We start from the raw sequence: 72089 nt of genomic DNA, 5'->3' as shown, positions 1-72089 counted from the left end.
GGAGGGGGGGGGGAATGCTACCTGGCTCAGAGACTTCAGTCCTGGGCCTAGTAATAGGATTTAAATGGTAATTTAAATATGGAAATTGGCTCCATGCCCATTTCCAGCACGGAGCTGATGACGCTACAAATTTTCATCTGGGAGATGCATGGAGGCTGTGGCGCCCAGAGAGGTGCCCATGAAATGGCCTCCGCTGATGTTTCTCGGCCCATTGCGCTATTCGAGCAGTGCACCGACTGGGAGAATTGCCCCATTGTATTTCCAAAAGTCTTTCGGTCAGTGCTGGTTTTCCCTGTCTGTCCCCTAGGGCTGCCGTCCCATTAAGCAAACACTTCTGCCTTGACAGGGAGCAGCTGCTGGATTTTCAAGCCCTTTTATTGCCGATTGCCAGCCAAGTGTAGACAGCGTGCCAATAGTACGCAGATGAAGGCCGAACTGGTTTATGTTTAACTGATGTCACTGTTGGCCAGCCGCAGCATATTATTCCCATCCACTTTACAGCAGGGTTAAAATCACTCCCACTGCTTTTCAGATGAAACAAGGCTTCATCTGCCTGTGGGGACCCCAGGAAACGAGGGCCTACAGCTGGTGTACGGGCTAACATTTCAACCAATGTAACCAAATCAGATGAATTGCTATTTGTGGTATCTTGCTGTGTGTGAGTTAGCTGCCAAATTCCTCTACATTTCAGCATTGATTACACCTCAAAAGTCATTAATCAGTTGTGAAACAAAGAACAGTACAGTACAGGAACAGGCCCTTTGGCCCACCAAGCCTGCGCTGATCACGTTGTCCCTACCTAGACCAACCGCCTGTATCTCTCTATACCCTGCCTGTTCATGTGCCTATCCAGATAAACTTTAAATGTCGCTAATGTATCTGCCTCAACCGCCTCACGTGGCAGTGCATTCCAAGCCCCCACCACCCTCTGTGTAAAAAACTTTCCCCACACATCGCTACTGAACCTTTCCCCCCTTACCTTGACTTGTGTCCCCTTGTGATTGTCATTTCTACCCTGGGAAAAAGCTTTGAACTGTTCACCTTATCTATGCCCCTCATAATTTTATGAACTTCTATCAGGTTGCCCTTTAGCCTCCATTTTTCCAGGGAGAACATTCCCAGTTTATTCAATCTCTCTTCATAGCTAATACCCTCCATACCAGGCAACATCCGAGTAAACCTTTCTGTACTTCCTCCAAAGCCATAATATCCTTCTGGTAGTGTGGTGACCAGAATTGGACACAGTATTCAAATGAGGCCTAACCAACGTTTTATATAACTGTAACATAATTTGCCAACTTTTATACTCGATGCCCCGTCCAATGAAGGCAAGCATGCTTTCTTCACCACCTTTTCCACCTGTACGGCCACTTTTAAGGATCTGTGGACTTGTACTCCCAGATCTCTCTGTGTGTCTATGCACTGTGGGACATCTTGCAGGCTCAAAACACAGTATATACATGTCCTTTCTTTTCTGATTGGTTGGTACCGGTTGGATTAATTGAATACATGTACACATCCATTCCTCTTCCATTTGTATTTTTCTATATTAATTTCAAAGACTCTACGCTTGGGCATTCACTTTACAGAGATAGTGGCTGCTTCCTAACATTCACTCTCCCTCCTGTCCAGTTTGTAGCCATCTGATCACATTGCACTGAATCCATATCTACAATCTTTTACCCCTCAACTATTCTTCACTATTCCCGCACATTACCTCAATTCCTCACTAGTGTAAGGTTAAGTATCACTCTGTGCAATAATGCAACAAATGAACTGTTGCCACGACCTATAGGATGGTAGAATATGAGTTTGAGCCTGCAGTTCCCCACACGCTGAGTTCTCAATCACAGCCATTGTGGAGAGACAGCAAGAAGTTGGAAGTGTGGAAGAGAAAGACCACAGGACAGATAACTGTGCTGCTCCTCCATGCTTTTTATATAGCGCCATAGACGTATATGCCTACATGGACTATATGGATGGATTATGATATTGCTGAGAATAGGCCATCTATCTTCCCTTTTGTGTATTTTGAATTCAAATTTCACTCCAGAGGGGCTGAGGAGATGGTGGGAAACGTCAGGAATGGATGTGTACGTGTATTCAATTAATCCTACCAGTACCAACCAATCAGAAAAGAAAGGACATTCATATACTGTGCTTTGTGTCTGCAAGATGTCCCAGAGTGTTTCACGACTAATGAATTACTTTTGAGGTGTAATCAATGCTGTAATGTAGAGGAAGTTGGCAGCTAACTCACACACAGCAAAGTGCCACAAATAGCAATTCATCTGATTTGATAACATTGGCCAAAATGTTAGCCAACATGTCCAAGGGGGTTGCAGAGGGGGGAGCCAGTGTCAGCAGTGGAATCCATTCCAGATGCTGCAGAAATGGTGGAATAAGTGTAGGAGGTCTTCACTGACACACGGTGGTTCTAGCGTGAGTGGAGCTTGCAGAGTGTTTCAGGTGGAAGCATGAGGACATTTGCATGAACAGTACACTTGCAGGGGTCACTGGGGCAAAGCAGAATATGCAGGACACAGTTTCCATGCAGCCCGAGGGCATGTGAGACCATTCCTGTAGTGATACAGAGCGGCTGTACCAGAAACATGTGTATCCCCTTCTTGTAGAGGTGATGCCTAAGAGGCAAGGTGGGCATGAAGGTGCATTACTCACCATAAGGTCCACTGCCAAAGACCCAGCTTCCTGGACATGAGCAAAAGTGCCACCAGAGACTGCAACTGTCAACGTTGCTGCTTGGCCTTTTGGCTAAGATCAAATGTAGTATCGACATGCTGCGCTTGGTTGAAGTCATCAGGTTACATTTCAGCTTCATTTGAAGCAATTTTTAAAAGCGGCATCTCGGCCTTTTGGCTAAGATGCAAATGAGATCAAGCCTTGGAGGAGGAGCTATGCCTACTCCAATCAGCTTGGATCATGTAGATCAAGCCCAAGACAGGAGGTGAGAGCCCTGTCTTGTCAGCTTGGATCGGGAATGTCTCAACTTGATGAGACTCTGAATTGGACTTGATTTGATTGAATTGGAATAAAACATTTTTTTAAACTGTCAACATTGCTGATTTGTGATCTTCTTGAAGGGGAATGTCAAGTCTCACCATGGGTATGGCCAGCCAGCAGACATCTTGAATTTCTTTGCCTCTGGTCATTTTGAGAGCTGATGGTAGATCTGTGTGATATCTCACAAGTGGCCACCCATTACTGCATTAAGCAGCATGCTCTGTCTTGACTTGCAGACTGATGTGGCTATTCATGGCGAGAGGGCCTTGGTATTTGTCAGGTGGAATGTGATCAACTGCACCCATCAGTACCCCACCAAAGCCTGGCGCATTTAACAAGAAGAAGGACTTCACTCCCTCAGTGTGCAGCTGGTGTGTGAGCAGCACAGCATTTTCTGCAGGCTAGTGTAAGGTTTCTTGGCAGTTGCCATGACATCTTCATCTTGACGCAATCACAGGTGTCAGAGCTGCACACCAATAGTGAGACTACATGGCTGGCTAATGGGAGGGCAAGGATTGTGCAGTGCAATATGATCAGATGATATCTCTGTGCAACCTTACATTGTAAGTACAGAATCACCACAAACCTCTGCCATCTCAGCACAAGGCCCACCATTGAGCAGGGTATTGGGCTCCAGTTTCTTGCTTGGATGGTGGAGAGGATGCTCCCTCAAGGGTCTTTTGGTTGGTGGTGGTATGATGCAGACTGCATAACATGATGCTTCAGAGAGGTGTGGACGTCTTCAAAGGAGGAGAAGGAAGGTGAGATGGACTCTGGTGATCTTGGATTGCAAGACCTTCTAGATGTCCAGTTGAGGCATCAAACCAATGACTGTGATGGCAAGGAAGTTCACCCTGCACTAATCCAGGCACATTTCTCCTGAAGAGACCTCACCCTGGATGGCATTTAGAATCATAGAATCATAGAATCCCTGCAGGGCACAGCAAACCATTCTGCCCACTAAGCCTGCACCAACAACAATCCCACCCAGACCCTATTCCCGTAATCCCATTCGACCCATCGAGTCTGCACCGACTCTTAACTAGGCCCTATCCCCGTACCCCACATACTTACCCTGCGAATCACCCTAACCTATATATCTTGGGCCACTAAGGGGCAGTTTAGCATGGCCAATCCACCTAACCTGCACATCATGGGCCTGTGGAAGGAAACCAGGACACCTGGAGGAAAATCATGCAGATACGGGGAGAACATGCAAGCTCCACATAGACAATCACTCAAGGCTGGAATTGAACCCGGGTCCCTAGCACTGTGAGGCAGCAGTGCTAACCACTGTGCCACCATGCCGCTCCTCCCCTTTGACCCAGTACCACACCTCGTCCATTCAAAATACCTATCACGTACACAGGTCTCATAGAATAGAATCCCTGCAGTGTAGAAGGAAGCCATTCTGCCCATCGAGCTTGCACCAACAACATTCCCATCCAGGCCCTATTTCCGTAATCCCACATATTTACCCTGCTAATCCCCTTGAGACTGTCTGCACTTCCCGCTGCCTCAGCAAAGCAGCCAGCATAATTAAGGACCCCACGCATTCTCTCTTCCACCTTCTTCCATTGGGAAAAAGATACAAAAGTCTGAGGTCACGTGCCAACCGACTCAAGAACAGCTTCTTCCCTGCTGCTGTCAGACTTTTGAATGGACTTCCCTTGCACTAAGTTGATCTTTCTCTACACCCTAGCTATGACTGTAACACTACAATCTGCACTCTCTCCTTTCCTTCTCTATGAACGGCATGTAGCGCGCAAGAAACAATACTTTTCACTGTATGTTAATACATGTGACAATAATAAATCAAATTTTAAAAAAAGAGACTAAGGGGCAATTTAGCATGGCCAATCAACCTAGCCTGCACATCTTTGGACTGTGGGAGGAAACCAGAGCACCCGGAGGAAACCCACACAGACACGGAGAACATGCAAACTCCACACTGACAGTCACCCAAGGCTGGAATTGAACTCGGGTCCCTGGCGCTGTGAGACAACAGTGCTAACCACTGTGCCACCATGCTGCCCATGTGTCTCCTTACCCCACAGTGCCTGGAGTTGCCACAGCAGCCACACTGTGTTCCCCACCACCCACCTTTGTGTTACACATATGCTTCATCATGCTGGTGCTTTAATGCTCTCAGAAAAATCAGATCACACAAAACAGCATGCTACCATGAACTATCTCACTGCACTGTGGGTTAGTCAGTGAGCAGAAACATTACAAAAGTTACCCAAGTGAATCCCAGGGTGGAATTACTGACACTGAAGCTTCCACTGACAGCTGCTCTTACAGGATGCTCTCAATGTGAGGTAGGCTGCTCAGCATATATAAATGATTTGGAAGAAGGTGTAACTGGTGTAATCAGCAAGTTTGCGGATGACACGAAGATGGCTGGACTTGCGGATAGCAAAGACCATTGTCGGGCAATACAGCAGGATATAAATAGGCTGGAAAATTGGGCGGAGAGGTGGCAGATGGAGTTTAATCCGGATAAATGCGAAGTGATGCATTTTGGAAGAAATAATGTAGGGAGGAGTTATACAATAAATGGCAGAGTCATCAGGAGTATAGAAACACAGAGGGACCTAGGTGTGCAAGTCCACAAATCCTTGAAGGTGGCAACACAGGTGGAGAAGGTGGTGAAGAAGGCATATGGTATGCTTGCCTTTATAGGACGGGGTATAGAGTATAAAAGCTGGAGTCTGATGATGCAGCTGTATAGAACGCTGGTTAGGCCACATTTGGAGTACTGCGTCCAGTTCTGGTCGCCGCACTACCAGAAGGACGTGGAGGCGTTAGAGAGAGTGCAGAGAAGGTTTACCAGGATGTTGCCTGGTATGGAGGGTCTTAGCTATGAGGAGAGATTGGGTAGACTGGGGTTGTTCTCCTTGGAAAGACGGAGAATGAGGGGAGATCTAATAGAGGTGTACAAGATTATGAAGGGTATAGATAGGGTGAACAGTGGGAAGCTTGTTCCCAGGTCGGAGGTGACGATCACGAGGGGTCACGGGCTCAAGGTGAGAGGGGCGAAGTATAACTCAGATATCAGAGGGATGTTTTTTACACAGAGGGTGGTGGGGGCCTGGAATGCGCTGCCAAGTAGGGTGGTGGAGGCAGGCACGCTGACATCGTTTAAGACTTACCTGGGTAGTCACATGAGCAGCCTGGGAATGGAGGGATACAAACGATTGGTCTGGTTGGACCAAGGAGCGGCGGCACAGGCTTGGAGGGCCGAAGGGCCTGTTTCCTGTGCTGTACTGTTCTTTGTTCTTTGCATGCGGCTGAGATACCTGTGGCGTCCATCCTCGACAGTGTGATGCCAGTGGGGGCACTGCCACAGGCTGTCCTCCCTACATTGATGTTGAAGCAGCCTTGGTCAGGGGGTCTTGCTTTTTAGATGATGCCTTCTCCAGAAAGCCCAAGGAGGCAGCAACTGACAAAGGTGTTTGTAGACTTAATGATGAAGATGTAAAAATATACACTCGGATTCCCTGGTCTCCCTGTTGCAATTTTCTTGGCAGTGGGAGGCAGCCTGCCATTGGCCAGTGACAGGATCTTCTGGTCCCGCTGTTGCCAATGGGACTTCTCATTGTTTCCACCCCATGCCGCCGGGAAACACGTGGCGCGGTGCGCCATCGGCACGAAGGGCAAGAAAACCGCGCCCTCTGTCTAAATTATCAGTGACATAAGATCACGTAACAACAGGCCATGCAGAGAGATAGTTCTATGTGGAGCCTCATACTGAGTCTGTATTGTAAATAGTCAGTAAAATCTTCAATAAAAGGTAGAATTCACTAACAGCGTCGCTTCTCCATTGGTTGCAATTCCAGACCCAAGGCTAGCACATCTAAGACCAAAACACAACAATAACAGAGTGTGGGATGGCCCCTAAGACACCATCCTGGGTTTTCCCAACCCTTCCATAGTATGTATTCCTGTCCAAGGAAACCAGAAGCTGGGTTTATCTGGTTGCCTTTCCATGCATCCTTGTGCCATCAGTACAACTGGCTAAACAATGTTATAGAATGCAGCATGAATTCTGTACAGGACGTGTGATATTGCTGCATCCACTCAGCATGATGCCATGTATGTGTGCCCAGGAGACTGGACACCTTTCAATGGAGGAGCCCATGCATTCATATGCCTGAAACATCTCATGAATGGGGTCCTCCATTCTCTGTCCAAAGCTCCAGACTGCCTCCAGGAGTTCTGATATTTGTGCACACCTCTCCCACTGCTTGTCCAGAATTGCCTGCCTTGTATGTGACATCCAAGGCCTTACACCTCTATCCAGCTGAGCATGGCTGCATCTGTCCTCCATTCTCCGAGGTTTCTGCCTCCCTAACTATCTCCTGCTCACATGTGAAGTCCTGGTCACCTAGTGCCCTTGTTCTAAAGCCACATGAGGCCCTTCTGAGGTGAATGTATCTGAGCTGGTGGGCAGTTCACTCGTCGTGCTCTGATGGTGCTGCCTCAGATGTATCTTCTTTCACTGAAGTCGCTGTCACTGGCACATTGGCATGTGGACGCTACTCCACAGCAGGCCCTGCAGGAGACATAGGCATATCTTTAGGAAAGCTCTCCTCAGTCAGTAGCTGCTGTTGTAGAGCTGAACCAGCCCAGAGTAGCGTATGTATTGGCATGGAGGAAGAACAAAGTTCCACCGGCTTCTCATGGAAATGGTAATAACCTTTCACCTTCCCTCAGACAGACAGACATCTCACCCTCACCAGCTTCTTGCTGAACTGTGTCTCTGGTTATTTCAGAGCCTCCTCTTCCAGTATAGTGAGATGCTCCACTCCACCACTGATCTTTCACTGCATCTTGCACTCACTCACAAGCAATATTCAAAGCTCAAATAACGTCTTCTCCACAGCGTGAGCGTTCCCCATTTCTCGGCACAGATATGGCAAATGTTCTTGAGAACTGTGTGCCCTCAGTCTCCTCTGTTGATTAGTGTGCTGCTAACTCCACAATGGAGCCTGTCATCTGGGTGTAACATTACACTCACTTTGGCAGCCCTCTGAAGGTCACTGTAACGCTTCCTATCCTACACCCACATCCTGTTGTCACCCCCTCAGCCGTCTCCATCCAGGCCTGCTTTATCTGGCTGGCTGGCCTTCTCCTGCTGCTCTTTGGAAACAGGATGCTCATCTAGGCTGCGTCCCCCTCTAACAGCATCTCCAGGGAGACATCGTCAAATTGTGGAGCTGCCTGGCCTTCCAAGTGTGCATGTCATGCTGCTGCTCCACTGCGTTCTGCCATTGCCCAGGATGCTGGCAGCCGCTGTCATGGCTGTCGAGTGTTCTTTAAATTGGACTCTCCACTCTACCTCCTATGGTGCATCCGTGTCAACGCGAAAGCTTTCGTGAACCACTAATTGGTCGCCACCTTCAAAATACCATCAGAAATCTGGCAGCAATGCCAAATGGGGCTGGAAAATAGTCCCAGCTTCGGTGTCCCAACCCTGGAATGGAAATTCAGCTGGTGATCACAAAATCTAGGCTCACACTGCAGTGTGGTACTGAGAGAGTGCTGCACTGTCAGAGGCGCTGTCTTTCATATATGGCATTAAACAGAGGAAGTAAAGGTATGAAAGATCCCAGCACACTATTTCAGGAGTGAGCAAGGAAGTTTTGCCTGGTCTTCCGGCTAATATTTATCCCTCAAACAGGATTTCTAAAACAGATTATTGGGTTATTTTCTCAATTGCTGTTTTTGGGGATTAGTTGTACACAAAGCCTATCAATGTTGACTTCAGGAAGCGTAGTGGAGGATATGCCCCTGTCTACATCAATGGGGACAAAGTAGAAATGGTCGAGAGCTTCGGGTTTTTAGGTGTCCAGATCATCACAAACTGTCCTGGTTTCCCCATGCTGACACTATAATTAAGAAAGCCCACCAACGTCTCTACTTTCTCAGAAGACTGAGGACATTTGGCATGTCCGCTACGACTCTCACTAACTTATACAGATGCACCATAGGAAGAATTATTTCTGGTTGTATCACAGCTTGGTATGGCTCCTGCTCTGTCCAAGGCCGCAAGAAACTACAAAGAGTCGTAAATGAAGCCCAGTCCATCACGCAAACCAGCCTCCCATCCATTGACTCTGTCCACACTTCTCGCTGCCTCAGGAAAGCAGCCAGCATAATTAAGGACCCTGTGCACCGCGGACATTCTCTCTTCCACCTTCTTCTGTCAGGAAAAAAAGTCTGAGGTCATGTACCAACCGACTCAAAAACAGCTTCTTGCCTGCTGCCATTAGACTTTTGAATGGGCTTATCTCGTTAACTAAGTTGATCTTCCTCTACACCCTAGCTATGACTGTAACACTACATTCTGTACTCTCTTCTTTCCTTCCCTATGTACAGTATGCTTTGTCTGTATAGCGCGCAAGAAACAATACTTTTCACTGTATACTAATACATGTGACAATAATAAATCAAATCAAATCAAAATCAAAATTCACTACAACTGTGACCAGGATTCAAAATATTTCATTGGCTGTGAAGCAATTTGGATGTCCTGAGGTTGAGCAGGTGCTATATAAATGCAGGTGTCTCTCTCTTTCCTTCTATTGGCTGGGGATAGGACAGTGTGCAGAGAATTAAGTTGAGGAGGAAAATCCCTCCCCTCTCCCGACACCAAAAATACCTTGAAGCTCAGCAAAGGAGCACAGAATGAAGTCTTTCTACCTCAGCAATATATCATAGAGAATACTATTTATTCTTATACTAATTAACATTTCTATTTGCAGTCACTGCAGTTTTTAGCTACCTGCCTGGCATTTTTAATCCTCTGCTGGAAAAAAAGAAAACAAATCTGTAAAATCAGGAAATAATAAAGTGGGAAAATGAAAGAAAGTATTGAGGGTAATTTGAACTCACATCTGGATTATGTTTACCCTTCAGTAATAATATTTCAAAATAAAGCTGGATCATTAGATGTGTCTCATTGGAAAGAATGTGGTCTGTCTCACATTTTATTTATTGGTTTCTCAACACCTAGATTACATAAAAATAACCGTTCATTCAAACTTTCACAATTAATGCCTTGTGAGAAAGTGCCTATCTTTAACTTCTGTGCCATGTTTAAAGCCCGACGGAACAAAAAATGACATTTATCCCAGGATTGCAATTGTCAATGGGCCGGGTTTTGCAGCAAATGCATTTTGGTCGTAGACTTCTCCATCGCCTGCCTCATGAGTTGTGTCCTGGGAAACTGGGAATCAGCGATGAAGCCCCGAAGGAACCTCTGTTCACCATTGCAGCCTGATGTCCCACCAAGGTCCTCTCCATGGGCAGCTCTGACTGTGACAGAGTATCGTAAGACTATGGAGGGAATTTTCCCGTCCTGCCCACCACGGAAATTATAGTGGGGGGGGGGGGGAGGGGGCGAGGGGCAGACCATGCAAAGGTCCGTTGACCTCAAGTGTGATTTTCCGGTTTTGGGACGAGCACGGCTGGAAAATCCCGCCCTATGTCCCTGCATTTTTGAAAACAAGACTTTTCATCTTACAAGTGACTGGATATTTTGCAATTTGAACTGCGGCAGGGAAAACTGTTTCAAATGCAAGGCTACATTGCGAGGTGAATGTGAGAAACAAACAAGTCACCCTCAGGGGGGTGTGCACAGAGAGACATTTCCTACGTTCCAGACACCCATCCAAATCCATAGCTATCGATAGAAGAGACATTAAAAATGCAAAGTACTGGATATTGAAACAATGGCTGTCATAGACAGACACACCCAAATCCCTTTGGAAATACACAATGGGTGAAGTATTTCAAGGCAAGGCTGTCCAGCCATTAGAGAGATTGCCAGTGACACGGGCAGTGTCCAGAAAGTCTTCAGCAGAAGAAACAGGTTAAAGGCTGCTCTCCCTTCTTTGAAATAAGAGCATTGCCCAGTCCTAGAAGACAACTGTGCCAGAAACCTACCAGTAATCTGAGATCTTGTACTAATTGCATCCAAGAAACCAGCTAACCAGACTAGGCCCATGAAGTGAGTAAGTCCAAGAACTCATACTGCACGGTGGCTGAATGTCAGACTCATTCAGGACACATTCACAAGTGCCTAGCTAGAGATACTTCTTGTAAGTCTCAGTCTATTAAATACTAGTTTCCTTGCACATATGTACGTATAGTCCAAGTAAAATCATTGTTCCTCACAATTAAACTTCACAAGCCTCAACATCAACATGAAATATAGCAGCCTACAGCATAGAAAAGGTACTTCAGCCTATCGCATCTGAGTGAGTTCAAATCAACTACCTAACTATTCTAATCACATTTTTCCAGTACTTGGCCCATAGCCTTATGTGCTTTGGCATCACAATTGCACATCTAAATACTTCTTAAATATTATGAGGGTCTTTGCCTCCACCAACCTTTCAGGCACTCCCACCACCCTTTGGATGAAAAAGGTTTTCCTCATATCCCCTCTGAACCTCCTGCCTCTTACCTTACATATATGCCCCCTTGTCATTGATCTCTCCAGTAAGGGGAAAAGTTTCTTTCTGTCTACTCTATCTATGCCCCTCATAATTCTATACATCTCAATCATGACCCTCTCGATTTGCTCTGCTCCAGGAAAAGAACCCCAGTTTATCCAATCTCTCTTCATAACTAAAACATTCCAGCCCAGGCAATATCCTGTAAATCTCCTCTGCACCCTTTCCAGTGCTATCACATCCCTCCTGTAATATGGCTTCCAAAACTGCACACTGTACTCTACAGCTGTGTTTTATATAATTTCAGATTAACTTCCCTGCTCTTAAACTCTATTCCTCGACTAATAAAGGCAAGTATACCACAGGCCTTCTTACACACTTTATCCACCTGTTCTGCTATAGGTCCCGCCAGTGCACATGCACACCAAAGTCCCCCTGATCCTCAGTGCTTTTCGGCGTCCTGCCATTCGTCATGTATTCCCTTGTCTTGTTTGTCCTGCCCAAGTGCATCACTTCACACTCATCTTGATTGAATTCCATTTGCAATGACCAGCCCATCAGTCCAGCCCATCTATATCCTCCTGTCATCTAAGGCCATCCTCCTTATTATTTACCACTCCACCAATTTTCATATGATCCACGAATTTAACTGATCAACCCTCCTATATTCAAGTTTAAGGGGGCGATTCTCCCATCCTGCTGCGCTAAAAAATCAGCGCGGCGGGCCAAGAGATTTCAGTGGGGCCAGATTAGCGCTATCTGCACTGGGCGTCTGGCCCCAAGTGCGTCTCCCAGCGTTGGATTTCTGGAGCCATCTGATTCGCGCCGGAAATAGGCGCAGAGCTGCATTACGTATTCAAGAGGATATTTTAATGTCATTTAAATATAATTAGCGGACCTGGGACTCTCCCCACCCTGCCAGAGGCATTTCACTCCATTGGGGTTAACAGTAGCTCCCCATTAACGGAGAGCTGGAGGCCCAAACCCACTGGAGTGAAGGGGGGAGAAATCAAGGCCATGTCAGAGGGTCGGGCGCTGGGGGTGCCCCCTGGGCATTGATACCTTGGCAATGCCAACTTGGGCCCCCGGCACTGCCCAAGGGGCAAAGTGTCAATGACAGGGGGCACCTTGGCACTGCCCACCAGACACGGGGCAGTTCCAACGCGATGGGGCCTAATAGAGCATGGCCTGATGGGGGAGATTGGTGTGGGTGGGGGGTCCTGCTGCCACTCTGCACTGGGATTGCAGGCAGAGGGAGGGAGGCCAGTGATCGAGAATGCCCATAAGGTTGGTTGGGGGTTCAGCCTGCTGGGGGGGTGTTGGCACTGCAGGGAGGGGAGGTAGGCACAGCAGGGGCGGGAGGGTTGGGACTCGTGGAGTGGGGGAGGTCTGGGGTGATTGAGGGCAGGCCTGGGCATATTCACGGGTCAATTGATCGGGCCGTGAGGGGGTGGGTGGTGGGGGGGTGGGGGGGGGGGGGGGTGGTGAGAGCTGGCATTGCGAGGCTCTTGGGGCTGGCCAGCCATCAGCAGAGTGACAGTGACCAAGGCTGTAATTGAATCTGGGTCCCTGGCGTGGTGAGGCAGCAGTGCTAACCCACTGTGCCACCAAAATCTTGTTTGTTATGCTTTTCTAAGAAGCTCTGCAACTTTAGCTTCAGATCTAGTTTTGAGCACTGCACAAGAATTATTCAAGCTTTTTCCAGCGGAACAGAATAGATAATGAGGCATTTAATAGCAGTGGTTAAAATTATGAAGGGATAGGCCAGAATTGATTTAAACTGGGTGTTTCCAGAGCTCAGTGGATGTATAAGGAGGGGATGTTTGTACAAGTTCAAATATAAATGAAGTGGGACACAGAGGAGGAGAAACAATTTTACACAAACGGTTTGAGACTGTGGGGTTAACGATTGAAGCGGAGATTTGTCCACATTTCAGAATAGGTTAGATAAGTGTTTGAAGAAAAGACACATGAAGGGATGATAATAGGACAGGTCAAAAGATTAGGGCTACTGCTCATATGGAGAATAAATATCAAACTGGCCTCGTTTGGCCAAACACCTTGCTTCCGTGTTGTAATTACTGTGTAATTCTCATCTTCCTGGAGTGTAGTCAGGGGTGAAAATTATTTTTGCCACTTAAATCCACTGAACCCAGGCATTTTAGCCCAGCAATCCCAAATTTACATTCCAAGTCAAATTGCACAAAGTATTCCTGCAAGTAATTCCCACTAAGCCTAAAGTAGTGTTGGTGTGCTATAAGTAGAATCATCACCCAGGTGTTAATACACGTTCTATCCAGTTTAAGCTTATTCATTAGTGTCACAAGTAGGCTTACATTAACACTGCAATGAAGCTACAGTGAAAATCCCCGAATCGCCACACTCCGGTGCCTGTTCACCGGGTACACTGAGGGTGAATTTAGCATGGCCAATGCGTCTAACCAGCACGTCTTTTGGACTGTGGGAAGAAACCGAAGCACCCAGAGGAAATCCACGCAGACATGGGAGAACATGCAGACTCCGCATAGACAATGACCCAAGTCGGGAATTGAACCCAAGTCCCTGGCGTTGTAAGGTAGCCGTGCTAACTACTGTGCCGCCCGGTGTATCTGAAGCGGCTTCTAGGATATTGAAGTTTATTAAGGAAAAATATTAACCAGTGTATAGCAAATTTAAAAAAAAATCAGAATTAAAATGACATTAAGAATGGCATTATTTAGAATTTAATTAAAAGTCCTGGTCCAACTGCTTTATGACTTTGTGCCAGAGAGCTGTATTTTTACAGGGGAACAGGGAACACTGGAGTCCAAGTCACCCTATGCTTTACTCACACATGTTCCAGTGGCTAGCTGAAGAGTAATATTCACAAAGATTCAATAGTAGCTTATCCAGCAAGCATTTATGTCTGCATGATGGGGAGGAAGGAGAAAATAAATGGTGGGAACATTAAATGGGGCGAGGGGATATTAAAAAATGAGTCAACAAACACAGAAACAAAAATGCTATTATGTTCAGTACATAAGAAGATAGGAAATGTTAGGGACCGTGCTCCTTTTCTCAAATCAGCTTAGTGTTTGCTTATTTATGCATTTACTGGAACGCTCTAGTTTAAAACAACTCAATCAACAAGGTGAGGATTGACAGCTCACAGGACTTTGGGCCTTTTAGAAGTAATTGCATATTGATACTGTCCTTGAAGAGCAATGGCTGACATATTGATTAAAAGAAAGCAGTAATCAAATTAAATACACTTAAAACCTGGAAGAGAAATTATAGATCCTTCCAGGGTGAATTGTTGCCTTTTACATACACAGGGAGCATGGCGGTCTATGCTGGAGAACCTCACACTAATTTTTAAAATATTCACTTCCTTCTTTGTGTTTGTCCAAACTTTAAAATTCTCAAACATTAGCATTTACTAAACCTCTCTTAATCCACTGCAGACATCCATTAAAAGATTGATGACACAGGAAATTGGATTACATGTGCATAAATTATGGTTAATATGTACCTGGTAAATAGTTCTCAGATACAGAAATGATTGCCAAAGCCCTCATCGAAAAAGCATTTTTGTTTAGTAACCATTAAGTTCATTACAATTAAATGTTGTTCAATGTTTATTCCTTTGGCTTAAAGCAGTCTTGCAGTAATGGGTTTGTATAAAATAAAACATAAAAGTGCAAACAAACAATCTGGGGTGCTATCTTACCGGCCCTTCATGCCCTGCTGCTGCTGCAAGCAAGGATGGAGAACTTGGCGCTCAGCTAAATCTCTGTTCACTGCAGCTGGACCAGAAAATCCCACCAGCGTGAATGGCTGGAAGATTCCTCCCCTGATGTCAGAAAGCTAAAATCTTTAACGAGTGATTAACTAACAGTCTGGATGCACATCTGTATGTCAGGTTGGAATTGAGTACAATCGGGGCGGCACGGTGGCACAGTGGTTAGCACTGCTGCCTCACAACACCAGGCACCCAGGTTGAATTCCAACCCTGGATGATTGTCTGTCTGGAGTCTGCACGTTCTCCCCATGTCTGCGTGGGTTTCCTCCAAGTGCTCCGATTTCCTCCCACAGTTCAAAGATGTGCAGAGTACAAAGAACAAAGAACAATACAGCACAGGAACAGGCCCTTCGGCCCTCCAAGCCCGCGCCGCTCCCCGGTCCAGGATTGAATCCTGAATCCAGGATCCCCGCCCAATTTTCCAGCCTATCTACATCCTAATATCCTATCCACCGAGCTGTCCCTCACAGCTACGATGCTTTGTTCATCACAACCTATTAACTCACCCCCACCTCCCCATTCCAGACCATGTGATCTCCAGGGAGGTTGACTGGCCATGGTAAATTGATGTGGAGAAGCCGGCGTTGGACTGGGGTAAATACAGTAAGAAGTTTAACAACACCAGGTTAAAGTCCAACAGGTTTATTTGGTAGCAAAAGCCACACAAGCTTTCGGAGCTGCATTCGGCCTCTGATATTCGGGTAAGCGTTCTCCAAGGCGGCCTTCGCGACACACGACGGCGCAGAGTCGCTGAGCAGAAACTGATAGCCAAGTTCCGCACACACGAGGATGGCCTCAACCGGGATATTGGGTTCATGTCACACTATTTGTAACCCCCACAGAGTTTCACTGGCTGTCTTGTCTGGAGACAATACACATCTTTTTAGCCTGTCTTGATGCTCTCTCCACTCACGTTGTTTTGTTTCTTAAAGACTTGATTAGTTGTAAGTATTCGCATTCCAACCATTATTCATGTAAATTGAGTCTGTGTCTTTATATGCTCTGTTTGTGAACAGAATTCCCACTCACCTGAAGAAGGGGCTTGCAGCTCCGAAAGCTTGTGTGGCTTTTGCTACCAAATAAACCTGTTGGACTTTAACCTGGTGTTGTTAAACTTCTTACCATGGTAAATTGCCCCTTAGTGTCAGGAAAATACATGAGGTTACGGGGATAGGGCCTGGGTAGGATTGTTGTCAGTGCAGGTTTGATGGGCTGAATGGTCTCCTTTTTCACTGTAGGGTTTCTATGATTCTATGATCAATGCATTCAACTCCTTACATCAGGCTGTGTATTTTATATGCCCGACTGTAGTGATTACTTGTTACTGTGATAGTAGCATAAGCCCTGACACTGGAAACCAATAACAGTACATTATTCCAATGTCTGCTATATTTTATCCTCGATTTATCTTCTATAATCCTACGCCTTTGTATCAAAGGAAAAAGTGAATAAAGATTCTTTCTCCCAGAATTAGCCATTCATTATCAGATTTGCCTGGCTCACCTAAAGGGTCTAGAACTAGAGGGCACAGCCTCAAAATAAAAGGGGGGTCAGTTTAGGACAGAGTTGAGGAGGAACTTCTTCTCTCAGAGGGTGGTGAATCTCTGGAATTCTCTGCCCACTGAAGTGGTGGAGGCTACCTCGTTGAATATGTTTAAATCACAGATAGATGGATTCCTGATCGGTAAGGGAATTAGGGGTTATGGGAATCAGGCGGGTAAGTGGAACTGATCCACTTCAGATCAGCCATGATCTTATTGAATGGCGGGGCAGGCTCGAGGGGCTAGATGGCCTACTCCTGCTCCTATTTCTTATGTTCTTATGTTTTTATGTCTTGCTCTAATTTGCTAAAAGTTCTCACCGTCCCAGGATCTTCCTGGAAAGCAAAGATAATCCTTCGCTTCTTTTCTCTACCGCAGATCGTCTTCTTAAACCCCTCTACCTCTATCTCCTCCATCCATACCTCTGTAAGTTTGAAAATCTCATTGATATATTTGTCAGTAGGATTAAGACAACCAGGCCAGCTACTCTGCTGTTTTCCTTCCTTCCACTCGTCCAGTGGTCTGAATTTCCACTGAAGACCCCCACCCATCCACGTCTTTCTCTAAGTTTCTTTCATATATTTCCTCATTCATTATCTTCTCTCCAAGTTGATCCAAGAGATCCACTTCCTGCTCCCTCAACTTTATTCCCACTAAATTCCAGAAATGAGATGAAAGTGACTGTGGCAGAACTTGTGTTTCTTTTTATTGCCTGTGATCAATATATTTTTGTAAGAGGGGTGCGTTATTGTACCCTCAGAGTGAGAATCCCAGTTAAAAACATTCCAGCAAGCTTAATATGAATTCAAAAATAAAGGAGGTTATTTATTATTGCACATTTACCCTGGGTTTTAAAATGCAATGTCTCTTACATGTCTCACCCACTCTCTCACACATACAAAGGTTAGGTACAGATGAAAGGTGCACTTTATAATTATCTCAGTCTCCTTTGTGGCAGAACTGCAGTTTCCTAGATGCAGTCGATGCTTTGTAGTTAAACTAAGGAGGTGATGGCTTAGACCATTAATCCAGAAACTTAGCTAATGCTCTGGGGACCCGGGTTCCATTCCAGCCACGGCAGATGGTGGAATTCTAATTCAATAAAATATAGCTGGAATTAAGAAACTTCTGATGACCATTTCAGAAAATCCCATCTGGTTCACTGATGTCCTTTAGTGAAGGAAATCTGCTGTCCTTACCTGGCCTGGCCTACATGTGACTCCAGAGCCACAGCAATGTGGTTGACTCTCAACTACCCTTGGGCAACTAGAGATGGGCAATAAATGCTGGCTACCCAGCGATGCCCATTTCCCACAAATGAATAAAAAAAATGAGGGTCTTGTAAAGCAAAGGATGTTCAGCAGGCTATGAGCTCTCTTGTGGTCATATTTCTAAGGCTTTGGTTCTCAGGTGAACTCAAAGTTGGAATGGGTTGGGTTGGGGACAGGGGGAAGTTCTTCTGCTTTCAAGGCATTGCTCTTTATTATCTTGGCTGCTTAGATGACTTGCAGCTGTTTTGATAGCTATCGGCAGAATTCCCTCTCTCTGAAAGCAGCTTTGGCTGATTTAAAACCAGACATAAAATCGTGGCTGTTCCATCATGTGACCTGTTATGGATTCAAAGCCACTTTTGAAATAAGGTGGCTAGTTACATTGTGTACACATCCTTGAGAGTTTGAGACAGCTAGTGTCTTTGTGTTTACATGACCCATTCATTTGAAATTATCCTTTTGAATCAGTTTCAGGAAATTTCATTGATTCAACATGTGTCTGGAAGGCTCTTTTTATCCCTTTTCAGAAGGGAAGTAGCTTCAATCCATAAAATAAGTCAGGTGATCCTCGAGAGGTCAACTTTTGAAATCTTTTGAAAAAATATGATGTATTGACTGAAAGTCCATAATATACTGGAACATAACACTGCCCTTGACGGTCAAAGCAGAAATTGACTGAATGCGGCATTGAGGTGCGCCAGTACGATTGAAATCAAAGGGTATTAGGAGAAAAAATCTCCAATGGCTGGAGTCCTACCTAGCACAGAAAAGGATAGTTATGGTAGTTGAGGTAACAATCTCAGACCCAGGGCATTGCTGCAGGGTCTCTTTATGGTAGTGTACCAGGCCCAATCATCTTCAGCTGCTTCATCAATGACCTTCCTTCCATCGTAAGATCAGATGTGGGGATGTCCGCTGATGATCGCACAGCACTTTATTCCAGCAATGGCTATCTCCAACAAGAGAGAATCTAACCATTTCACAGAATTACCATCACTGACACCCGCAACCCCAATTCTGGATGTTACCATTGACCAGAAACTTAAATGGAGCAGCCATATAAAAACTATGGCTTCAAGCGCTGGTCAGAGGTTGGGAATTCTATGGCAAGTAACTCACCTCCTGACTCCTCAAAATCTGTTCACTATTTACAAGGCACAAGTCAGGAATGTGATGGAATACACTCCAGTTGCCTGAATTAATGCACTCCAGCACCTCTCAGAAAACTCAACACCATCAAGGACACTGTAGCCCGCTTGATTGGCACCTCATCCACCCCTTAAAGCATTCACTCCCTCCAGGACAAGTGCACTGTGGCAGTTTGTACCGTATGCAAGATGTCCTGCAGCTATTCACCAGAGTTACTTCAACAGCACCTTCCAAACCAGCGACCTCTTTCAACTGCAAGAACATAAGCAACAAGTACATGGAAACACCATCTCCTTTAAGTTTTTAGCAAGCCACAGCTTTCTTGACTTGGAAATATCTCACTGTTCCTTCACTGTCGCTGAATTCTATAAGTGCCCCCTCACAACACTGTGGGGGGCGTATTTATACCACATGGAGAGCAGCCATTCAAGAAGGTGACTCATCATCACCTTTCTCCTGGCAATTTGGAATGGGTAACAAATACAAGCCGAGCTATCAATGTCCATATTCCTTGAATCAATAAAAAAATGTCGATAATTTGCCTGCATTTTATGAGATTCAATTTTAGCCAACAGTCTCTTATGAGGCAAGGAGAGGGGATTTGGACTCTACACACTCTGTGGGATTGGTGGATTGGGGTCAAAATCCTCAGAGAATTGAAAAGCATGTTTCACTCCGCTGTGAACATGCTTTCTGATTTTTATTGCCATGTATCTATGATGTAATCAGGTTCACAGCCATAATGGGCAAGGACATGATTTTAATACATTTTAATAAATTTCCATATGATTAACTAGTCTCCCAGCCAAACCAACCCCCCCTCACTGAACGTTCACCCCAATGTGACGTCACGTTGGCAAGGTTCCCGGCAGGTTTTTTAAAATGTAAACCTAGTGAGGGGGTCCTTCCAGGCGCGTAAAGGTCAGTAAAGCCTCCGGGGGATTTAGACATGGGCAGGCAGTGCCCTGGCAATGCCCTGGCACAGGTTGCACTGCCAATGTTGCAATGCCAACCTGTGCCATGGCACATTTCCAGGTGCGGGCCCTAGTGGTACCTGCTTTGGGGACGGGATGGGACAGCGGATGCGGTGTTTATTAATATGTAATGGGGTGGGAAAGGGGAGAGCAAGCACTGAGGGATGTATGCTGGTGATGATCGTGGGGGATGCAGTGGTTTGGGGAATGGGGGTGGGTTGCTGGCAATGATTGTGAGTGATGGGGGAGTGCAGGGATGGTTGGGAATGCCAGCAATAATCATCGGTGGGCGGGGGCAGGAGGAAGAGCCCCAGGTACCTCCATACTGTGGTGTTGTGGGTCGGGGAGGGGCAGAGGAAGTGAACTTTCTGTTCGGATCAGGGCATCCTTTAAAAAAGGCACCCTGATCTCTGTGCAGCTGGCTTTAAGAGTCCCCCCCCCCCCCACAGAGTGATGCTGCAAACCCCATTTTTTTGATTTGTCCAAGTGTGAATCTTCTAGCAGAAAACAGGCTGGTGGCACTCCATACACATTTTCTTGCCAGAAATCACACTTTGCCAAATTCTGGTGAGATTCCACGTGAGATCAGCCACGATCTTGTTGACTGGTGGAGCAGGCTCGAGTGGCTGAATGGCCTACTCCTGCTCCTAATCGATATGTTCGGATGACCTTCCGTTTTTGACCTTAATCAGTTCAGCAGATGGTTTTCCCTTTGACAATCTATTTGTGTTCTTTGAAGGAAGAAGAATGAAGGGCTGGCCAGGCATGTCGAGATCAAACAGAAAGTACACCAGATTATACTGACCCTGGAATTCCTACGGTGGCGCAGTGATTAGCACTGCTGCCTCACAACGCCAGGGACCCGGGTTTGATTCCTGCGTTGGTCACTATCTGTGAGGAGTTTGCACATTCTCCCAGTGTCTACATGGATTTCCTCCGGGTGCTCGGGTTTCCTCCCACAGTCCAAAGATGTGTGGGTTAGGTGGATTGGCCATGCTAAATTGTCCCTTAGTGTCATGGGGACTAGCTAGGGTAAATGCATGAGGTTATGGGGATAGGGCCTGGATGGGATAGTGGTTGTTGCAGACTTGATGGGCTGAATGGCCTCCTTCTATGCTGTAGGATTCTATCCACCTGACCCAGTGCAGCCCACATATCCATAATAGTGGTGCCACCTCCTCCAATGCACCTGTCACCTTTTCAGATTCCATTTTGGTTTATACAAATGTTCCATGCTTTGCTGGAGTAAAGATCCCTGTGAGCTGGATCCCAAAGCACCTGAACCCGCTCCCCCACTCCTCTGCCCACTCCTCCCACCCCGCCGCCACCCCACCACTCCCCCACCCCCCCGCCCCCAACGTGTTTCCAGCCAAGAGTGGATGTTGCTTAATCCTTAAACTAATACTCTCTGTCTCCTTAGCCTCCAACCTTCCCTGCTCACTTGCAGTCAGCGTTCTGACATTCCCCTTTCCTTCATTAACCAATTCTCCCAGACTGGATATCACTGGATCGGGGCTTGGGAGGGAGAGAGGGAGATTGACAGACAATAAACCACTGATGTGGCATCTTTTTTGAGTGCAATGCCTTGTTGGATCTCATGTTTCATCCATTCAACAGAATATTTTACAATATAATGTCAAGGTTAAAAATCTGAAGGATGTTTTGAACAATGTGCCAATTCAGAATATTCTACATTTAAGGCTGGGGTGACATGGTGGCACAGTGGTTAGCACTGCTGCCCCACAGCGCCAGGGACCCAGGTTCAATTCTGGCCTCAGGTGATTGTGTAGAGTTTGTACATTCTCCCCATGTCTGCGTGGATTTCCTCCGGGTGCTCCAGTTTCCTCCCACATCCCAAAGACGTGCAGGTTAGATGGATTGGTCATGCTAAATTGCCCCTTAATGTCAGGGGGACTAGCGGGGTAAATACGCGGGGTTATGGGGATAGAACCTGGCTGGGATTGTTGTTGGTGCTGACTTGATGGGCCGAGTGGCCTCCTTCTGCACTGTAGGGATTTTATGACATTCTATGAAAGTTGCATTGCATACGGCTGTTATTATTCCCTTTTCTGAATCCAACCTGTTAAAACAAATGTCTCACCGGCACACCCATTATGAAGGTATTCAAGTTTTTGCAGCAGAGATCAATTTCAGGAACAGATGATTTGTATACTCCTGGCGATGACCTTGCCTCCCTCTGGGGTTCTACCTCTATAATTGGCAGGAACTCAGGGTGAAGTGCAGAGGTCAGCAGTGTAATTAGACAAACAGTGCTTTCCTCAAATTGACCTCTGCTGGGAAAAGCTGAATATATTATTGATGAGGAAGAGAGCATTCTAACAGACTGGCTTCCTTTGCATCTAATGCTTGTCATAAAAATGTTAATTTTGTAACAACAGGCGATTTACTGAAGGTTTTTCTTGTCTCCATAGAATGCTGACTGTGGTCAAGTGGTTGTTCTTTGGGGTGAGGGAATGTTGAGAGTCCTGCTGAATGTATGGGGCATTCTATCCTCACCTGTCCTCATTCTATCCTCAGTGTGCAGGCAGTTTGCAGTGTTTGTGGGGGGCATTCAGGGGTAGTTGGGAAGTTGGGGGGAGGTGGGTGGATAGGTGGCTGCAACTGATTTTATACTATTTTCTGCTTTGCGCCTCTCATGTTTGAACATTGGACACCCTGCGCTGCAACAAAGAATCAGCATTCGTTGAATTAACAGAAATAATGATTAGAGACTTTGAGAGTTTCATCACTGCGGAGAAGATGTGTAACCACGTGACTTTTATACGTCCTATGGTGCCAGTTGATGGGGAATAGAGAGTACTCTCAGCAACCAGGCTAATATTCCTTCCTCAACCAACACCAGTAGAAGTATTAACTGAAAAAGCATCTCATTGCAAAGTGGATCAAAGGATATGGGGAGATCAGGCTATTGAGTTGGATGATCAGCCATGATCATAATGAGTGGCAGAGCAGGCTCAAAGGGCCGAATGGCCTACTGCTGTTCCTATTTTCTATGTCAAGATTTCTATGTAAGTTACTATCAATACAACCTGCCTGTTGAATTTGCCTATAATAATTACTCTACTCTAAAAAACATTTGCTTTTTGTCAACTCTTTTGAGATGCTAGAATATGATCAGCTGTTATGCAAAAACAAAGTTATTTCTGTCTATTAGAAGAAAATGTCCAAAAATTCGAGAACTCTTGCCTTGTTGGACTTCATTAATTCAGTTTTGGTGAGAGGTTTTAATAGCCATGCTCGAAATGGTTGCCAAGGTGAATCAGGGAGGATGAATGTCTTGAAATGTGAGAAGCAGAGGCGCTGGATCAGCTGGTTTTACAATGGTTGATTAACAATGCACCAACATACACCTGTTCCTGCAACAAAGCCAGTTGATGTAAAATGTTCTTCTGTAATAACCTTGGTTTGTTAGTTTTGCTCTAACAGTGAATGAGGAGGATAACAGCTCCATTAAACAGGGCAAAATGAATGAGATGGTGAACAAATGTGTTTAGTCTGCACAGCGCTAACATTGAAGGAAATGTTATGGACAGGGAGGCACATTTCAAACTGCACTCCTCTGACCACCTGTCCATAAGCAGAAGATGTTTTGGAAGTAGTCTTTTTTAAAAAGAGTAAGCGTTAGCGTGTGCTCCCAATCCCTCTTTTTTTTTACTTAATAATCCACACAGTAAACTCGAGTTAGGACTCATTCAGATGGTTAGGTTACTTTACACATTCAAAACCCCAAATAAGGAAGAATTTGCCACTTGCCGCTCCGCACATTCACAAAGTGAAAAGAGGGATAGAGGAAAGTGGTTTTACAGTATAAAGACCGTGGGAAAATAGATACTGGTTCATGCGAGTTCCAGAGTCCAAAGTCAAGAGTTGAGAGAGTGGGGTTCCATTCCGATGAGTTTCTGGCTGGTTAAATTATACAAAAATCCTTCAAATGAACGATACTGCTGCACAATGGGCTTTGCTTTGTTTTGATCACTTGACAGACATTGGTCAGAAATATTTAGCATTAAGTAGGTTTTGTGGACTTTAGACTGTTCACCAAACCTGGCTGTTGGAGTTCTTTCCAGCTGATGTTAAAATGGCAGTCTGGCAATGACGACCAGAGATATAATGCCAAACTGTCCAAAAGGCTGGAGTATTGGGTCATGTGACCTTCTTTCTCCATTATAACTTCAAAAGGGATGTTTATGCAGCCTCGGGAATTGACTTTGGTTTCAGAACTGATAACGTAGCAGTCATTAGTTGTTGAAAGTGTAGCCATCTATGTTGAGGGTCTGGCATTTGGGAAGCTATTGTCTCAGCAGACCCGCTGACTCTGCTATAAAGGTTGGCTCATCAAATGTAAATGACATTACTGTAATCCCCTTTGAAATTAGTCTGAGCAGCCCCTGGTGTGATATCTGCTGGCAGTTCTATAGGCGTAACAAGGTGTGACATTTCAGAAAAGAAGAAAAAAAAGATTTTATCCTCAAAACTCCGGGGGCAGCCCTCAGACAGAGGGCCAATCCGGTGATCTGGTGACTTATAGCAACTACCTTAATTTTTCTTTGTTCTACACGAAAAGACCAGTTTTAAACATAAATAGCAATAAGGATAAAGTTTTTAATATATATAGTGGCGGGTTTCTTTTTGTGCCATAGGGACCAAACAGAAATATTTGAGAAACCCCATCACAAACTGTGACTGTTCTAAGTATAATTTTAAAATGTATTTTCTGATTTTGAGTTAACAGCTCATTTTCAGTTCCTGCTAAACATTCAGCAGCCATATCACTTGGAACATTGAATAAAATTTCTCAGAAATCAACAGGAAATTTCTTTAAATTTATATTGCAGAGTGATATACTGGTGCTTCAGCTGACTGGTACTGATATTTCCCAGCATTAGAATCATAGAATCCCTACAGTGCAGAAGGAGGCCATTTGACCCATTAAGTCTGCAACGACAACAATCCCATCCAGCCCCTATTCATATAGCCCCATGTATTTACCCTGCTATTCCCCCTGACACTAAGGGGCAATTTAACCTGGCCAATCCACCTAACCCACACATCTTTGGAGTGTGGGAGGAAACTGGAGCACCCGGAGGAAACCCACACAGACATGAGGAAAACGTGCAAACTCCACACGGACAGTGACCCAAGGCCAGAATCGAACCCGGGTCCCTGGTGCTGTGAGGCAGCAGTGCTAACCACTGTGCCACCGTGCTGCTCAAATAGCAGCATAGAAAACAGTACAAAACCTCCAAAATTCAAACAGTAAAGAAACTTTCAACTTCTAAGGACTAATTTCAAAATCTGGTTCACTTTAGACTGTCTTTCAACTCTGTGTTGTGTTCATCATAAATTTCAGCTTCCACGGGCAGACCAAAGGGTTTATGGTCTGAAGTTTATACCCTCATAAATGTCGTAAATAGATCTAAGTGCCAGAAGATTAACAATAAGTCTTTGATTACAATATTTATAAATAAAAGAATAACACTTTGTATGCAGCAGCTTTAACATCGATCAATGTCTCATGAAGGCAGAACTTTTTTTGTAATCAGACAAAAACGGGGAAGGCTGATCAAAAAAGATAGCTTTAAGGAGAGCCTTGAATGAAAAATGGGAGGTGAAGATTCGTAGCAGGTGATGAAGAATATAACAGTATAAGATGTATGAGCAGAAGTAGGCCATTCAGCCCAACGACGCTGCTCCACCCATTCAACAAGATCATGGCTGATCTGATGTGATAATCCTCGACTCCACTTTCTCACCTGATCCCCATAATCCTTGATTACTGTACTGATTAATAATGCGTCTATCTCAGCCGTGAACACACTTAATGACCCAGCCTCTACCGCTCTCTGCAGTAAAGAATTCCATAGATAAGTTTTAAAGTTTATTTATGAGTGTCACTAGTAGGCTTACATTAACACTGCAATGAAGTTACTGTGAAAATTCCCAGTTGCCACACTCCAGCGCCAGTTCGGGTACACTGAGGGAGAATTTAGCATGGCCTATGTACCTAACCAGCATGCCTTTTGGACTGTGGGAGGAATCCGGCGCACCCAGAAGAAACCCACGCAGACAAGGGGAGAACATGCAGACTCCGCATGCCCGTGACCCAAGCGGAGAATCAAACCCGGGTCCCTATCGTTGTGAGGCAGGAGTGCTAGCCACTGTGCCTAACTACCCCCTGAGAAACGAAATTCCTCCTCACCTCCATCTTAAATGGGTGACCCCTTATTCTGAGATTATGCCCTCTGTTCCTACACTCTCCCACAAGATGAAACAACCTCTGAGCATCAGCAGGTGTACCATCAGCCTTAGGTGGCTGATGGTACACCTGCTGATGATGGGATAAAGGGAAGATGTGAAGATTTGGTAAAAGGGGAGGTGCAAAATCAAGGAATGAAGAAATTGCTTGGACATCCCACATTTACTCATGTCTTCACTAAAAGGTTCAAAATATTGTGCTGTTAGACATTATTTTCAGGCTAAAACTAGTAGCTATATTTATTTACAAGGCTCATAATTATATATAAAAAGGAATGTAACAGATGACTAGGAAAACAACAGTGTTTGACTTATACAAAAGAGGGAACTTTATTGCTCGATTGGGGCGATAGTTCAACTGACGTTTAGGGCTGGATGATATGCTCCCTCACAGCTGGGTGGGGGTTATGTAAAATCCAATGGTCTTACCTACTTGCCTGTTCTTCCCCCAACTACACTTTTAGCAGTGGGTCAGTGGACCAATTAAAACTTCATGTCCACGAAAGAGCCTCATCCCACCATTGCCAGGATTTAATTGAGGATTGAGTGCCCAGCCGTGCAGTTTTCCCTGCAGAGGCTGGAGGGAAGGCAACAGGAGAGAACGTGAGATTTTCCGGCGGACAGAGAACCCTTCGTGGTCCAGTACTTCCCCAGAGTGGAGAAGCTACGACATCTTCTCCGGAGCCTTCAACATGTCATCGATGAAGACGAACATCTCACCAAGGCCATCCCCACACCCCCACTTCTTGCCTTCAAACAACCGCACAATTTCAAACAGACCATTGTCCGCAGCAAACTATCCAGCCTTCAGGAGAACAGTGACCACGACACCACACAACCCTGCCACAGCAACCTCTGCAAGACGTGCCGGATCATTGACACGGATGCCATCATCTCACATGAACCATGTACCATCCACCAGGTACACGGTACATACTCTTGCAACTCGGCCAACATTGTCTACCTGATACGCTACAGGAAAGGATGTCTCGAGGCATGGTACATTGGGGAGATCATGCAGTCACTACGACAACGGATGAATGAACACCACTCGACGATCACTAGGCAAGACTGTTCTCTTCCTGTTGGGGAACACTTCAGCGGTCATGGGCATTCGGCCTCTGATCTTCGGGTAAGCGTTCTCCAAGGCTTCCTTCACAACACACGACAACGCAGAATCGCTGAGCAGAAACTGATAGCCAAGTTCCGCACACGTGAGGACGGCCTCAACCGGGATCTTGGGTTCATGTCACACTATCTGTAACCCCCACGACTTGCCAAATCTCACCAACTGTCCTGGCTGGAGACAATACACATCTCTTTAACCTGTGCTTAACCCTCTCTCCACTCATATTGTCTGTACCTTTAAGACTTGATTACCTGCAAAGATTCGCATTCCAACCATTATTTTGTAAATTGAGTTTGTGTCTTTATATGCCCTGTTTGTGAACAGAACTCCCACTCACCTGATGAAGGAGCAGCGCTCTGAAAGCTTGTGGCTTGTGCTACCAAATAAACCTGTTGGATTTTAACCTGGTGTTGTGAGACTTTTTACACAGCAGGAGAGAAGGCAGGGGAAGATATGGCAGAGGTAGAGAGGGCAGCAGCAGAAAGTTTGAGCTCACACACGGTACTGCCCTAAACAGAGAATGACCTGGTCAAACAGCGTTGTCTCAGGAAGGCCAAGCTGTCACATCAGTTAGTGGCAGACCTCAGCAGCTGATGGAAGAAGATGTGTCCTCTGTTAGACCTGATGGCCGTGCATTACCAATGGCCAAAGTCATCACTACCTTCAACTTTTTTGCCAGCAGATCACTCCCAGGTTTGGCCAGAGCCGTCTCCTGGATCTTGCAGTTGGCAGCTCACAATTGCAAGTCACAGACGGGCTTGCTTGTCAAGGTGGCCAATGATGTGATTTTCATTTGCAATGCAAGCAGTCGGAATGATTGACCCTTGTGTTTGCTGCTCTGACTGGCTTTCCATAGGAGCAGAGTCTTACTGACTACATCACGTGACAATATGGGTAACCTCCCCCCCCCACCCCCCCTCTCCCCACTCCTTGGGGCAAGTAAACCAGGAGAATTTGTCAACTGCAAGGCTTCCACTCCATCAATATACAGCTGGCATGACATGCAACCACAAAATGATGTTTGTGCGGATGTGCACCAGATTCTTGGGCAGTTGCCATGATGCTTTCATCCTGTGGCAGTCCAAACTCCCTGGAGCCTTCAGAGCAGCAAACAGTCTTGAAAGTGTGGCTGGTAGGAGTCCAGAGGAACTTGGTAGATGGCATCCATCAGAAAGATAACCAAGGAAGTCCTTCTGTGAATGCCCTATGACCAGCAGATGTGAGGTTGAAAAAGCTATTGGAATACTGAAGATGTGCTTCAGGGGTTGAGCCAGACCTGGATTCACCTCACAATATAGGCCAGCCAGGAATCCAGAATGGACATGGTGTGCTCAACTCTGCATAACATTGCTTAGCAGCGAATTTCAGAGCTGAAGGAGAAACAAAGGGTAGATTATTTGTGGACAATTTGGAGGAGGAGAAGGCAAAAGATAAGGAAGGGAGAGGTGATGAGGTGATATTCCAGTAACTCCCAGGATATCTGGAGTTGCAGTGGACCCATGTTAAAAACGCATGCAAACATACGAAAGCCACTCTTCATGCCATCCTCAGTACTTACACATAGCAGTCCTTCAAACATCCAAGCCACCGCTTCCACTCCTGTCACCTCATCAGTCCCCATCAATATATGTCTTCTCCATTATCAGCAAGCAACTTGCAAGGAGACTTGCCCCTCTATAAATATGAATGAACATGATGGAATTGTGGTACAAAAGATTTACTTTTTGTACTTTAAGTAAATACAGAAGCTTTATCAAACCTCTGTATGTATATCCATGATGTGCAAATACAAAGCTTCTATTTTCCTTTTCCTACCAGTCCGACATTACACAACTGCTTCAGCAGAGATAAAGTCAAGCTGCTCGGTATCTCTGCTCTGACTGTTGAGGTGCTTTTTTGAACCAATGACTTCTGGGGGTTGGAGTTCCTGTGGTCCTCACAAAAAGTTGCTCCTTGTGCAAGAGCTGACTCAGCAATTGGGGATGAGGCAGCTTGGCGGCTACCAGCCGAGGCGTTTGGGGAGGTGCGTGCGGTTCTTGTGTTTGAGCAATGGGTGAGAAGTGAGTTTGCTTTGAGTGGGGTCCCCACTTCCAAGCCCCTATTTCCAGCATCCCTGTTCTAGCCCATCCACAACTCATCCTCCCATTGTGCTGGAGAACACTGGTTCTGATCACTAAAACCCTGTCAAGATGAGGGCATCTGTCATCCTATTTAAGGTGACAGATATGTCTTCATTCACAGCATGTATGGCCACGGTTAAGACCTGCAGGGCCTCATTTGGTTGGAATGTTTGATATTCCAATGTGCTGAGTACATCATGCATGAAAAAACACATCATTGCAATGCCCTGCTACATTAACCCTCTTATATTTGAGGTATTCTCCTCAATTATGGCCATTGTGCTTAGAAGTCTTGCCATTCATCGCAATTTCTCTGCAATTGTTCAATTATTCACCAACATTTGCTCTTGCTCACAGGTGATGTATGGATCACCTAGTGATATCCCACTATTATTATGGGTTTTGTCAGTTGCTACTTGCATCTCTAATACTTGCACAGTTTAAGATCTTTCTTTGAATATGTGTCACAATGTTCAGGCATGAAGCAAGCAATTAGATTGCCCCTTGGTCCTTGCAATAAATGGTAGGCACAACAGTTAACACCAGTCCCTGTTTATGTATAGCCCCGAATTTATTTTGAAATTGGTTTCACTTTAAATTGTTTTACAGTGTGAATATCTGAGCTGGTGCATAGTATCATAGAATCATAGAAACCCTACAGTACAGAAAGAGGCCGCTGGCCCATCGAGTCTGCACCGACCACAATCCCACCCAGGTCCTACCCCCATATCCCTACATATTTACCCACTAATCCCTCTAACCTACGCATCTCAAGACACTAAGGGGCAATTTTAGCATGGCCAATCAACCTAACCTGCACATCCTTAGATGGGAGGACCCTCAGAAATATTCAGCTTATCTGAGTGATCATTTTCTATGGCCTTTATCAACTACTGCTACATGTGGAGGTTCTGTGGGAGATAAAAGTCATGAATTAGTCCTGCCAAGCTGAAAATGTTGCCAGTTTTCATTTGACAAATGAAATGCTGTTGAAATCAGGTTACCATGACTGAACACCATATGATACATATGTCTCTAATTTTAATTGGGTCAGTCAATAGCTAAGAGCTCCGTGTGTCCACTTCCCTGCTGGCCAAGGTCCCTGAACTTCATCTATATGTAGTGCGTCCTCTTAGAGTCATAGAGGTTTACAGCATGGGAACAGGACCTTCGGCTCAACTTGTCCGTGCACCCTTATTTTAAACCCCGAAGCTAGTCCCAATTGCCTGCATTTAGCCCATATCCCTCTATACCAATCTTACCCATGTAACTGTCCAAATGCTTTTTAAAAGGCAAAATTGTACCCGCCTCTACTACTACCTCTGGCAGCTTGTTCCAGACACTCACCACACTCTGTGTGAAACAATTGCCTCTCTGGATACTTTTGTATCTCTCCCCTCTCACCTTAAACCTATGCCCTCTAGTTTTAGACTCCCCTACCTTTGGGAAAAAATATTGACTATCTAGCTGACCTATGCCCTCATTATTTTATAGACCTCGATAAGGTCACCCCTCAGCCTCCTACGCTCCAGAGAAAAAAGTCCCAGTTTATCCGGCCTCATCTTATAACTCAAACCATCAAGTCCTGGTAGCATCCTAGTAAATCTTTTCTGCACTCTTTCTAGTTTAATAATATCAGTTCCGAGATCTTCAGTTACGAGATGTGAGTTATGGAGGACCATATGGAGGATGTGTTGTTGAAGTTGTACAAGACATTGATAAGGCCACACTTGGAATGCTGTGTACAGTTCTGGTCACCCTATTATAGAAAGGATATTATTAAACTAGAAAGAGTGCAGAAGAGATTTACTAGGATGCTACTGGGACTTGATGGTTTGAGTTATAAGGAGAGGTTGGATAGGCGGGGACTGTTGTCTTAGGAGCGTAGGAGGCTGAGGGGTGATCTGATAGAGATCTATAAAATAATGAGGGGCATAGATCAGCTAGATAGTCACTATCTTTTCCCAAAGGTAGGGGAGTCTAAAATTAGAGAGCATAGGTTTAAGGTGAGAGGGAGAGATACAAAAATATCTAGAGGGGCAATTTTTCACACAGAGGGTGGTGAGTGTCTGGAACAAGTTGCCAGAGGTAGTAGTAGAGGCGGATACAATTTTGTCTTTCAAAAAACATTTAGACAGTTACATGGGTAAGATGGGTATAGAGGGATATGGGTCAAATGCAGTGAATTGGGATTAGTTTAGGGGTTTTGAAAAAAAGGATAACATGGACAAGTTGGGCCAAAGGGCCTGTTTCCATGCTGTAAACCTCTATGACCTTATGACTCTATGACCACTTGTGGTTCTCTTCCTCTCACTCAGGTTCTATGCTGTCTTCTGTAAGGAGGGGAAAATGCAAACCAATGTGTGAATGGAATGGCATGTGGTCAACTTACGGATGGAGAGAATTTGGTGAGGATTGCTATCAGAGAGAGGCATCAGATTGCATTTGGGATTAGTGTCAGTGGTGGATGGATATACAGGTATGTGAGGATGAGCACAGAAAGAGAAGGACAGGTGGTTGTGTAATGTAAGTGAGTGCGTGCCGCCAGAAGATCAGCTTTCTCAACATGTCTGAGCACGAGTGTTGCAAGAGGCTCAGGCACTCCCATTAGGTCACTGCTGACATCTGCAAACTCTTGAAATGAAACCTCCTTCCCAGTGGACTAGGCAGCCATGTTTTGCCAGTGGCTGTCTCCTTCTATGTCACTCCCTGGAGATTCTGTGCTGTCTTCTCCTGTGAGGTGAGAAAACATAGTGTGATGACAGGGAGAAATGGTTCGTAGGAGAGGAAGGAAGGATAACCTTGGTGGAGGGTGACAGTGAGGGATGGGTGTGAGCTGGCACAAAGATGATGATGAGCATGAATGTTGACTGTTCAAGTAGGGATATGAGAAGGTGCTTGGAGAGAGGAGAATGAACTGGGCTGCAAGGTTTGTTGATCTGAGGGGTGCGGATCAGGAGAATTCTGGGGAAGTCAGTTTGTGGGCCTTGGCATCTGTTTTCACCTCGTCTCCCTCATGAGGTCACTGAACCTCTTGGGCACTGTATTCAAGCTGCAAAGACCACGCTCCTGCTGCTGACTTCCCTGGCCACTTCAATCCATGCCTGTTCTGTTAGAGAGGCTACCATCTTCATCTTGTCTGTGGGAAACAACATTTCACTTCAGTGCTGCTGATCAGGAGAAGCTGATGGGAAGAGTCAGAGATCTTGGGTGAGGTGGGGAGGGGGGATTTGGATGATTTGGGGTTGGTTGGGATAGCCTTCTGACATCTCCTTTCCATTACTTGGATGCTTAAATCTCAGGAAACAATGTAGAATTCAGCTGCTTTGACCACTGTCACTAGACATTCATCCTTAGACAATTTTGATGTATCCTCACTCTGTGATTAATCGGGAATCCTGGAGGAAGAACAGCATTGGCTGAGTTGAAGAGCAAAGGTAAAGTCTGTTTCTCTGACAAGTGGGTTCTTGCTCGGCTGCTGGCGCTCTGCTATAATCGTGCCTGTTACGTTAAAATTTCACCCTATCATCTGGCTCCAGTCACAGCATTAAGACAAGTCTCATTGAAATATTGCCCTTTTCCATTTCGATCCATTCTTGAGCCTGCTCTTCTCTCCTTCCCAAGTGCAGCTCCAAGAAGTTGCATCTTTGGATTTAAACGGAGTGGTTAAGCTCGTGGCATGGCTGTCCTCAACACAGCCACTGCCATGGATTAGACAGCAAACCCAAACAAAAATGATCATATATTAGCTCAGTTCAAAAGTCACCAGCAGGCACACTGAATTGACTCGTAGGCTTCCAGTGGCATAGTCTCCCAACACTTTTCCGGGTTATTATGTCCGGACAGATTTAAACATTATCTCTTTTTCGAAATCACGTTCATCTCAATTGTTCCATCCTGCATTCTGCTCAACCCCACCCCACTCCACCCCCTCCCCGCCATACCCCGCCCCCCTCCCTCACCACCACACCGCCAGCAACACAGATGTACAATTACTTGGAAGTACCAATAATGTTGCACGGTCCAGAAGTCATTGAGCATCTTTTGAGTGAACAGCCTGAATCAATGCCTGTAGGTCTTTCCAGTTAGAATGCCCCAGAAGGAGATCTGAGGCAGGATTTTTCACTGGAGTTACATCTGCTGCTAAGTATAACTTGAGCAGATGGGAATTAAAAGATGTTCTTGGAAACTATCTGGTGGGCACTAGATGCTTAGGAGAGACTTGATGTTGACTGTCAATGCCAGTGCCATTACTATGAGGTAGATTGGCTGCAAGTATTTTTGCAGCAGACAGCACTACTCTGCAATGGACTTTACGCTGACCTGGATGATGTGAAGCAAGTTCGCTGTGGTCATTGTCAGGAGCATGGTATAATGCTCCTGGTATAATGGTGCATGCGGGTGGCCCAATGCTGCCGTTAACTGATCTTCCTGATACGCTTTTCTTTTTATCATGTGCAATATCAACCTTAAAACACTCAATTTCAGATCCATGCAAAGTAATAATCTACACATGCTCTGTGTATTCTGCATCATGCAATTGGAATGGTTTATCCCCTGAGCTTTGATGAAAGTTGATTTTTTTTAATGTGGCCTCTCTTTTTCATTTGTCTCTCTTCTATTGAAGCCCACTTTTAAATAGCACTGCGATCAAAACTTGATTTTTCAACACTTTAACAACAAGCTTAACATAATGAATAAGTAAAAATAGATCCCCTAATATATTCCAAAAATAACTGTTCATGAAAAAGAATCAGAAACATTGAAAAATGTTTAATCAAAGTTTATTACTTGAAAGCTACCATAAGCAGGAAAAATAATACAAAGCTTCAAGAACGCCTGCAGAAGTCATCTCCCTTTCAAATGGGCTTTGAAGGTAAAAGGTGTAATCAGGGCACAAGTTGCACCAGGTATTCATTTAAATATTTTTCCACGAATTCGGAAGGTTTAATGAAGCTAAATACTTTAGGACAAAATGTAGCCAGCTGGAAAATTGTGAACAGACCGGACTTACCACAAAACATGTGTAAAACCTGCCTGTCCAATGTTCTGATCCCTGCCCCTGTTCTGTGCCTCACCAGCCACATGGGTGGGAGCAGGACTCACACCAAAAATTAAAGCGAAAACCAATTTACATTAAATTTAATAAGAAAGCCATCTTACATCATTTTAATAACATCATTTCAGCGGCATTTAAATTTTTAATTTTTTTTGTGTTAGGCAATTTAAAACTCCTTTGAGTTATTGCTCTCATTAGAAACTTGCTCCTTGTTATCTGGAAGCCTCATGGACTTAAGTTCAAAAAAATCATACGAATAACCTTTTATCTATTGAAAATTTAGTCATTCTTTCCATACAATAATATTTTAATTTTTGCTATTAACAATCTTATAAAATTCAAAAATTTGCATTTAGAATTATTCTATTTTTCATTTTATTTTGGTGATGAAATAACTACAGAGTTATCATTCTTAACCCTTCAGTGACACAATTAAAGGCCCCGAACACTCCAATTATTTAATTTGTTGAGAGAAATCCGTGGCAGCCTGAGCAGACATGGGTGAAAGCTTCACTTGTAAGGGATTGAGGGATTATCCCAGAAAGGCTAACCACTGTGTTGCCTCAGATAGGTTTTTACAAAGCTGCTTGATAATTTTGCATTCCTCTTCTGACTCACATACAGGGCTGGAGACGGGCTGGGAGGCAGGCGGCTGGTAAACTGTTGGCAAAAGATGTTGGTAGGGGAGCCTGAAGCCATCCTCCCGCCACCACATATCGACAATGCTGGGATTCTCAGCATCAGGCAGCTAATTGAGCCACTTTTGGGCCCAGGTTGGGGCCAGCTCGCGCCCCCACCAGCATTTTACTGGGGCTGGGAAGGGCCACTGCTGTATGGAAAGATTGTAAGAAGTTTAACAACACCAGGTTAAAGTCCAACAGGTTTATTTGGTAGCAAAAGCCACACAAGCTTTCGGAGCTCCAAGCCCCTTCTTCAGGTGAGTGGGAATTCTGTTCACAAACAGAGCATATAAAGACACAAACTCAATTTACATGAATAATGGTTGGAATGCGAATACTTACAACTAATCAAGTCTTTAAGAAACAAAACAACGTGAGTGGAGAGAGCATCAAGACAGGCTAAAAAGATGTGTATTGTCTCCAGACAAGACAGCCAGTGAAACTCTGTGGGGGTTACAAATAGTGTGACATGAACCCAATATCCCGGTTGAGGCCGTCCTCGTGTGTGTGGAACTTGGCTATCAGTTTCTGCTCAGCGACTCTGCGCCGTCGTGTGTCGCGAAGGCCGCCTTGGAGAACGCTTACCCGAATATCAGAGGCCGAATGCCCGTGACCGCTGAAGTGCTCCCCAACAGGAAGAGAACAGTCTTGCCTGGTGATTGTCGAGCTTTTGCTACCAAATAAACCTGTTGGACTTTAACCTGGTGTTGTTAAACTTCTTACTGTGTTTACCCCAGTCCAACGCCGGCATCTCCACAGTATGGAAAGATCACCAGGGGAATCCTGGCAGCCTCCCAGGGGTTTCTCCTTTGTGGTTCCGGCATGGCCCATGGAGGGGCCTCTGGCGACAATGTCTGCCCTGCAGCTATTGCACCGCTGCTTGAATTTGTGTTCCCAATAGGCCCCGGATTGCTTTAAAAAAACTTACCTTATCGTCGAGGGCAGTAGTTGCTTCTAACTAGACAGTAGCTTTGTCAAGGCTCCCGAACTGGGATGGCACAATGGCACAGTGGTTAGGACTGTTGTCTTACAGCGCCAGGGACCTCCGTTAAATTCTGGCCTTGGGCGACTGTGTGGAGTTTGCATGTTCTCCTTGTGTCTGCGTGGGTTTCCTCCGGGTGCTCTGGTTTCCTCCCACAGTGTAAAGATGTGTGTGCTAGGTTGATTGGCCATGGTAAATTGCCCCTTAGTGTCAGAGGGATTAGTAGGGTAACCACGGGGGGGTTATGGTGATAGCGCCTGGGTGGGATTGTTGTGGCCTCCATCTGCACTGAAGTGATACTATGAACTGTCAGCCCTCTGATTGGTGGCGGCCTCTTAATTGGTTGCTGCTAGTAAAATGCTGCCTCGGTGTCCTGGCACCTGCCAGTGTGGAGTCGGCTCTCACTGTCATTCCAAGTGGCCAGACCTCTTTCCTGCTTGAAAGATTCAGCTGATAGCCTCTATCTGAACCATGCTGCTCCAGAGGCATGAGGTGTGCCCAGCCGAATAGTGAGTAAAAGATAAACGGTTTGATGGGAGTATTTTAGAGCTGAGTCTAATCTTGTTCTTATTAATTGAATACCGAGGCAAACGCACCATCAAGAAAGAATTATTGGAATCTAATCGGGAAGACAAACCTTTGTCAATTTTCCCCTTATTGCTGCCTTGGCTGAAACAAATAACTCCACACTGAAGAAAGATCAAATTTAGTGGCCGGAATTTTATCAGCCCGCCCACGATGGGATTTGGAGCGGGTGAGGGACGGACAACAGGAAGGTCCATTGACCTCGCGTGGGATTTTATAGTTTCGGGATGAGCAAGGCCGTAAAATCCCACCCAGTATCTTCATAAGGTCCATAAGGTTCAAAGGGGTGATCTAGGAATTCCCACTCTTGGCGTTAAGAGCTTTGCCTTCCAGGAGTGCGCATTAGATATTAACACATACAGGGCAGCCACACCCTGCAGAGATTCTGTCCATTCCCTTTCTTTCCCATATTCCCAAGATGTTTAGTCAGTGTGTAAAACAACAGGAGCTGAATTTCTGGCGGTACACGAACGGCCACCCTTTTCTTTTGGGGAAATATGATTTTCTTCTCCACTGCAGAACCTGCACCATTTTCCTCTGGCCTTTTTGCAGATCGGGAATGCATGGATCCTTAAAACCTATCCCATATTCCTCACACTGTGGAATTCATGAGCTATTGCTCAGCAGTATTCATAGACAGTGGAAGTCATTTTGACTGTGCAATAGTGTAAAATAGGCAATCGAGCAAGTCCACGGCCAGTATTACTGCTCTCTAAAGTCAGTACAAATGAAAACGCTGATCCACCATCCCCCAATTTGCTCTTGAGCAAAGTCAAAATTAAAAGGTTTTCATTGAAGCTGTTTTTTTTCAATGCATGGTAACCATGTTATGTCTGGGTTAAATGCTGAGCTTTGTGGAGGTTTTTGTGTAAGTAAAACACTGCACGTCAATCACGAGGCTGCACGTAATCCCCCAAAACTATCATGTGCATGGCTTTCTTTCATACTGGCACAAATATTTACATATCTGAATTAGTTGTGCATGTGACAGGGACACTGAATTTCATATCTCATTAGGAGACTATGACCACATCACAAAAAGCACTGCTAATGGGAGTCTAGCTGATAAATTAAAAGTTCCTTGGTGCAAACTTGCCCTGACCTGAGCGCCACTGTTTAGAGAAAAATGCACAAATGCTAAGGGTTATAAACTAATGACCTTCTACAGGTGTTCAAACTGAAAGACCTTTCTTAAGTTACAGCATTCGCAAAACATACATCTGTCTGTAGGAGCACAATACTTTGCTTGATTGGCACAAGAAGTGCACGCACTGGGTACACGTGCTGCTCTAATCACTGAGCTAAAAGTTATCTGAGCCTCTTTTGAAATGTGGATCCAAAAATTGCAGATTTTTCCAATGTGCTGCAGTCAAATGAAGTGTTAGTGAATCTGATTTCTGCGATAAATGTTGGTATATTCATGGAAAAATGTTTTGGTTATGATCGATTACAGCGGCACGGTGACACAGTGGCTAGCACTGCTACCTCACAGCGCCAGGGACCCAGGTTCGATTCCTGACTTGGGTCACTGTCTGTGTGGAGTTTGCACCCCATGTCTGCGTGGGTTTCCTCTGGGTGCTCCGATTTCCTCCCACAGTCCGAAAGATGTGCTGGTTAGGTGCATTGGCCATGCTAAATTCTCCCTCAGTGTACCCAAACAGGTGACGGAGTGTGGCGACTCGGGGATTTTTGCAGTAACTTCATTACAGTGTTAATGTAAGCCTACTTGTGACACTAATAAATGAACTTAAAAACTTAAACATACGCTGGAATTTACTTTTTACAGGTAACTGTTTAAAGCCGAATACTAAAGCAGAATGGGAAGGAATTTGTTTAGAAACACAACATTAAAAATGTAACAGAAGCCTGTGGCCCTGAGGTTGGCCCTAAGGGGGCTGCCCCGGCAAAGGACAGCCCCCCCCTCTCTTCCCCGCTACTTAAAAGTGTTAGCCAAAAAATTGGACTCTCCACTCCCGCCTGGCTGCCCATGCCAAACATTTTTTGGCATTGGTAGCATATTATCAGGGTCAATTGGCTATTTATTTAAATATGGTGGGTAGGGTTGCCCATTTTGGTACGCACTCCCCCCCCCCCCATATAATGGGAGTGAGCTTGGGGGCGGGGTGGACATGAACACCTCCCTATTTTACATCTCCCTGCCTCAGAAAACACACCTGCCGAGGACACATAAAATTCAGCCAATGGTAATGAGTGATGAGGTAACATCAGCAGTCATGTGCTACAGAGCCTGTACAGCAGATAGACCAGATAGCACTCGGGAGAGGTGTGCCTAGTGTACATCGTGTAAGTAAGCCAGTCTGAAGTAACTATCCATGCCAGGCTACAGTCCCTCCAGATAAGATACACTGCAGATGCAAGGTGCCTAAAATGTTCTTAGAAGCTTAGATCTTAGAATCCTACAGTGCAGAAGGAGGCCATTCGGCCCATCAAGTCTACACCGACCACAATCCCACCCAGGCCATATCCCCAAGCATTTACTCTAGCTAGCCCCCCTGACACGAAAGGGTCAATTTAGCATGGCCAATGCACCTAACCGGCACATCTTTGGAGTGTGGGAGGAAACTGGAGCACCTGGAGAAAACTCACTCAGACACGGGGAGAATGTGCAAACTCCACACAGACAGTGGCCCAAGCCAGGAATCAAACATGGATCTCTGATGCTGTGAGGCAGCAGTGCTAACCACTGTGCCACCTGTTGTTTACAGCAGCTGCCAACAATGCCTAAAAATCACCTGACCCATGATGTTGAATGCATTTGACATACTTTAAGGCACAAAATAGTTGTTTAGTCTTTTTTGCCACTATTTTGCAGCAGGGAAATAGGTGAAGTGAGGTCCAGTTTCAGCCTCAATTATCCTTAAAATTTTTGGGCACTCGGGAATGACATTTTGCCACCCTTCTTGGTTTAGCTGTGCTCTCCTCCCTCGACATCCAATGTCACACAGTGATCCATGCAACAGTGAACCCATTGGATTCAGTTCCAAAAGGGAAATGATGAAACAGCAAGATATAACTGCAGCTCCCTGAGTTGGTACAGATCCAAAAGACTTGATATTCCCAGCTTGGAAGTTAGGAGGGAGGATGGGGCGTTGGTGGTGTGGGGGGGTTAGAGGAGTGGCATGGGGGGATCAGGAAAATTGGAGGGTTAATTTACTGGAGTAGGCAAAAGTTTGGCAGATTGAGTATGATGTGGGAAATTGTGAGATGGTCTATTTTCATTGGAAGAATAGCAATGCGGCTACATAAATTGGAGAGAGGCTGCAGAGTGGTGCAGGGTATGAATCACAACATGTTAGCAGGCAGGTGCAGCAAGCAATTAGGAAGGCAAGTGGAATGTTGATCTTCATTGCAAGGGGGGTGGAGTATGAATGTGGGAAGTCTTACTACAGTGGTATAGGGCATTAGTGAGTTCAAACCTAGAGTACTGTGTACAGATTTGGACTTCTTACTGAAGTAAGGATATACATTAATTGAAAGCAGTTCACTGGGCTGATTCCTGTGACGAAGGCGTTGTCTTGTGAGGAGAGGATGAGCAGGTTGGACGTATACTCATTGGAGTTTAGAAGAATAAGGCGTGATCAAATTAAAACATACAAGATTCTGAGAAATCATGATAGGATAGATGCTGAGAGGTTGTGTGGAATCTAAAACAGTTTAAAAATAAAGCATTTAAGATGCAGATGATGAGGAATTTCTTCTCTTAGAGAGTTGTTAGAGTTTGGAATTCTCTACCATAGTGGAGGCTGGGCCATTGAATACATTCAAGGCTGCCTTAGACAGACTTTTGATTTACAAAATAGTCAAGGGTTATGGGGAATAAAAACTGAGAATGCTGAAGATATTCAGTGGGTGGAATTTTATGGCCTTGCTCATCCTGAAACTGTAAGATCCCGTCCGAGGTCAATGGACCTTTCCATGGTCCGCCCCTTGCCTGCTCCAATTCCCGCGGCGGGAGAGGCGGTAAAATTCCAGCCAGCGGGTCTGGCAGCATCTGTAGAGAGAGAGAAAAACTGAATTAATGTTTTGAATCGATTGAATTGAATTGCAGGGCAGGCTTGAAGGCCTGAATGGCCGATTCCTGCTACTATATCTTGTGCTTTTATGTTATTAAGTTCACACAAGTTCACAATTTACCCTCCGCAGCATCTAGCGGGGCTGCTGAGGCTTCAGAGCTGACAGTTCTCTGATCGGGCCACAGATTTGTGAGCCCACCTATTGGATGGTGAGTGCAAAAGCGGGCAGTGAAGAGATTGCCTCCAGGAAGGTTTCTGAACCAGTCTTGCTGCCAGAGAGTATCACAGCCCTGAGGCCTGCGGGAAAATCCAGACCAAACGGTTAGGCCCGGCTGAAGAGCAGAACAAAAGTTTCACCAGCAAAACAAATAAATTGGCCATCATGCTGGGAGCTTATTTTTTTGCACAAATTTAACGACAACCAATGCATTTCAAAGTGATTCTCAAAGTAAATTCTGCCTCTTGAGCAGTTTAGATGTGATAAGATACTAAATAAATGCAAACCTTCCTTTGTCTGAGGTATTTTGCTTGCATTGAAAACACAAAATGCTGGAAACAAAGTTAACTTCCCAGGTTAATGAGCTTTCTTCAGGATTCTCCTTCCATTTGGACCCCTCCCTCTTTGCTCTTACCTTCTCTAAACTCTCAGCTCTATCGGCCCAACCCTGACATTATCATTACAGCCGTGGTAAAGGGAGGAGTTGTTTAACAAAGAGTTCTGATAAAGTGTCATCAACTTGGAATGTTAACTCTGTGTTTTCTCTCCACAGATGCCACCTGACCTGATGATGTTTCTTCCATTTTCTGTGTTTATTTCATGCTGGAATTCTACCGCCCCGCCCGCCACAGAATTGGAGCGGACGAGGGATGGACAACGGAAATGTCCATTGACCTTGGGTGGGAATTTCCGGTCTCGCTCGAGTGAGGCCATAAAATCCCACCCCCAGGTGTCCCACATCCGCGCTATTTTACATTTGTGCATGGTTTGCAGGTTATAATCATTACTAGCTGTACAATTACTGTACCAGAATTTCCTCTTCTGCCAATGTGATCTTTGGCAGGACACTCCTTCAACTTTCCATAGTTTGAACAGCCTGCGGCCCTCATCGACTTACTGGAACTCACTCATTGATGACTAACTAACCTGTCGCTGCACGGGTAAAACAATTTACCCTCTAACTCTCAAAAATTCCCTAAAGTATGATTTGATATTGCACATGTGCGTGCTTGCAAAGGAGCATTGATCCAGCATCCTTAGGTACCTGGGAGGGCTGTCAACACACATACAACCGTTGCACCTAGTGCATAAGAAATAGGGGCCAGGGTAGATCACACGGTCCATCCACTACTCAATAAATCCATGACTGATCTTCTCCCTCAACTCCACTCTACTTCCTGCTTCCCATATCCTTTGATTACCAATGAAATCAGGGATGTTTTTATCCCAGTGTTGAATATATTCAGTGATGGAGCATCCACAACCATCTGGGCTAAACGATTCCGAAACTTCACAGCCTTCTGAGTGAGGAAACCTGTCCTCATCTCAATCCTAAATGATTGACTCCCTTATCCTGAGACTGTACCCTTGTGTTCGAGCTTTCTGAACCAAGGGTGTCTACCCTGATAAACCCCTTCAGAATCATTAATGTTTCAATGAGACCACCTTCATTTGTCCAAACACCCAAGAGTAAAGGTCCTCTTTACTTAGCTTTTCATCAGAGGACAACTTCTCTTCTCAGGAATAAATCTAGTGAACCATCACTTTATCATCTCGATGGCAAACATATCCTCCCTTAGGTATGGAAACCAAAACAGCACACAGTAGCAAAACCCAAATAATTGTAGAGAGACTTCCTTATTCTTATAATCCAAATCCCTTGCAATAAAGGGCAGCACTCCATTTGTCTTGCTAACTGCTTTGCTGGAGCTGAGTGATAATTCCCTGTGTTCCTTGTCTGAGTACACTCAAGTCCCTCTGAACATAACGTTTAAGTCTCACACCTTTAAAAAAATATTCTGATTTTTTGCTCTTAATTCCAATGTGAATAGTCTCATGCTTCTCCACATTATGGGCTGAATTCTATGTATCGAGGCAATGTCCGAGCAAGAAATAGGTCAGACTTTCGCATGATAAGCATGATGGCCAATTAATGGATATTGGAGGAATCCACTCAGGCCATTAGTGCTGTGGTGATCCACTCAATAGAATGCATGCTTTCCTCCACTGACAAACTGATAACTGTCATGGAAGGTCAAACCCTGCAGGTCACCGATGCAGTACTGGATATGTGTTCTGACCTGCAATCCTTGCCTTGTCCCTGTGCTCCAGGGCCTAGAGCCAGGATGAGAGAGGAATGAGGAGCCTGGAGTCACATACAGTGCCTCTCAGGAAAACAGTGGGGGTGAGGGGGGGGGAGGGGGGGGCAACGGACCACACAGTGCTGGATAGGCAGCTGCTGATGCCATTGGGGGGCATTTCTCAGGGCATTTCTGATGGCCACAGCCTGTCCTCTGGCCCTCTGCTACTGGGTACAGATGCCTCTGAGTGCCACGATGACAGGTGAGCTACCTATCACTGTGCAGGAGATTCTCAACAGGCCGGGGCCTTTACGGCCAGCAACGTCATCCCAGACAAAGGGGCATAGGGGTTAGCTGCTTATTTCCAGCAAAGCTGACAGCCAGGGGCGAGCACCATGATGTAGCACGCAGGAAAAATCACTTGGGTTCACATTTGATATGAGATTTTGCGCACATCAAAGATTGTTCTTTTCCAATCATTATCCAGCTGCATTTGTTGATTATCTCTGGATGCACAGATATGGATTTATTTGATGCTCTTATGTGATTCTGTAATTGTGTCTTTCCAATCAACACTATTTGGCTGAGTAACATTGCTTGTCCCCGGCACTGGTGTCCATATCATGGAGGTGTACAGGGAAGGTGCTGATGCCCACGAAGGTGCCATTGAATTGGTGACAGTCAGCTTCTGGAATGTTCTGATGATCAAAGCCTCCCGTGTCTCAGTGGCATCCAGAGTCTGGCTGGTGCATATAGGAGGGAGCCACTTGAACTATCTAGGCATTGGAATCTCACCTCCAGCAGACCAATAGTCTATTTAAAAGTTTAATTTATTAGTGTCACGAGTAGGCTTACAGTAACACTGCAATGAAGTTACTGTGAAACTCCCCTGGTCACCACACTCCGCCATCTGTTCGGATACACAGAGGGAGAATTTAGCATGGCCAATGCGCCTAACCAGCACGTCATTTGGACTGTGGGAGGAAACTGGAGGAAACCCATGCAGACACGGGGAGAACGTGCAGACTCTGCACAGACAGTCACCCAAGCTGGGAATCGAACCCAGGTCCCTAGAGCTGTGAGGCAGCAGTGTTAACCACTGTGCCACCGTGCTGTTTAGGGAGGGACTGGCCATTGTGTGACTTACATTGTCATGATGCTCAGACTCTATCCCTGGACTTTGTATTGATGTCATCAGCCATTTGTTCCGGGGTATCCTTCATCTCTGAGCAGCCATCCGTCCAAAGCGTCCAAGCCCTTAAACCTGGTACTTGGGATTGGCTGAGGATGTATGTGTCATTTCTGCTTCCTTGGTGCTGTGCACAGCCCCTGGCTGTCCTGCTGGTGCTTTTAGGTGACATGGGAGCAATCAATCACCCCTTGTGATAGCGATGGCTGCAAAGCCTCTGGCTATTTCCATTTGACTGTTGTTGTCTATTGTAAAGGAAATATATTGATGTACATACCTAAACATGGCATCAGTGAAGGGCTTTATGCATTTATGCCATGCAAGCTGGGTGATCCCACCAAGGTCTGCACATGCAGCCTGGAATGACCTGGATGCAAAGAAATTCAATCCCACTGCATCAGGCGGTCATCCACATAATTGGAGGCCAGCATGTCAGATAGAGATGTGAAAGTATTTCTTGATTGGCAAAGTCTCTGCAGGCACTGTCTCACCCTCAGCTAAACGTAGGACATTCAAACCCTGAAAATTTGATTGGGAGATTAGGGCCTTTGCCTGTCTCTATGTGCCTTTTGCTGCCTCCTCCCACAGTCAAACATTCTGCAGCAAGTTTCCAACCTTCCCACAACGCATGTCGCATCTGCCCCTGGTCAATGGATCTCCTCCTCCTCCTCTCCTCACTCGAGGGGGTTTCTCCCACACAATGGCCATAGGGGACACCATTTCACACTGCAAATCATGACCAGACCACTTCCTTTCTGACCCCTTCCCTGAGGAATTGCCCTAAATTGGATCAGGACTTTAGGAATAGCAGCATTTTCACCAGGACCTGACTCTCTGCAGACTCTAAAGTCCAGCATAGTACTACCTCTGGCCAATATATCTGCCTTTTCATCAGTCCCTGAAATAAAACATGATTTCTCACCGGCCATGTTTCCGATGCACCCACTTTGTTATGGTGTGGGAAACGTTTTATCACCGTCCATTGTATTGTTAAGTACCTAAATTGGCTCTTAATCATTGATTTCAAAATGGTGGGTGAGCTGCCAATTATGGAGCCTGATCACCTACCATATTCTGGCAGGCCTGCATGATGATGTCAGGTTCATGAGCCAATGTCTTCATGCTGGATTTAATGCTTTGGCTCGATTATGACAGTCTCACTTTGACCATATAACACGCAGCGCTATACTCCAGCCACCAAATTGTTGCAAACTCACTTAACTTGCTTATATTCCCTTGCAGTCTCTTTGTGTCCTCCTCACAGCTTACATGCCCTCTTAGCTTCGTATCATCAGCAATCTTGGATATATTACTCTCAGTGTCTTAATCTAATTTATTATGATAGATTGTAAATAGCTGAGGCCCTGGCACTGATAGTTACGGTGTTCCACCAGTTACAGCCTGCCAACTTGAAACTGGCCCTTTTAATCTTTTATCCTACTCCTTGCTTCTTGCCTGTGAACCAATCTTCCATACAAGCTAATATATTACCTGCAATTCCATGAATCTTTATCTTTTAATTAATCTTTATTAACCTTTCACATGGCACCTTATCGAATGCATTTGGAAATCCAAGTATAATATTTATTCCCCTTCAACTGCCTTAATTGTTATTTCCCAAAAATACACGAATGAATTTGTCAATTTTACTTCTGTAGAATCATGGTGACTTTGTGTAATCATATTGTGATGTTCTACGTGTATTATTAAGGCTTCTTTAATGATACATTCCAGTATTTTCCTGACACCTGAAGTGGGATTCTCCGGCCATTCACACCAGCGGGATTCTCCTGTCCTGTTGAAGTGAACGGAGATTTGGCTGAATGCTAAATTCTCCATCCCCTCTGGCAGCAGCAGCAGGGTGTGAACGGCTAGAGAATTCTGGCCCTGATGTCAGCCTAACAGGCCGATGGTTCTCTCCTTCCTTTCTCAAATAGAGACTTACATTTGCTAACTTGCAATTCCAGTAGGATGTGGGTTTGTGCCTGAAATTTTAAATATGATGTGTGCCTGGTTTTGGTTGTACCCATGAGTGGAATGTGCTGAATGGTTGTAAGTTACTCCTGAAGAGTGAGGAAAAGGGTAAAAATTAGAGCACATAATTTCAAGCCACCTCCAAACAATGGGAGAAAGATGGCACAGTGGTTAGCACTGCTGCCTCACAGCGCCAGGGACCTGGGTTCAATTCCAGCCTCGGGAGACTGTCTGCATGGAGCTTGCATGTTCTCCCCGTGTCTGCATGGGTTTCTTCCAGGTGCTCCGGTTTCCTCCCACGGTCCAAAGATTAGGGTTAGGTTGATTGGCCAAGCTAAATTGCCTCTTAGCGTCAACGAGATTAATAGGATAAATATGTGGGGTTATGGGGATAGGGCCTGGGTGGGATTGTTTTTGGTGCAGGCTCGATGGGCTGAACGGTCTCTTTATGCACTGTATGAATTCTATGATTTTATGACAATGGAACAACCAGTGGGGGTTGGTTTAACTCAGTCGGCTGGACAGCTGGTTTGTGATGCTAAGCGATGCCAACAGTGCGAGGTTATTCATGAAGGCCCACCTTCCCAAGCTTATCTCTCGCCTGAGGTGCGGTGATCCTCAGGTTAAATCACCACCAGTCAGCTCTCCCCCTCAAAGGGGAGGGGAGCCTATAGTCATTTGAGACCCTGACAACTTCACTTTATACTTTACTTTATACTTTACTTTATGTCTGTGTGGAGTTTGCACATTCTCCCCATGTCTGCATGGGGTTCCTCTGGGTGCTCCGGTTTCCTCCCACACCCCAAAGATGTGCGGGTTAGGTTGATTGGCCATGCTAAATTGCCCCTTAGTGTCAGGGGGATTAGTAGGGTAAATATGTGGGGTTACAGGGACAGGGCCTGGGTGGGATTGTAGTTGGTGCAGGATCAATGTGCTGAATGGCCTCCTTCTGCACTGTAGGGATTCTATGATTTTCTAACAAGGATTACACAGGAAAGAGGACTCCATTTTAAAGTTGCAGGAATTTTATCGATTTGTCAATGCAAAAACCACTACTTTAAAATTCTTGTGTAGCTCACAGATAATATGCAAAGTTACATGTAAGCAGGATGCTTACATTTCTACCTACAAAGATAAATGGTCTGGAATTTCTGTGGAGCTTTTCCTAATCCATCAATGTATGTTTGGCACATTTTGTGTCATCGATGGAGCACGAACGGCACAGAGAAAACCCTGACCCCTTATTTGTTTCCTCTTATCCTGTGTGAACCACATGTTATAATGGACTGTTTGTGGCTGATTCATTGCTACACATTTCACACTTCTTTTGTTATCAGGATCTTAAGTTATATCAGCATAGGTTGATAAATGGCCACCCAAAAGACACATACTCGCCTTAAGATACACAATTGGCACAGAAATTACCAGTGCTCATACACCAGTAACTCTCATCAGTGAAAACTTCCGATTGTTTTTGGCACAGCAGATCTAAATAAGCCAAAGTAAAGGGAAAAACCTAACCGTGAAAAATAAAAATGGAAAAAGTTAAGATGTGTTATGAAAGGACTGATGTCATTATGGGTTTCATTTCCTGTAACTGGCTTGATGAAACTTTGAATGTGATAGGAATTGACAGTAGCAGGGAGTTTGTTTTATGTATCAACCAGACCAAAAATGTCAGTAACTGAGGTTGATTTAGAGGGAGTTGCCCAATGTTGGAACAGACTGCGCATTGAAGTATTCTAGTCAATCAGGTTTGGAAAAGTGGTTCCTCTTTTGGCCTTTAGGGGTTCCTCATTCTTTATGGAGCAAATCCAGACAGACTCAAGGGGATAAGATCAACTTTGCAAAAGTACTTTTGCTAATCTTCTTACAGCACAGTCCTTCCTTAGAATTACATGTTTATATATTTTAAGAGCGTCTTTGTTCCTAACATCCAAGCTGCTTGCATTTTTACTCTCTGCTTCATTCACAGCCCTGGGGTGCAGATGGTCTGTACACAGGGATATTTAAGGAAATACCAATGCAATTGGTCACACTCTAGTGGAATCTTTAAGGAATCGGGCAATCTGGAGATAAAGTTACATATTGCCTCTTTGGGAATTTCACATTTAGGCAACGATCCAGGGTTTGTGCCAAAACAGCAGTGGCTGTTTGGGAGAATCCCAGCAGGAGATTCTGACGGCAATCGTTAATAAAAGGGCAAAAGATGGAGGCTGAGGGGAGACCAGATAGAGGTCTACAAAATTATGAGAGGCATTGGCAGAATAGATAGAGGCTTTTTCCCAGGGTGGAAGTGTCAATTACAAGGGGGGCACAGTTTCAAGGTGAGAGGGGGAAAGTTTAAGGGAGCTGTGAGGGGCAAGGTTTTTCACGCAGAAAGTGGTGGGTGCCTGCAACGCGCTGCCAGAGGAGATGGTGGAAGCAGGCACATCAGCAACATATAAGAGGCATCTGGATGGGTACATGAATAGGGAGGGAATAGAGGGATACAGACCAAATAAGGGCAGAAAGTGTTTTCTTGAAGTTTATTTGGTATCACAGTGATATCACTGGTATCACTTTGGCCCACTCACCTGATAAAGGAGCAGTGCTCTGAAAGCTCGTGATACCAAATAAACCTGTTGGACTTTAACCTGGTGTTGTGAGACTTCTTTTTGTAGTTTAGTTGGGCATCATGATCGGCACGGGCTTGGAGGGCCGAAGGGCCTGTTCCTGTGCTGTACCTTTCTTTGTTCTTTGTTCTTTGAAAATAACAGGCCAAGTCAGCTGCCATGTGTCACAGGTTAAATGTTCGAGACATCCCAGAGGAACCTCCCGCTCACCTAGAGAAATACAAAGTCATCAACATAGCATTCTGCGTGCGGTGGGGGGTGGAATCATGCTTCAAAAATCTGTTTGGATTCTTTCAGGAGAGACTGAGGCTTTTGGATAAAAGGGCACTCTGTGGATATTGTTTATCTTCAGCTAGGCTTTTGAAACTGTACCAGATAGGAACTTGTGCCAAGAAGGTTGAAAAGCGCGGAATGAGTGGGCAGTTACTGAAGTGGATTGGCATGCTGTCTTCATCAAGAGACAGTGGGATGTTTGTGCACAGAGCTGCGTCAGAACAGTGCAAAATGATGCCCAAGGACCAGCGCTGGGGCCTTTTAAATTTATATTGCGCAGCACTGATTTGCGATTGGGGAATTTGCTGATCATAGAATCCCTACAATGCAGAAGGAGGCCATTCGGCCCATTGAGTCTGCATTGATCACAATCCCACCCATAACCCCGTGCATTTACCCTAGCTAATCCCCCTGACACTAAGGGTCAATTTATCATGGCCAATCCACATAACCCGCACATCTTTGAACTGTGGGAGGAAACCGGAACACCCGGATGAAATTCACGCAAACACGGAGGGGAACGTGCAAACTCCACACAGACAGTTACCTAATCCGGGAATCAAACCTGGATCCCTGGCACTGTGAGGCAGCAGTGCTAACCACTGTGCCACCGTGCTGCCCCAAAATAATGAAACTGAGGTGAAGATTGCAAATAATCATGGTTGGGGGATCTGCCGCAGAAGGACCCCGGTAGATTGCAAAGTCCACTGAGGAACGACAAATTAAGTTCAAAGTGGCCAAGTACAAAATGATGAAGGTAGGGAAGAAAAATAAACATTGGAATTATAAGCTAAGTCTGCAGAATACCACATAGAAAAGGATCAGGGTGGTGAATGATTAGAATGGATTGTGCAGCAGATGGGCAAGGCTGTTAACGTCATTCAATTCTAGAGGCAGTTGGTGGAGAAACACCAAATGAGGGAAATATTTTCTATACTGATTTGGAACTCTGGGGTTTGTCAGGTACACAAAAGTGGTCTTTTCTGGTCCTGATTATTCTTGGGCTTTTCTCCCTGTTAAAAATCCATCATTTCCAGCTCTCCAGTGTTACCCATACTGCTGAAGGTGCCTCTCTTGTGAAGATACAGTTCTTTGGATAACAATGACTTCCAGTACCTCACCCAAATTATATTTCTCGATATAAACTCCAAAGAGTAAAAGTTACCAAGCAATGTGACTAGGCAACTCAACGGCTAAGCCTGACCTCCATTTTCATTCATTTTTCATCTCTGGAATAACTCTTGAACATTTAGGGTCAGATTTTCCTGAGATCATTAAAAAAAATTGCAGTGAATTGATTGTCATCTGTCCATGTGATCCTGTAAACAAGAGAATGAATTTAATATGTAGTGCAGGACTTCAGTGAGAATTCTTCTCCTGTCCACTAAAAGGGAGTAAAACTGAGATTCGCTGCAATAATTTAAAAGGCTTCTTCAACTGAAGTGAGCGGAAGTACAGCAGAAGGTGCAGACGGAGGAGCAATGACAGAGAGTTGGAGTGGGAGCTATGGTTGGGTGTTGAATAGGAACTACTGGACTGGGTCTTGTGGGGCCTGGTGAATGTGTAGGTGATAGAATACTTGGTTGGGTTCTTCAACAATATCAGTTTAACTGACATATGAGTAAGACCTCAGTCTTTGATGGGTCCATTGATGTAGCCCCAGCTATAAACATCACAGTGCTCGAACCTATGTAGAAATGCAAGAATGGGTCACAGGTGAAAAGGATTTTAGGAACAAAGGGTAAGTATAATGATAAGAAATTGCCTTGTAGTAGGGCGCAACAAAGATACGAAATGGTGACAATCGTGTTTATTATTTCTGGTATTGTGGTGTCCATGTGTGATTTATTCATGTTATCCCTCATATATATGCTGATTAATGTCTGTAACTTCCCAAACCAAGGTATTCGAGGTAATACAGTTTAACTAAATAGTTGTCTGAAAACAAGCCGATAGATCATGGAAGAGTTTATTGTGACATGCAAATTGAGAGCAAATCTTCATTGGAAGAGGTGATTTGTGACATGCTACTGAATGGCGGCAGGAAGCTAGTATCTGGGCCCACTTCCTCTCTCCAATTCTCGCTTCATGGTGAATGGGAGGTCGATCTCTATTATCTTATTATTTTTCTTTTTTTTATGATTAACCAAATTATGGAACTTACCACAATTCTGGAGTCCCTTACTTGCAGACATTGGAAATGGGATTTCCGAATTGTAAACATCAATTTCACAATGAGATTTGGGATAGTCGCAGCTTTTCTGAACTCATTCTCAGCCTGTGCCTTGCAATGGTCAGCTTGGTGTCACATGGAAAGATTGAGGGAAGTTCCCCTTGTCTCCCATCAGCCAACCTGCTGTACTGTTTTTTGCTGAGGAGTGCTGGGTTACCTAAGAATAAACCAAAATAAACCGATCATGGCAGCTCCCCAGGTGGCTGGCATTGACACACATACTGGGCCCTGTTTTACCATTTTGATTCTAAATACTGGGCGGACTTGAAACTGGGAGTGTTTCAGATCTGACATTTAGACCCGTTCTGAGGCGCCCCCATACGCACTCTGCCTGCAAAAATATCAGCGATTCTGGATCGTGCTGCACAAGCCTGTGGGCGGGGCTTAACGCGCCCGAAATACTGCAGATCTGATCGGCGCCTCCAACTGCGCATGTGCAGATAAAAAAATGATAGAATGCGGCTCCCCTGCCACATCACTCCCAGGCTGGATAATGCCTCCCCCCGGGGCCCATAGACATTGCCCCACCCCCACAACACTGACCCCCTTATCACCCCACCCCCTCGCCACCCAGACAGATTGCGGGCTTCCCTCCTCCCCCCCCCCCCCCCCCCCCCCAATCAATCTCAGGCAGAGTGGCAGTGGACTCCCCTTACCTTCCACTGATCTCAGGCAGAGTGGCAGCGGACCCCACCTTCCCCTCCCCTACCAATCTCACACAGACAGCTGTCGGACCCACCATCCCCCCTCCCCCCCCCCCACCTGATCACAAGCAGAGAGCCGTCGGAGCTCAGCACTTACCTCCTCACTAACTGGAGCGCCCAAATCGGACTTTTGTAGAGCATGTCTGTTTTGCGCTGATTCTGGATGAGCAAACGCAGTGGTAAAGGGAGAAGTGCTGGTCAGGTTGGGCATGCAGCCCATTAAGTCAATTTAAATGCATCCTCATCGTGGCCATTTTCGGGCCTTGGTAAAGGGGGAACCGGCGTGGAGGCGGGCGCGGATCGCGCTATTCACCTCATGCCCGACTTTACCAAGTTTTCGCGCCCAAAAATGGGTGCAACTTGGTGGTAAAATCGGGCCCAATGAAGTGACTTGTATCATTCTTGTTGGTGAGCATGTTCTTCATAGACATATAGGTGGCATCACTGTAACCCTGCACTTGTGGGAATCCCTACACTCAAAAAGCATTGATAGCTTCTTCTCTGTTTTGTGGAACTGCATGGACTTTGGGATGTGCCTGGAGAGCACACTGGGGCCTGTCTAACTCAGTGATGAATTGCTGGGCACATGATGTGACTAATGTCATCAGAGGCTACTTGGAGACCTAAATATTAATCACTGGTGTCACCTTCATAGACACAGATGAGGCATTGCTCTCAGAGAAAAAAAGCCACAAACAGGTTCCAGCAGCTGGTATACCTCAATCACAGTGTCAGGGATAAAACACTGCCCTCTCAGACACTGACGAAAGGAAGATTTCAAATCTGTGCTCCATGGTTTACATGCCCTGTGATATAGACACTTGTGGATCAGGTGTTGCTTACGGGGAAGGCATGCTTCTTCTCAACATGTCGAACAATGAACAAAGATACCAGAATAGAATTTAACACCCCCCCCCCCACCCTCGCAATGACGTGTTCCAAGGATTGGTGAGGGCCGTTTGACTGGGTAGGAGGGTGTGGGATGTGAGCCATGCTAATGAAGCAATTAATGCCCATTTAAGGACCTCATCTCACTAGCGATAGTATAAAAGCAAAATACTGTGGATGCTGGAATCTGAAACAAAAAGATCATTTCCTGTTTTGCCACTAGTGATCGTGGATAACGAAGGAAATAAAGGAGAGTATTAAAATAAAAACAGCTGCGTACAGAGTGGCCAAAAATAGTGGAGAAACAAGTGATTGGGAAAAATTTAAGAAACAACAAAGAGAGACTAAGAAAGCGATAAAGAAAGGAAGGATAGACTATGAAGCTAGGCTAGCAATTAATATAAAAAATGATAGTAAAAGTTTTTATAAATATATAAAACGGAATAGAGTGGCTAGAGTGAATGTTGGACCCTTGGAGGACGAGAAGGGGGAGTTAATAGTGGGAAATGAGGATATGGCTGAGTCTTTAAATAAGTTTTTTGTGTCGGTCTTCACGGTGGAGGACACAAATAGTTTGCCAAATATTAACGATAGAGGGTTGGCAGCAGGAGAAATACTTAATACAATTAATGTTACCAGAGAGGCAGTGCTGGGTAGACTAATGGGACTGAAGGTGGACAAGTCCCCGGGTCCGGATGGAATGCATCCCAGGGTATTGAAAGAAATGTCAGAGGTAATAGTGGATGCGTTAGTGATTATTTATCAAAACTCGTTGCATTCTGGGGTAGTGCCGGTTGATTGGAAAACGGCTAATGTTACGCCGCTGTTTAAAAAAGGAAGGAGACAAAAGGCGGGTAACTATAGGCCGGTCAGCTTAACGTCTGTAGTAGGGAAAATGCTGGAATCCATTATTAAAGAGGAGATAGCAGGGCATCTGGATAGAAATGGTTCGATCAATCAGACGCAGCATGGATTCATGAGGGGAAAGTCGTGCTTGACGAACATGTTGGATTTTTATGAAGATGTGACTAGGGCGGTTGATGGAGGAGAACCGGTGGATGCGGTGTTTTTGGATTTCCAAAAGGCGTTTGATAAGGTGCCCCATAAAAGGCTGCTGAAGAAGATTAGGGCACACGGAGTTGGGGGTAGTGTGTTAAAGTGGATTGGGGACTGGCTATCCGACAGGAAGCAAAGAGTCGGAATAAATGGGTGTTTTTCCGGTTGGAGGAAGGTAACTAGTGGCGTGCCGCAGGGATCGGTACTCGGGCCGCAACTGTTTACCATTTATATAGATGATCTGGAGGAGGGGACGGAGTGTAGGGTAACGAAGTTTGCAGACGACACAAAGATAAGTGGAAAAGTGAATCGTGTGGAGGACGGAGAAGATCTGCAGAGAGATTTGGACAGGCTGAGTGAGTGGGCGAGGATATGGCAAATGGAGTATAACGTTGAGAAATGCGAGGTTATACACTTTGGAGGAAATAATAACAAATGGGATTACTATCTCAATGGAAACAAATTAAAACATGCTACCGTGCAAAGGGACCTGGGGGTCCTTGTGCATGAGATGCAAAAGCCCAGTCTGCAGGTACAACAGGTGATCAAGAAGGCAAATGGGATGTTGGCCTATATTGCGAGGGGGATAGAATATAAAAGCAGGGATGTCTTGATGCACCTGTACAGGGCATTGGTGAGGCCGCAGCTGGAATACTGTGTGCAGTATTGGTCCCCTTATATGAGGAAGGATATATTGGCATTGGAGGGAGTGCAGAGAAGGTTCACCAGGTTGATACCGGAGATGAGGGGTTTGGATTATGAGGAGAGGCCGAGGAGATTGGGTTTGTACTCGTTGGAGTTTAGAAGGATGAGGGGGGATCTTATGGAGACTTATAAGATAATGCGGGGGCTGGATAGGGTGGAGGCGGAGAGATTCTTTCCACTTAGTAAGGAAGTTAAAACTAGAGGACACAGCCTCAAAATAAAGGGGGGTCGGTTTAAGACAGAGTTGTGGAGGAACTTCTTCTCCCAGAGGGTGGTGAATCTCTGGAATTCTCTGCCCACTGAGGTGGTGGAGGCTACCTCGCTGAATATGTTTAAAGCGCGGATGGATGGATTCCTGATCGGTAAGGGAATTAAGGGTTATGGGGATCAGGCGGGTAAGTGGTACTGATCCACGTCAGATCAGCCATGATCTTATTGAATGGCGGGGCAGGCTCGAGGGGCTAGATGGCCTACTCCTGCTCCTATTTCTTATGTTCTTATGTTCTTATTCAACTTGCAGTGGGTGGAGGCTCGTCATGTAGCCTTCTAAGTAGGTCCCTCATTTAAAGACACTCAGTGCCTGAATGAAGGACATGATATCAGGAAGGGGGGCCTACCGAGAGCCACAAGCCTGCTCTTTCCTCCGAGCCCCTCCAACACCCCTTTGCTGGCAACCCCCTCCCGTGAACCCCTCCCTGTCCTCACTTACCTCTCTCTTGGGATCCCATAACAGTGCCTGGTGAAGACCAGAGTGAATTATAGGCATCAGCCAGTGTTTCTACTTGTGCTGGAGAGGCGTTGGCCTCTGATTGGCTGGCATCTCCTGGGGGTGCGATTCCAATGGGGGCAATCGTGCAATCAAATGTCCCCCTTGGAGCCGAGACTGGCAGTGTGGTTCCTGCTATCAATTAGGGAGCTAACTCCCTCAGGGCTCTGGGAGATTGGGCTAGCAGGCAATCAAGGCACTAAGTGTCTTTGAATGAGGGACCTACTTAGAAGGCTGCATGACAAGCCTCTCCCCACTGCAAGTTGAATACAATCACTAGTGGCAAAACAGGAAATGCTCTTCTTGTTTCAGATTCCAGCATCCACAGTATTTTGCTTTTATACTATCGCGAGTGAGATGAGGTCCTTAAATGGGCACATGGTGGGGGGCAATGGTGGGGGGCTACCAATTTTGGTTTCAGACGTTGCATCCCATGACTCACCTTGTTAAATTCAGCCCTGTTATTTCACTAAGCACAGCTCTGCTTTCAGGAGAAACTTCACAGTAAGCTCCATCCTGAGAAAGGTCTGCAAGCAGGACCCAGACCTTCCTGTCACTTGCCACTTCAACACACCACCTTGTTCCCCTGTCCACATGTCTGTCCTTGGCCTTTTGCAATGTTCTAGTAAACCCCAACGCAAACTGGACGAACAGCGCCTCATCTTCCAATTGGGCATTTTACAGCCTTCTGGACTGAACATTGAGTTCAACAACCTTAGAACATGAACTCTCTCCTCCACCTTCACCCCATTTCCATTTATTTTTCAATTTTTAAAAAATGTCTACTTTCCACCTCATTCATCCATTTTTATCATCCATCATTCTCACTTCCATTTTTACATTTCTCCATTCTCGCTCTCCATTTTGCCCCAACAACGCCCCTCCACCCTTTCCCCCCGACCTCTTCCCCCCATCACCACCACCACTTCAGGACAACTGGCACACTGCCACATTCCTCAGGCAGTCCCTTAACCATCTGTATAAAAGCAAATTACTGCAGATGCTGGAATCTGAAACCAAAAGAGAAAATGCTGGAAAATCTTAGCAGGTCTGGCAGCATCTGTAAGGAGAGAAAAGAGCTGATGTTTCGAGTCCAGATGACCCTTTGTCAAAGCTGACAAAACTTTGACAAAAGATCATCTGGACTCAAAATGTCAGCTCTTTTCCCTCCTTACAGATGCTGCCAGACCTGCTGAGATTTTCCAGTGTTTTCTCTTTTGGTTTCTCTCTTTGGGTCCTTAACCGTCTGTACCTCTGTTTTGCCATTCACACATTCTGATCACTTAATGGACACTTCTTCGCACCTTTCTCAGCTTTCTTCATCATTATTTACATTCTCTTTGTCTCATTACAGCCCCCTACCCCCACCCTCATAATATATATCTCTGCTGATTTTCTTTGCTCTTAGCTCCGATGAAGGGTCATCCAGACTCGAAACATTGGCTCTATTCTCTCCCCACAGATGCTGTCAGTCCTGTTGAGATTTTCCAGCATTTTCTGTTTAAGCCTCATTTTTCTGAACTTAACAGAATACAGGCCCAGCCTCCACAACCTCTCCTCATTGGACAATCCTGTCATTTCAGGGATCAGACTGCTGAACCTTTGTTGTGCTCCCTGTATGGCAAAGATATCCTTCCCTAGGTAAGGGGACCAAAACTATACACAATAGTCCACATGCAGTCTTTATCATGGCTCCATACAATTGCAGAACTACTTCTTCACTGCTGTATTCAAATCTCCTTGCAATGAAGGGTAACATGCCATTTGTCTTCCTAATTGTTTGCTGCACCTGTATGTTAGCTTTCAGTAACTCATGAACAAGGATACCCAGGTCCGTTTGGACATCAACACTTCCCAATTACTCCTCACTTATGAAATACTCTGCACTTCTGTTTATCATACCAAAGTGGATAATTTCACATTTTTTCACATTCTATTCCATCTGCCATGTTTTGCACACTCATTTAACCTGTCTAAATTTCCTTGAAGACCCTTTGCATCCCCATGGCAACTCAAATTTCCACCTAATTTTGTGGCATCGGCAACCTTGGAAATATTACACTCGGTCCCCATGTCCAAATCATTGACATAAATTTAAGAATAGCTGCGACCCTGGCACTGATCCTTGGGGTACCCCACTAGTCACAGCCTGCCAGCCTGAGAATTATCCCTTTATTCCTGCTCTCTGTTTTTTGTCCGTTGACCAATCCTGAACACAGACCAGTATATTACCCCTAATCCCATGTGTTCCAATTTTTTGTATTAAACTCTTAGAACCATGGAATCCCGACAGTGCAGAAGGAGGCCATTCAGCCCATTGGGTCAGCACTGGCTCTCTGAAGAGCACCTTACCCAGGCCCAACAACCCTCCTGTCCTGTGTTCATAACCCCATGCATTTACCATGGCTAATCCAGCTAACCTACACATTTTTGGACACTAAGGGACAATTTAGCATGGCCAATCGACCTAACCTTCACATCTTTGGACTGTGGGGGGAAGCTGGAGTGCTTGGAGGAAAACTACACAGACATTAGGAGAACGTGAAAATTTCACACAGACAGTGGAAAGAAGCAAATTACTGCGGATGCTGGAATCTGAAACTAAAAGAGAAAATGCTGGAAAATCTCAGCAGGTCTGGCAGCATCTGTAAGGAAGGAAAGAGCTGATGTTTCGAGTCCAGGTGGCCCTTTGTCAAAGTGACAAAGGGTCATCTGGACTCGAAACGTCAGCTCTTTTCTCTCCTTACAGATGCTGCCAGACCTGCTGAGATTTTCCAGCATTTTCTCTTTTGGTTTCAGATTTTAGTTTCAAAATCAGACTTGCTCCCTAGAAAGGGGCAGAAAATTCAACTTAAAGAAATTAACATTGTTCCCAGCATCAAATTGCTGTGGGACAGTGGTTGATATCATGGGCAGTGTCCTCCCTCTGACTTTTTAGCCAGGGGAATGTGGAGTATGGCACTCCATAAAATCCAGCCCCATGTGTTGGGTTTTCTGATATGTTTTTCCTGGATGGGTCCAGGGAAGCTGTCTGTCTGGGTGATGTATACCCAGAAGCATTGCTATTGAGTTAAAATACACAAACTATAAGAAAATGGCAGGCAGTGTTTAGTCAAGATTCTGATTTGTGTTGGATGAAACTTAATTGGAAGAGTGGCCTTGTTAAATATGTTCTAAAGCTGTCTGGATTTGTAGTTAGCACTTACACAGTGCCAGCAGTATCATGTTGAAGCAAAGGTTAAGTGGTTAGCTTGAACAACGTCTGTGACAGTAAGTTCTTTGCGCAATGCCATTTATGAGGCTACCTTGCCAAATATGACTTTTACCTTCTGTATTTTATCATGAAAATAAACATTTTTGTGAGCTCGGGCCAAACTGAGTGTGCACCAGTGTAGGCAAAGATGCTCTCTATTTGTCACTCAATAATCTTGTGTAACGCATCCCTTACCATCAACCATATGTTCAGTAAAATTATATTTTGACCACCTAACATCATAAAAAGATTTGTAGCTTCAACAAATGCTCAACGGTATCAACAAGATGGGTTTACTTGGGAAAGCAACCGCATTCCTGTTTATTCACTTATTATTTTAACATCAAGATGTGGGATGGAAATGTTATGCAACAGGAAGCTACTGATTACCAAAAATATTCTATTTTGGGAGTAACCTGATTCAAAAATCTGCAAGCATGAAAGTCATGTGTTGGTTGTGATTGTTGGAATCAACCAATACACTTCAAATTTTGATATTTATTTGAGTGATAACCACAGGTAGGCTGATTCTTTTTATTCCATAAAAGCGATCTTTGCCACATTTGACTATTGTTGATTCATATATGTGTGGGCACTTGCTCCTGACATAAGTATAAGTATTAATGAATGAGGTTAAATGATGGTGAGATAATCTGTCCAGTACCCCAAATTCCATCGTATTCAGGAGGTCCTGAGACCACTTTCATGATATATCCATATATGGACGCATTATGTTGTAGCTGAGAGGAAAATAAACCAACGACATATAATCTGCTTCAGTATAATGTTTATTTTAAAGCACAATCTGCAACAGATCACATTACACGACACTGAGCAGCAGCGAAGCCTCGGCAGTACTGGAGCAGATGATGATCACGTGTACCTCATGATTAAATACATTCTGGCCTGGAAGTAAACCTGTCAATTAATCTAATACAGACATGAGATACAGCGACATCAAAGGTGCTTTGCCTGCTGGGAGAGAAGTGTAAACATATTTTCTTTTTATAACAACACACATCACTGCTGAGCAACTCTCAGCAGTATCTGAGTAGCTCAGAGAAAATATAAACTTGCTTGTCGTGTTCTTATCTTGCGGGCTAAAATTCTGTACCGAAAATTATTAATGGTTAAAGCATGCTGCTCTTGTTCCAACCACAAGATCTCTACCTATAGTCAGGCTTAAAGGATAACAGTTAAACCAAGTTGGTGGAGACAAGCACAACCCTTCAATTTTATTTTAAAATATCAATGAAAAGTTGTCAAAGTTACATCCCTATATCTACATGTATATACTTAGATTTGCCTAGATCATGTTTGGAATTGAGTGCTATGTAAAATTGTGGAAGAGGTAACAGTTTCACTTACAGTGTGACCTAAGTGGTCTGGACTAATATATAATTTTTAAAAAACTGCTTTGGACAATCTGAAAGGTTTGAGCTCACCTGGCAGAGAAGGGGAGAAACAGCAACAAAGCTGACAATAACCTAAGGCAAACTATTACCTGAGATTGGCTCAACCAAAGACCTATGCTGAAATGCAACGTGATGTTACAATAAGGCTGTTTAAAAAATGGGAAATTTCATGGAATAACTTTTCATACAAAATATATGCCTTTAGAAAGATAGATAAATTACGATTTGATAGATCAATGTGCAAAGATAGGTTATAGATTGATGGTAAGATTTAAAGAATAGTTTGCCTTCGATTAAATCAGATTTCTTTAAATGTATGATTTGGTTACATTATTTATCATGTTTCTGGTCTTTTAGAGAGGCCCAGTGATAATTACAAAGTGCAGCAGAATCGTTAGACTTGCATGGAATTTTGAACAGATGGTTGTGTGACTGGAAAACTTTATGACTGACCAATGTTGGCAAATTGCTGCTTTCATTAGGCCACTGTGTACAGTAGCCTGGTGATTAACAAAATGGACTTGCAACTTACAGAATTATGAGTCCAAATCCCATAATACTAAGTTGATGTCGGGATCAGAAAAAGATACAATGAACGCAGTAGGTAAATAATGAAATGAGTGCTGTTGTTTCTCCAGGTAGAGTATCGGTGAATCGAGATAATAGACAGGATCTTCTGCGCTCCTCCGTGGCGTGTTTCACTGCGGCAGAGGCGGCCAACCATTGGCCAGTCGCGGGATCTTCTGATCTCATTGCTGTCAATGGAGTTTCCATTCTTTTAACCCCAGTCACTGGAAAACCTGTGGTACAGGTTAGCCGTCAGTGTGAATGTCCAGAAAATTCTGGTTGTTGGATGGATTTTATTCCCAACAGTGTCCCTGGCCAAATGGTAGGGCTATTTGTAAGTCAGGAATGGTGAAGGAGTGGGCTTTGCTGAGGCTCTTTAACTGAACCAAGGTATTAGCATCACTTTTTATTATTCAGTTCTGGGATGTGGGCATTACTGGCTAGGCCAGCACTTATTGCCCATCCCTAAATGAGATAGTATTGGTGAGCTGCCTTCTTGAGCCACTCCAGTCCACGTGGTGTAGGTACACCCACAGTGCTGTTAGAGAGGGAGTTCCCAGATTTTGATCCAGCGATTGTGAAAGAATGGCGATATATTTCCAAGTCAGGGTGGGTTTGGTTTGGAGGGGAAATTCCAGATGGGGGCGTTCCATGCATCTCCTGCCCTTGTCCTTCCAGATTATAGAGATCGTGGGTTTGGAAGGCGTTGTCTAGGGAGCCTTGGTAACTTCCTGCAGTGCACCTTTACAGATGTACATACTGTACACAGGTAGACTGGAGCAGTAAAGGAAGGATTTCTAATTACATGGACCACAGCATGCACCATCAGCACTTGGATTCTTAAAGCTGCAGCATCTACAGGAATGGAGAGGGGACCTGAGAAAATTGTTCCCCTGGGCATCTCACTCTCACTTGAAAGTCCTGCTGCAGGATCTGAGGGGCTGCAGTGAGGTAGGCTCCATCAAGCACCTGAGGAAGAGGTCAACCTCTCCAACCCAGCAAGCATGGATGGATGTGTCTGTGAACATTGGCAAAACATTGTCCTTCCCTCCTCTCCAAACAAGTCTTTATAAACACCCCCAACTCTTTGCTTTCTCTCTTTGTAGGAGAGGAGAGCATACAAACTTACTGAGTGGCAGAGAATCCAAAGCAGGTTGTGGCCTGCCAATTGTGAGGCATTTTTCAGTCACTGGCAATGTATATCTACATGTTCTACTGGGAAGGAGCTCTTGTACCAGGAGCTGCAGATGTTTATGTGACCTGCAGTAGAGGCCTCTGAGACACTAGTGCTCACACATGTCGAGAGAGCTAATCCTCTGTCAATACTGTGTTGAGAGATTTTGCTTCCTGTCAGCTGAAGCTCAGTGTCCATCCTGTCTGCCTGGAGTGGAGCAGGCAGTTGAGGAGAAGGCAATTGCTTCTCCTCTTGTACCTCATCAGAGGCACAAAGTGGAGCTGCAGTATCTGCTCCCATGCCCTGATGCAAGCTGGCAGCAGGGTGGTGCAACCTTCCAGTGGGCAAAGTGCAAGGCAGGTGAAATGCTTTCCAAGAAGTTGGCAATCACCTGTGATAACACTCTCCCAGGAAAGAAGTGCTTTGAGTAGCAGCTCAATCGCCAGGGCTGGAGCTCTTCAGTGTAACTGATCAAATACTGGGTGGCACGGTGGCACAGTGGTTAGCACTGCTGCCTCACAGCACCAGGGACCCAGGTTCAATTCTGGCTTCGGGTCACTGTCTGTGTGGAGTTTGCACATTCCCCTGGTGTCTGCGTGGGTTTCCTCCGGGTGCTCCGCTTTCCTCCCACACTCCAAAGATGTGCAGCTTAGGTTGATGGGCCATGCTAAATTGATCTGAGTGTCAGGGGGACTGGCAGGGTAAATACATGGGGTTACGGGAATAGGGCCTGGGTGGGATTGTGGTCAGTATAGACTTGATGGGCCGAATGGCCTCCTTCTGCACTGTTGGGGTTCTACGATTCTATGAAATGCTGACCAGCCTGTCAGTTTCTTTGTAGGAGCTGTTTTTGTTGAACATTTCCCTCAGTGACCTGGGCGAGTTGCCGACAGGTCAGGAAACCAAGTGCTCTATTTCTAAACTCCACGGGCGCGATTTCCCATGCAACCTGCTGCATGTCTCGTGATGCGGAGGTGGCCCGCCATTGGCCGGCGCGGGATCTTCCATCCCGCTGTTGTCAACAGGGTTTCCTGTTGAAAGCACCCCTCGCCGATGGGAAACCCGCGCCGGGGGTGCGCCATCAGAGGGACTGGAAGATCCCACTGGCATGAACGGCCGGAAAGTTCCGGCACGGGAGTGAGGGTTAGTAAAAGTAAATCAAATGTTAATTTTGTTTCGAGAAACAAAGCATGGCAACGCATCTTAAAATCAATGGGTGTGGAAAATGCAAAGTAGTTTGCAATGTTTAGGCTAGCAATGATACGAATCATGTGTTCCACAGCAGCTGCATTTGATATATACAAATGAAGAATTAAGTAATCAGATCATATACTCTAACCTTCTAAACAAAAATCAAAAAACAAAACAAAACCATTAGAGGCTGGAAATTTGCAATAAATCTGCACATTGGAAACACTTTGCAGGTCAATGAGTATTTGGGGATGGAATGGAAGATGAATAATTCAGACTAATCCTTAATTAGAGGTGTTGCTGACTCCCCTATGGTGCACTTCCAGCATTTTGTTTTTTCTCCACTATATATCCACTCCTATCAAGCCAAGGGATCAATCTTGCTTCAATGAAGAGTGCAGGAGGGCATACAGGAGCAAGACCAGGAATACCTAAAAATAAGGTGTCAGTCTGGTGAAGCTATAACACAGGGCTACTTGTGTGCCAAACAGATAAGCAGCAAGTAATAGACAGAGCTAAAAGATCGCACAACCAACGGAGCAGACCTAACCTCTGCACACATCCAGTCATGAATGGCAGTGGACAATTAAACAACTAACAGAAGGAAGAGGCTCCACAAATATCCCCATCCTCAATGATGGAGGAACCCAGCACATTATCTATCCAAGGCTGCTCAGGGAGACGAGAGGTGAAATCGTTGGGCCTCTGATGCAAATCTTTGTCTCGTCACTGGACGCAGGTGAGGTCCCAGAGGATTGGAGGATAGCTAATGTGGTCCCGTTATTTAAGAAGGGTAGGAAGGATAACCCGGGTAATTATAGGCCGGTGAGCTTGACGTCTGTGGTGGGGAAGTTGTTGGAGAAGATTCTTAGAGATAGGATGTATGCGCATTTAGAAAGGAATAAACTCATTAACGATAGTCAGCATGGTTTTGTGAGAGGGAGGTCATGCCTCACTAACCTGGTGGTGTTTTTTGAAGAAGTGACCAGGATGGTTGATGAAGGAAGGGCCGTGGATGTTGTCTATATGGACTTTAGTAAAACGTTTGACAAAGTCCCTCATGGTAGGCGAGTGAAAAAGGTTGGATCTCATGGGATAAAGGGGGAGGTGGCTAGATGGGTGGAGAACTGGCTTGGTCATAGAAGACAGAGGGTGGTAGTGGAAGGGTCTTTTTCCGGCTGGAGGCCTGTGACTAGTGGTGTTCCGCAGGGCTCTGTATTGGGACCTCTGCTGTTTGTGATTTATATAAATGATCTGGAAGAAGGAGTAACTGGGGTGATCAGTAAGTTTGCGGACGACACAAAACTGGCAGGACTTGCAGATAGTGAGGAACATTGTCAGAGGCTACAGAAGGATATAGATAGGCTGGAAATTTGGGCAAAGAAATGGCAGATGGAGTTCAATCCTGATAAATGCGAAGTGATGCATTTTGGTGGGAATAATGTAGGGAGGAGCTACACGATAAATGGAAGAACCATAAAGGGTGTAGAGACGCAGAGGGACCTGGGTGTGCAAGTCCACAGATCTTTGAAGGTGACGTCACAGGTGGAGAAGGTGGTGAAGAAGGCATATGGCATGCTTGCCTTTATAGGACGGGGCATAGAGTATAAAAGTTGGGGTCTGATGTTGCAGATGTATAGAACGTTGGTTCGGCCGCATTTGGAATACTGCGTCCAGTTCTGGTCGCCACACTACCAGAAGGACGTGGAGGCTTTGGAGAGAGTACAGAGGAGGTTTACCAGGATGTTGCCTGGTATGGAGGGGCTTGGTTATGAGGAGAGATTGGGGAAACTGGGGTTGTTCTCCTTGGAAAGACGGAGGATGAGGGGAGACTTAATAGAGGTGTATAAAATTATGAAAGGCATAGATAGGGTGAACGGTGGGAAGCTTTCCCCGGGTCGGTGGTGACGTTCACGAGGTGTCATAGGTTCAAGGTGAAGGGGGGGAGGTTTCACACAGCTATCAGAAGGACATATTTTACACAGAGGGTCGTGGGGGCAAGGTGGTGGAGGCGGACACACTGGGAACGTTTAAGACTTATCTAGACAGCTATATGAACGGAGTGGGAATGGAGGGATACAAAAGAGTGGTCTAGTTTGGACCGGCGCGGGCTAATTGTTCTTTGTTTCTCGTTTCAAGGCTTCATTCTATGATCATCTTGCTGGTGCCAGTACAGAGCGAGACTGCGGATAGTTGGGAACCTGTCTCGGGGGCAGGGAATTCAGATGGTGTTTGTAAAGCAGAAGTGGAAATGAATAGGGTTGGGAAGCATTTTCTGATCAGGGCCAGTGTGATCTCCTGGACTCGTTTCGATCGCCACAGGGGGTCGGAGAGGAATTTCCCAGATTTTCTTTTCCCCATATTGGCCCTGGGGTTTTCACTCTGGGTTTTTGCCTCTCCCTGGAGATCACATGGTCTGGAATGGGGGGGTGGGGGTGAGTTAATAGGTTGTGATGAACAAAGCATCGTAGCTGTGAGGGACAGCTCGGTGGATAGGATATTAGGATGTAGATAGGCTGGAAAATTGGGCGGGGATCCTGGATTCAGGATTCAATCCTGGACCGGGGAGCGGCGCGGGCTTGGAGGGCCGAAGGGCCTGTTCCTGTGCTGTATTGTTCTTTGTTTGTTATTAGTGTGAAAGACTAGGCTGAAGCATTTGCACCATCTTCAGCCAGAAGTGCCAAGTGGATGATATATCTTGGTCTCCTCCTGAGTTCCCCACATCACAGATGTCAGTCTTCAGTCAATTCAATTCTCTCCATGTGATATCAAGAAATGGCTGAAGGTGCTGGATACTGCAATGTTTATGGACCCTGACAACATCCTGGCAATAGTACTGAGTCCTTATGTTCCAGAACTATCTGCGTCCCTAGCCAAGCTGTTCTGGTATGGCTACAACACTGGCATCTACCTGGCGATGTGGAAAATTGCCCAGCTATATGTCCTGTACACGAAAAACTGGACAAATCGAATCCAGCCAATTACTGCCTCATCAGTCGACTCTCGATCATCAGTAAAGTGAAGGTGTGTCATCGACAGTGCTATGAAGCAGCACTCAGCAATAACCTGCTCACTGACGCTGAGTTTGGATTCCGCCTGGGCCACTTGGCTCCTGACCTCATAACAGCCTTGGGTCAAACCTGGGCACAAGATCAGAACTCAAAAATTCATTACTGCTCTTGACATTAAGGCAACATTGACCAAATGTGGCATCAAGGAGCCCTAGCAAAACTGTAATCAATGGAAATAAGGGAGGATACTCTTCACTGGTTGGGGTTAATGCTAGCACAAAGAAAGATGGCTATTTACTTATTATTTCAAGGGGGTGTGGTTGATGCTGGCAAGGCCCATCCCTAATTGCTCTTGAGCTCAGTGGTTTGCTAGGCCACTTCAGAGGCCAGTTAAGAGTCAACCACGTTGCTGTGCATCTGGAGTCACATGTAGATCAGACCAGCTAAGGATGGCAGACTTCTTTCCCGAAAGGGCATTAGTAAACAAGATATGTTTTTATGACAATCATGGTCACTATCACTGAGACTAGCTTTCAATTCCAGATTTTTTATTCGGTGAATTTAGTTTCCGCCAGCTGCCATGGTGGAATTTGAACCTCTGTCCCCAGGGGATTAACCTGGGTCTCTGGATTAGTAATCCAGTGATATTTGTTAAGGTACCAGATCAGAAATCCCAATGTATGTACAGTACATTCTTTGCAAAGGACGTTAAAAAATCTTTAAAATATGGTAAATTGTAATACTTTAAAATTTAGGTGCATATGGCATTTTACATTACTGTATATATTTATAAATATATGCATGCACAAAACAAATTTTGAACATAATTACATAACATATACAAGGTACAAAACTGAATTGCATGAAGCCAGACTAGATCCCAAAATGTTCTGTTTTGGCATTAGTGCAAGGATAGGGTGTTTCACTCTAGGTGCAATTCTATTGACAAACCAGGGAGCTTTTATCAAAACAAACTTTATTTATTTAACAACATGATTTAACTATAAAATGAATTAGCTTAACTTTTAACAATTGAATAATACTTAATCATGACAAGATACAATTCTTAACTGCTAACCCATCATCATTAGTTCTAATCAAGCAATATTTACCTTATAGACTTAAACCCCTATTTAAAATTAGTTAGCAAAACACAAGCATACTTGCTTTGACTTAGGTTAATAGTCCTGGAGCTTTCAAAAAGCCTCTGGAGAGAGAGAGAGAGAGAGCGAGAAAGAAAGCGAGAAAGAGACAGAGAAACACTTCTTTCTTCTACCAGCTCCAGGCAACAACTGCTCCTCACCTTAAAAATGAAACTGTCCTTTCCTGCAAGCTTAGCGCTTCCCATTAACCACATGATTCTGTCCCTTTCAATCAACCTCATTAAAACCCCACTTGGCTCTGCATACATAGTCTGAAATCCCAAGAGAACATAAACAAACAAAATGTCCATTAACTCTACAAAATAACACATTCCAAGCTAAAATCAGTTATTATCCTGCTCTCAGCATTTGATCTGTATGATTTCACAAATTGCCTCTTGTAACAAAACACTGCCTCTTAAAGCTACCCCACCTTAAACAAAAAATGTATCAAAATAGCACAATATCATCACACATTACCATATTCCACCACCTCATGGAGATTTGTGGCTGTGGTTGTTGGAGGCTAATCATTTCAGTCCCAAAACATCACTGCAGGAGTTCCTCTGGGTATGTCCTGCTTCATCCATGTCCTTCCCTGCATATTAAGGCAGAAGTAGGGATGTTCATTGATGATTGCACAATGTTCAGCACCAATAATGACTCCTCAGGTACTGAAACAGTCCATGTCCATATGCAACAAGACTTGGACATCATTCAGCCTTGAGCTGATAAGTGGCAAATAACATTTATGCCACACAAATGGCAGGCAATGACCATCTCAAAAAAGAGAGAATCTAATCAAGAGAGAATTGATATTCAATAGCATCACCATTGCTGCATTCTATACTTGCAACATCCTGGGAATTGCCATTGATCAGACATTGAATTGGACCAGACATATACTGTGGCTACAAAAGCAGATCAGAGACTAGTATTTCTGGGACAAGTAACTAGCCTCTTGTTCCCTCAAAGCTTGTTCACCATCTACAAGGCACAAGTCAGGAGCATGATAAAGTACCTTGTCTGTATGAGTGCAGGCTCTAACAAACACAAAGCAGTCTGCTTGATCAGCACCCCAACTACCATCTTAAATATTCCCTTCCTCCACCACTGATACACAGAGCACCACCCAGACAGTGTGACTTGCCAGGTATTCTTTGACAGCCCAAAGTGGATCATTGTCTGACTTCATTAACCAGAGTGTTCAGGCTGCATCTTTTGGTGGGTGCAGATGGATTGTATCAGTTTCTGGATTTCCCACCCGATGGGTGAAGGGACAAAAATTCAGTTAGTTATTGGGGACCTTTTCTACACAGCTTAACCCATCAACATCCATTATAAAGCTGAAGAGGCAGATTAAAGATTAACAATGAAAGGGTGGCAATGGTCAGCACTGGCCTCAAACCTAGCCCCACCTCCCAACAAGGTTTAAGTGTTAGGCCACTCCATCACTCCTCTGCGGACTCATGCCTGTGTCCTACATTCTTTCTATGTAGGACACAGGCATGAGTCCGCAGAGGAGTGATGGAGTGGCCTAACACTTAAACCTTGTCGGGAGGTGGGGCTAGGTTTGAGGCCAGTGCTGACCATTGCCATCTTGGATTGCTTCACCCCTCATTTGCATGATTGCCACAAGTATTCTTACAGATGTTGTAGCTAGGCATCTAATTCCAGCCCTCCCAGACTCTCCCCCCCTCCTCCCCCCAATTCCCCTCCCCCCCGCCCCCTCACAACGACCATTGGTAAGTGAGTTTGGCAATTACCGGAGAAATAATTGGCTAGGGCCAGTAAGGCAATGTTGACTCTTAATCATCCCATCATGCCTCCTTTCATATAGTTCCATGTAAAGCAGAGCATTTTCGGAGGGGTGCTTCTGAAGAACCATCCCACAAAATGATAATTTCTTGGACATTCATATATTTTAATAAAGCCAAGGGGAGCTGCTGTTCCTACAGCTACAGAGGCCCTTTCATGTCCTTCTCCTTGAGATGAGTACTCGAGTGCTCAGGGTGAAATCAGGCGTACCTCCCAGACAGTACGACCTGCTAACTATCCTCCCATAGATCCTCCCTTCTCTCTGGCTAGCTTGGAAGATTTTCATTGGTGCCAGGAATGGGAGATGTGACAGAAAGTAATTGCCACCAATTGGCCTAGAGGCTAAGGAAAGCCTAAAGTGGAAACAAATTTAAACAGTAAACAGGGAAGGCTTATAGAAATGTCCTAAGGACGTGAACTTGAAGTTCTGCAGACCACCTGCCTGAAAGGCCCGCTCAAGATCCCATGGGCATGCTGGGGACTTACCAAGATTGAATGGCACCTCGCACTGCCCACTTTTAAACATGCCAATGAAATCCTTGACTGCTCCTGAGACCTGGTCGGGGGAGAGAGAGAGAGACTCCTGAATCTGTGCAAATACTGCCCAGGTCTAACTAAAAATTTGCAAGGGCCAAACTTAAGATAACCAATACACCTTTGGAATAAAGAGTGTTCAGGTTGCACTGGGTTGTGGCTACAGATGGATTGTATCAGTTCCCAGATCTCAAAACATGTTTCTTTTTGTTGGTGTGCACTTTATTGATAACACTCGGCTTTTTGTGAACTAAATGAGGAAGAAGGTCACTGTTGCATTATAAGTGATAACAGAAACACTGCAATGATGTATCAGTTTTGTCTTTTAATTGTGAAACAATAGTTTGCTAATTGCAATTTTGTATATGATTCTTACACTGTAAAAAAGCCAAAAAAGACTTTTAATTAGCCCATTTTTCAGATGCTAACCAGCCTATTCAGTCCCCAGTACAGGAAGTTTGTGTGCATTTCTCGCAAGAAATGTGCCACTCGCCATAATCAGGATGAAAATAAAATCATCATTGTAATTTCCATGTCTGAAACAGACATTAGAGCCTTGGCAGTTTCAAATAGGGGGCCCAATGCTTGTTGCCCCACTAACAGATTCATTTGCCATTAGTATGTTCTGAAAAACCAGACCTGGAGACTGCCTCATAGAAAATCATAGAAACCCTACAGTGCAGAAGGAGGCCATTCGGCCCATCGAGTCTGCACCGACCACAATCCCACCCAGGCCCTACCCCCACATATTTTACCCACTAATCCCTCTAACCTACACATCCCAGGACTCTAAGCGGCAATTTTTTAACCTGGCCAATCAATCTAACCCGCACATCTTTGGACTGTGGGAGGAAACCGGAGCACCCGGAGGAAACCCACGCAGACACGAGGAGAATGTGCAAACTCCACACAGACAGTGACCCGAGCCGGGAATCGAACCCGGGTCCCTGGAGCTGTGAAGCAGCAGTGCTAACCACTGTGCTACCGTGCCGCCCTATTGTGCCTGTTAGCATCAAGGCAAGTTTTTGAAATATATTTGCCTGAATGTGGAACTGGAAGAAGTGGGAGTGCTGCTTCTAACCCTACTTTTAAAGGGAAATAAAACAGTTTGGACCAGTATTCTTATTTTCTTGCTTTACTGGTGTTCCATTTTAAAGTATACAAGAATAGTTCAGACCATATTCATAACTCTCCATTTGACCATGTTTTCCATCTGGATCCCTATGCTCCCCCGCCAATTGCCACAGACCTACACTTCAATTTGCACTCCAATGCCCCAACATCCAATCTCTCTGATTCTTCTTGTGTCAAATATCACCCTGTTTCAGCCCGATTTCCATTTCTCTTCTCTCCTGACCTTGGTTATCTCTGCTCTCCTATCGATTAATCTTCTCCAATGTACGATCTCCCTCATACGCAGCCTCTGTGTCTGTCCCAAACCCACCCACAGGTTCCAGTGCCTCAGCCTCTGAGGGTCTCTGATATCCCCCTGGCCGTATCTCTCTTTTCCCCTGGCCAGGTCTCTCCCTCTCTCTCTCTCCCCTAACTGGGTCTCTCTCTCCCCTGACCAGGTCTCTCTCTCCCATTGGCTGGGTCTCTCTCTTCACCTGGCCGGGTCTCTTTATCCCCCGGTCGGGTGTCTTTATCCCCCTGGCCAGGTCTCTCTCTCCCCCTGGCCGGGTCTCTCTCTCCCCCTGGTCAGTTCTCTCTCCCCCGCAGCCTGGTCTCTGTCTCCCCCTGGCTGGGTCTCTCTCTCCTCCTGGCCGGGTCTCTCTATCCCCTTGGCAGGATCTCTCTATCCCCCTGGCCGGGTCTCTCTATCCCCCTGTCCGGGTCTCTCTATCCCCCTGTCCGGGTCTCTCTATCCCCCTGGCCGGGTCTCTCTATCCCCCTGGCCGGGTCTCTCTATCCCCCTGTCCGGGTCTCTCTATCCCCCTGTCCGGGTCTCTCTATCCCCCTGTCCGGGTCTCTCTATCCCCTTGGCAGGATCTCTCTATCCCCCCGGCCGGGTCTCTGTCTTCCCCTGGCCGGGTCTCTCTCTCCCCCTGGTCAGTTCTCTCTCCCCCGCAGCCTGGTCTCTGTCTCCCCCTGGTTGGGTCTCTCTTCCCCCTGGCCGGGTCTCTGTCTCCCCCTGGTCAGCTCTCTCTCCCCCTCGGCCGGGTCTCTGTCTCCCCCTGGCTGGGTCTCTCTATCCTCCTGGCCGGGTCTCTCTATCC

This window comes from Mustelus asterias, chromosome 7 (genome assembly GCF_964213995.1).
Source record: "Mustelus asterias chromosome 7, sMusAst1.hap1.1, whole genome shotgun sequence".
NCBI classification, from domain to species: Eukaryota; Metazoa; Chordata; class Chondrichthyes; order Carcharhiniformes; family Triakidae; genus Mustelus; species Mustelus asterias.
Note: the sequence above shows the minus strand (reverse complement) of the source record.